General features: G+C 41.5%; 1 protein-coding gene across 8 annotated transcripts; it reads right to left on the bottom strand.

The window, feature by feature from the left end:
* Window positions 1–534: 534 nt before the first annotated feature.
* On the bottom strand, window positions 535–16,318 carry LOC143841773 (uncharacterized). Of its 8 annotated transcripts, none has more exons than XR_013232815.1 (5): window positions 16,240–16,302; window positions 13,038–13,117; window positions 5,577–5,630; window positions 1,643–1,781; window positions 535–730 (listed from the first exon to the last, which is right to left on the bottom strand). XR_013232815.1 is itself a non-coding variant. In XM_077346409.1 (4 exons), the coding sequence occupies exons 1-4, from the start codon at window positions 13,129–13,131 to the stop codon at window positions 672–674; spliced, it is 360 nt and encodes a 119-aa protein (XP_077202524.1). In that variant the 5' UTR covers window positions 13,132–13,192; the 3' UTR covers window positions 535–671. The 8 variants fall into 8 exon arrangements, 2 of the variants coding, with proteins under 2 accessions (XP_077202524.1, XP_077202525.1); XR_013232810.1 differs by having other exon boundaries at window positions 5,563–5,630; XR_013232816.1 differs by lacking the exon at window positions 13,038–13,117 and having other exon boundaries at window positions 16,240–16,318.
* Window positions 16,319–72,089: the final 55,771 nt, after the last annotated feature.

Raw genomic sequence — 72,089 nt, forward strand, 5'->3', positions numbered from 1 at the left:
ACTCATTCTTCACAATGTATAATGCAAAATTATTTAAATGCAAGACAAATAGCACCTGTTCTTGGAATATGCCAGAGCAGATAGACAATAGGGCTTTACAAGCTAATTTCTTTTCCATTCTTCCCTTTTAATTCAATCGTACTGCAAGCAGATAATGTATTTGAAGAAAATAGTAACCTATTAACCCAATACACCTGTAAGGCACACATTTATTTTTGATAAATCAAATTAAAAAAAAACACAATTGAATGGAAGCATACAGATATCTTAGGTGGTATTGTCCCAATGTGAATGTAATCCTTTCATCACTGTCTTCAATCTTACATAAGACTTTAGTGTTTCCAGCCATAGGCCATTACAATGCAATCAATATCATATCAGTTGATATAAAAACAGTAAAAGAATTAGAACAATACATTATTATTATTATTATTATTATTATTATTATTATTATTATTATTATTATTAATAATTCAATTTATTTCCCGCCACTCCCTGTAGGCTTGTGGTGGGTCACAACAGTCCTATCCCCATTAAAATACCCATTAAAAGACTTTAAAACAATCCCAACATGGCGGACGTTCTTATTATTCCCACCCCTGCTATCAGAGCAGCAGGGAGGGTGGGGAGGAGATCTAACTTACTAGGTCCGGGGGGGGGAATGTTGGCACTCATTCGCTGACCCCGGCCTCAACCAAAAACCTGGTGGAAGAGCTCCATCTTGCAGGCCCTGCGGTAGTCCATAGATAATAAAATAGATAATAAAAGACAATAAGAATTCAGGTTTCTAGCTCTCTGGTGGCATAGGTTTGGCTCGAATTTTCCTTGCGGCTAATGCAAATAGTGAAACATTATAACTAATTAGGGGGTTGGTATCTGATAATAAAAAGACTATTTTGTCCAAATTCATAGGGAAGTTCTGGCCACTCAAACATCTCTCAATATATTTGGTTCTTGGCTCCAAGTATAGTGGGCAATCCAAAACATAATGGTAAGTCTTCAATCTTAGCTAACAAGACTTAGTGTTACACTGATTTTTTACAGACGTTCAGAGGGGAACCAGGAATTACAGGTCAGTTAACCTAACATAAGGAACAAAGAACATAAGACAAGCTCTGCTGGATCAGACCAATAGTCCATCTAGTCCAGCATCCTGCCTCACAATGTGGTCAGCCAATTTCACTGGACAGCCAACAACGGGGCAAAGCGACCAAGGGCTTCTATATTTTAATCACTTTGTATAAAGTAGCATTTCCCTTTGTCTGTCGTGAACCTACTGCCTTTCCCTTCTCCTCACAGGAGACACCCTATGTGGTAGGTGGACTGAGAGAGCTCTAAGAAAACTGCTCTGCAAGAACAGTCCTCAGAGAACTGTGACTGGCCCAGGTCACCCAGCTGGAGGAGTGGGGAATCAAACCCATTTCTCCAGCTTAGTGGCCACTGCTCTTAACCCCTGCACCACACTGACCACAATTGTGCTTTTTACAGACATTTATGTTGTAAGCCACCTTGGGTTGAAAAGGGAGAAAAGTGGCTAATCAATGTTTTAAGTTACTAAAGCACTAAAATCTTCACTGGAGCTACGAATACCATTGTCTAAAATAAGCAGTTTGCTGCCTTGCAGTGACATCCATAACCTCACCAGCTGAAGTGGGCGATCTCATCATCACTCTTTCATAGTGGGTCCTGGCTGGGATTCCCAAACTTTCTGTGTCTTCATTGGCATCTCTCAAAAGAAACACAAGGCTGGAGAACAAGATCTCTGGATTGCATTCCTGGCACTAGGATAAAAGTGTTAATTTTTAATTAGATCACAGGACTGAGCCAAATGCACAGATTCAGCATCTTGATCTTGGCAGGAAAAGTCAATAACAGAGCAGAGGGTTTTTTCTCCCCTTTGCCAGAAGTGCAAGTAACTTGTAAAAAGGAAGATCTGATGCTTTCCCGTACCCCAAGATAAGAGTAATGAAGGAGGCTTACATTGATTGTGCTCAGTAATGAGACTTGTGAGGCTCACTGATAGGAATGAAAGAAGATAGTTTGAACTCTTTATCTTTAAGGGATATATCCTAGTGCAGCACCCTCTCTTGCTCTAAGTGACATTTGCTTGGGGGAGAGATCCTGCTCTGGCCAGGTTCGACTGAAGCACTGCACAGTATGCAGACAGCCGGTTGCACAGTTCTGTGCTACTGCAGATGTTGGGCTCTCCATCATGTCTTGAAACATCCCTTAGTTCCTGGCCAGGCCTGGCAAGATTCCGGCATATAGGTGCACGTATGCATACACACATTCACAGTAATGTTAATTTGGAAGGAAGGCTTCAAAAGTGGTGAAGGGGGTTGGGGGGCATTAGAGGGGTCTCTTTCTGCAGTTTGTAGCCTGTACTGTCACAACCTTGGGGTTTTTAGAGGGATTTTTTACATGTAACCCACCTTGAGTCCAAGAAGCAGGATGGGCTAGATATTTAATAAATAAATAAATTGTAGGAGCCCAGAGGCTGAGAGAGCGCTGATATCACTGCTCAGTAAGAACAGTTTTATCAGTGACGTGGCGAGCCCAAGGTCACCCAGCTGGCTGCATGTGGGGGAGTGCACAATCGAACCAGGCATGCCAGACTAGAAGTCCGCACTCCTAACCACTACACCGAACTGGCCTAGTAGTAATAATAAAAGGCTAGGGGGGAAGGATCTCTATCAGGTTTCTCTTTGACTTTCATCAGACTATTGTGTGGTGAGTAGAGTGCCAGGGGTAGTGGCAAAGGGAGAGACTCTCTGTGGTAAGCTGAACTACCTGAGCACTCTTCTAGTTCCCAAGCCTCTTCTGTTAGTGTTATCCCCTTTGTGGTTCATAGAATCATAGAGTTGGAAGGGGCCATACAGGCCATCTAGTCCAACCCCCTGCTCAACGCAGGATCAGCCCTAAGCATCCTAAAGCATCCAAGAAAAGTGTGTATCCAGCCTTTGCTTGAAGACTGCCAGTGATGGGGAGCTCACTACCTCCTTAGGCAGCCTATTCCACTGCTGAACTACTCTGAGTGTGAAATTTTTTTTCCTGATATCTAGCCTATATCATTGTACTTGAAGTTTAAACCCATTACTGCGTGTCCTCTTCTCTGCAGCCAACGGAAACAGCATCCTGCCCTCCTCCAAGTGACAACCTTTCAAATACTTAAAGAGGGCTATCATGTCCCCTCTCAACCTCCTTTTCTCCAGGCTGAACATTCCCTCTAAGTTCACTTAGAGAATGGGCTGTAGTTGTTAAACAATATGTGCACAGTCTCTGTAGGGAGAGGCAATGCAACTTTGCAGTTGTTTCTGCTTCTCCCTCAGACCAGGATATAATCCTGTACTGCAAAACAAGTAATGAGTAATATATTGTAGTAATAGTAATGGTGAGAGGAGAGTACTATTCACTAAAAGCAATGTGGTAAGAGATTCACAGGATGTGAGTTATATAGAGCTAGTCTAATGGAAGGCAGTACATTAGATTAGTATGGTAGCTGCGCTTTTTAAAATTTAAATTTAGATTTGCTAATGGCAGACTCAGTTTTCTTAGTATATTGGGTAAACCATTGTTTGGGTGGCTGATCTTTCTGCTTAGAAAGGGTTAATTTTTCATTGCAGCCATAAGATATTTAAGAACATGGGTTCTAATAAAAAGGTAAAATCATATTTTAAAAATAAATAAAACAAGAGCATTAACCTTGCTTTATTAGTCATCTGCTGGGTAATGCATATCTAAAGCTGGGTGAATGCCTGACCTCATGGTGGCTGCGGAGAGCTTTCCTCCCGACTTCATTAAGGGCAGGATATCACTTTCAGTGTGTGGATGTTCTCCTAATTAGTTGTCATCGGAAGAGGTTGATTGGTATAGCATTTTCAAGTGCTGTCTTTGTTTCTGTACTTTGCCTGATGAATGTGTGATCTGTGCGCAAGTGTTAATTGTTAATATTTCTGCTGACGTGTCAAGAGAATTCAGTTAGTATGTGGAATAATGACCTGGAGCACTCCAAATGCAGTTAAGTTGAATGATTTTTAATGATCTCACACCTCCACTGCAGTTTTGATGTAGTAGACTTTTATGGACTATAATGGGTCTGCATGATCAACCTCAAGGGTACTGATTGTACTCTTTCATGGGCATATACAGCTGTGTTGCACTGAGCCAAGACTCCACCTAACTCTGTCCAGCCTACTCTGTCTGGTACTGGCTCCTTGGAAGTGAAGACTCTGCCTCAGCGCCTGCTACATTAAATTCCTTGTGCCACTCTTTTTACAGGTTAAAAATCTACCCCATTTACAATTCCTGATACAGTCAATGCATGCAGTCAGAAACTGGGTAGAAATCAGCTATGGTGATACCATGCCTTTGTGCTTTTACTGCTACTTGTCACTGAACTGCAGTTAAGTCACCCCCCTCCCTTCCACAAACACACAGTTGCTTTTTGTATATATTTCATGATTTGTTAAATCCTTGGGTTGTTTCACTCTGCTGTTTCAGACCCACATTTTCTTTCTTCTCCATGTGAACAATGTAAGGGGTGAGATGGGAAGTCATGTCATTCAGTTGTAGCAACCTATTTGAAGAAGATGGCTTCAAGGAGCCCCTGTAGTGCAAGTTCTTCTACACCAGTTAGGGATCACTTTTATGGATCTGTAAACATTAGGAGGCTGGAATCAGGGGGGAAAGGTTGGAGTGAAGGCAAACAGTGTTAGCTCCAGTAGAGTGTGAGGAAAAGAACAAGAGCCAAAACCAGCCCTAACAACCTGCGTAACCCCACTGGTGTAAAAGGCTGTGCTCCTCAGACCAATTATATCAGTCCTAAAGACTCTTCACTGCCTTCCTGTTTGTTTCCATATCTAAAGTGTCAATTCTCACCTTAGAAGCCTTTCAGGACTAGGGTCGCACATTCTTGAAGGATTGCCTTTGGAGTCCTACAACCTGGTCACTTAACAGTCCCCTCACCCTTGTGTGGTTTGTGTGATGTCCTTTTCTCTTCCTTGCTGCCCCATAGCTATGGAATTGCTTTCTGGAAGGGGTGAGTCAGGGACAAAGAGTTTATGGAGAAGTTTGAATAGCCTCTGGCTTAATGGTTTTAATTATCTGTTTTTTATTATGTGTTTTAATCAACTGAATGGGCAATCATTTTTATATTCTGCTCAATTTTTGTCATCTGCCTTGGATCCTGACTGTGTCTGGAGAAAGGTAGGATAGAGAAGTGCCTTAACTAGCCTGTGTGCTGTTAGGCCAGCTTCCAAAGCTACCTGTTTAGGAGTACTGTTCCAGTTTATTTAGCTATGCCTGGCATGGATACTGTAGCTTTTTAAAAGTTTATTGTAGGCTCTAGCCAATGAAAGCTTATTTGACTGAAATTAATGCATCAGTTCTATCTGAAAATAAGTTCTATTTTATTCAGTGGGCTTTCTCACAAGCAAGCACCATAAAGTAACAGATAAAGCCTGCTATTCTTGATCTGTTAGTCTTTATGCTATTGTAGCAAATCATTGGAGGAGTAGTTGCTGAAGACTGAATATAAACACCTATAATCCGAAGCATACTTACTGAATGGGACTTACTTCTGAGAAAACATGCTGTGGATTGCACTGCAGGTGATTCAGATATTGCTTGTGCTGCAGGTATAAGAAGGAACCAAATTCATTGTAAATATAAGCAAAACCAGCATTGTGGATTTATCTGTGATAGACAGGTCCAGGGGGCAGGAATTCGGGAGGCTGAAGGGATATAAACAATGAAATAAGTGTAGTTGTAATTTTGGAAGCTGACATTTGGAAAGTTCTTTTTCATAGTGCGACAAATTCCTGGAAGAGGAGGAAAAAAAATATTGCCTCTGATATTTAAAAAAGGTCAACAGACAACCTGGAAAACTGTAAAAGAGCTAGATCAACATTACTTTGAAACTACACCATGAGTTAGAGAAAGTCAGTTTAGTTAAGATGAGCCAGCATAGGTTCTAGCAGGCTGGAGGTACTTAATTTACCTGCCGCTGTGGTTCTTTGAAGATAATGCAACACTGCGTTGGGAGAGTAGATAAGGAAAATGGTAGAAATAAGTGCTGAGTTTTTAAAAGCATTTAAAAGTTGCAGTTTCAGACCAGTGTAAACTGATATGGAGTTAGAGATAAGGTGGCCAAGTAAATTATGCAAGTCTTCTACTGTCAAATTAGTTGCAAGGTTAACCGATGACCTTCCCTGATCTTGTGCATTTAGCTTTTTTCTTGCCATTTTCATGTACTGAAGTAGCTTTGGAAATAATGACCAGATCTTGGTTCCATTCAATACATGAAGCCTTTCATGATGTGGAGAACTGCAATTGGGATGTCAGAACGTTCACTACACTTTCACTATAACACAACTGCAGGAAAGAAGAAACTCATGGGGCCCTTTTACGTTGCCATTTTAAACCTGACGCTATCCATTATTGCCTTAGTTCTGAAATAAAGCGATACAAGGACAGAGGCTTCATACAGTGAATTTCATCCCATTAATGAGGTATCTCTGAAGCAATCTGGCTATTTCAAACACTGTCATGTTTTTCCCCTACTCTTTTTCATGGCATGATCTTCCTCAAACTTTTTTCTTAACAGTCTAAGTTGGTGCTGTTGTTAGCAACTTCTGTAACACCATTCACTGATGCCCTGAGCATCTATTGCCCATAAAACTACTTCTCTCCACCTGCACCTATGTAACAACAGCTGCAATCCCAATGGTGCCAAGGCATATTAGTGGGGTCACTGTAACACTGAAGAGCTATACTGGTCTAGGCTTTAGTGCTTACCTTAAGACATTTTAAAAAATTGAGGAAGATCAAATGGCAAAAAAGGATGGGGGGAAAGTGTGGTGCCAAAGCACTGCAGATATTTTAAACATCATACTACAGCTGGCTGTGACATCTAAAATGAATATTTGAAAGTGTCTTCTTAACTCTGTAGACAGAAATTTAAGATATCAGACACAGGGTATATTTTAATCTGGTAACCCAATTTCAGTGTCATTTGTCAGTAGGTGAAGATATTTTCATTTCATCTGGCATGCTCCTGATAATGGTTGTTGGCCCTCTTTCAAGCATTGTTGCTTTATGTGTTTTATTGAATTTTATATTTTAAGGCTATTTCAGTCATGCAAATGTTTTTTAATGCCTTGTGCATCTTGACTGGGTGGAAAGATGGCATAAAAATGTTAAAAACAGATAATTTAAAGAAGAATATCTAGAAATATTAAGTTTATCTTCAACTAATTGTGGATTTTCTTAGTTGTGTGAAAGGCGTAGAGTGGAATGGAGGAAGGCATAACCTTTAAAGATGGTTGTTGCTTCTGCAGTTTATCCACTAAAATATTGGTCAGCCATTTTATATGAGCCTTCGGGGAGGGCGGTATATAAATCTAAATAAATAAAAATAAAATATAACCCAGATTCTCACATTCAATCACATCAAATCTACCCCACCAAATGTCTAGGCCCTTTTGATTTCTTCATTCAGGCAACTTAAGTGTTCTAGAATCTATTCAAAGTCAGTTCTGTGCAGCAACTACAAAGTGTCTACTGGGTGGCTTTCAAGGGCATTTCATTTCACGTCAACTGCCAAGTCATATCAGATTCAGCAACTGACGTATCATTTCATTATGTACCAAGAGGTCACAGCACAGCCATTTATTTTCATTCAGTGCTATGAGAAAAATGCACTCGTTCTTTAATAGACCATATTCTCTGCTGTTCCATTACTGACCCAAATGATAGACATAGGAAAAGAATGGCAACCTAGTGGGAACACCCCCCCCCCATCAACCAAATACAGTCTCTCCCTTCCTGTCAATAAACATATTTGAAATTTGAAAATATTAATTACCTCTTTATCACAGACCCATAAGTTCATCTTTATCTTTACAAAGAAAGACTGTGTATGTGTCCAAGTTCTGTCTGTGATCTTCTACATAGATGTCTTCCACACAGGGCCAAGATCTTGTGGTTTTACCCTTGCTGGTGCAGCTTCAGATAAAGCACGTCAACAGCAATGGGGCTTCTGTATGGCAGATTTCCTTGCAGTTTTGAAGTCCCAGTCCCCTAGAAGTGGCCACCTGCTTTCCTTGGGCAATCAGGGCTTGTTTTAATTAAATTAAATTAAATCAGCACAAGATTATCATATTGATATAGCATTGCAACAATAGGACCCATTATGCACGGGGGTTTTAGCGCACATTCGGGGTGGAATGGCGGCGACTAAAATCACGGATAACGCACGGAGCCAGCTGCAACCGGCTGCAGCTTCGGTGCATGCCGCCGAAAAAGCCGCGTCAGCGAAACGCGGAAGAAAGCGCAGCTTCCGGGTGAGCGGGGCGCAACCAGAAGCGGCGCCCGGATCGGCGCGTGCATAATCGGTTACTCTGGGTTTTGCCGCCGTCGCGCCCCGCCCCGTGTATAACCGGTATGTGTCGCGTCTTCCCCCTCCGCGTTTTCCATGTGACCCGAAATCGCCGTTTTGGCGGCCGTGCATAATGGGCCTAGGTGTGGCAGGTTCTCTGGATTCCCAGGTTTTATTTTTTAAAAGTAAGTCTCTGGCTTTTTCCCGTGCAAAGATATTCCTTTTCAGCTCTGTAAGATTACATGAAAAAGATGGAGACAGACAGGATTTTTTAAAAAGTGCTCATGGTAGTGACATTTCCCCTGGTAGGAAGTAGTTTGAAAGAAGGATTTCTGTGCTGAAAGCCACCTGCTTGGTGTGTGTGTGTGTGTGGGTGGGGGGGTATCCTATAAAATCAAACACCCTTTGTGTGTTCTACTTGAAATGTGGGAGGTATTTGGAGGAGAAGGAGGAGTGTGTTCTGTGTAGAATTAGTGCCATTACTTTTAAAAACAGCTGCCCCAGACCCTCAAATTTGTTCCGCATTGAAAATAAATAGCAGCCTCAGATCCTCCCATAGATTCCTCCCATTTGGAGTATTGTCTCTGAATAGAAGATGTGTAACTGTTTTAAATACATCCATGTTTGAAAGGGGGGCAGGAGTTTTAACCTCTTAAGTGAACAGCTTACTGATTATTACTGGTAGAAAATTCAGAAATTCCATGTCAAGAAGAAAAAATCCAGAGAGAATGTCGGACATTCAGTCTCTTAGCGACAAAATCGGCTAATCTAAACATATTGTTTAGCAAGCAATTGTATTACTAATACATGCCAACATAACTGGTGCTTAATATATTCGATGATTTCACTGCCCCAGAAAAAGCATTGTTCATACCAAAGATAATGGATTCTGAAGTTTATTATTTCCAAGAACACAAATAAAAATGTAGAATGAGATGTTTTTTTGGAAAACTGTATTCCCCGAAAGCAGAGTGGAGAATAACCAGCTGCAATGAGCACAGAAAGTTCAGTTCCGCTTCTGGTATTTCTTGGCTATGTTTACTATGACAGCTGAGCAGATACTGCTGTGCAGTCACTTAAGAGGAGGGGGCTTCACACTTTCAGTGGCAAAAAAAAAGAAATTGGGAACAAGGGAGAACACTCGACCTTTTTCTTTTGAAAGAATTTCTCCATTATTCTTTACCCCCACAGAATAAGGGTCAAAATATTTATACTTAACTATTGTTTAAGTCCATTGATTTCACTGATGTCTCTCTGCATAGAATTGCATTGTTAATATTTTACATCCTTGTGTTTTTGAATCTTCCTTTACCATGATATAAGTTCTTAATCATCATCAGTAAAACTTATACAATCCAAACTGACTGCTGACACACTATTTATTAGATTATATTAGACTACCTGATTGGCCCTCATCAAGGAATGGCTCATCTAGGTAGTTTAGACCCAATCAGGAGGCAGCATTCAGCCAGGGAGGGCTTAACAAGGGGTAAGCTATCTGCCTCCAATTTTCTGCAGGTTTCAGAAGTTTGCTGGGTGGAAGAGGAGCCAGCCTCAGAGCATGCCCTGGCCTTTTTCAACTGGGAGGACATGGAGGGGAGCTGGAGCAGCCTCTGCGTGCCTTCTGGAGGTGGGGGGCTATAGGAGGCCCAGAAGCAGCCCCATGCTGGACCTCTGGGACACAGGGTGCTCATGAAAATCCTCTGTCCTAGGAATGTTTACTCATGAGTAAGTCATGTGAGATTTGCTATCTGAGAAAGGAAGAATGCTTTGGAGGTAGCCATCACAGGTAATTGCAGCAGGGAAAATAATGCTGCTGTGGGTGGGACTGGGAAGATGTAGACTTTCCATATGGATACCACCTTGGACTTACTGCAATCTTTCCAAGACCATCAACAAATCAAATTTGAGACCAATGGCATTGAAGAGGGGGAAACTATAGAAGGGGCACAGAGGCAACATGAGGCCATGGGGACATTTGGAGAGGGGAGACACTGTTTCCCAGTTGCACCTTCCCAGTAGAAGTTTGGTTTTTATACCCTGTTTTTCACTGCTCAGAGGAATCTCAGAGTGACTTAGAATCGCCTTCCCTTCCTCTCCCCACAACAGACACCCTGTGAGGTGGGTGAGGCTGAGTGAGCTCTGAGAGAAACAGCTCTGTGAGAGTAGTTTCTAACAGAACTATAACAAGGTCACCCAGCATGTGGAGGAGCAGGGAATCAAATCCAGCTCACTGCATTAGAAGCCACTGCTCTTAACCACTACACCAAGCTGTACAAACTGTCATTACCTTAAAGAGATGTAGCTAGAGCACAGGGAGAAGAAGCTGTTGCAGGAGGATAGTGAAGTCTTTTTTGACTTGCTCATTGATTGGGATTCGTTTCCTTTAAATTATGACCTGGCTAATGGCTTCTCAGAGCAATCCAAGGATGGTGATTTCCTACATGGAGAGGTGATTGTATGGTTAATAAGGTTTGCAATTTCAGAAGAAAGGTATACTTTTTGCCTTCTGCGTTTTCTTTCTCTGTGTGTGTCCCCATCCCAAGCAGCCCTTTCCATCAGGGGAACTGATCTCTGCAGTCTGGAGAGGAGCTTTCATTCTGGGTTTTCCAGGTTCCACTGGAGGCTGGCATCCCTGTATCAGGGATGCCATCCTCCAGCTGGGACCTGGAGATCCCACTTCTTGGGTTTCTTGAAGCCTGAAGAATGTTTCAGGGGTTTCTCAATGGTAAAAAAAATGAGAAAAGCTGACATAGAGGCAGTAATTGAAAAACCCACTGTAAGTTCTTTGCCAACCAATGTTTTCATGTTTGTTTGATTTACTTTGATATTGAACTGAACTGAAGAATATACAGACTGAAAGTTTTTCAGTTCTTCAAACAAATGTTGTTATCAATTAAATATTTTAATTGGAGGAAGAATCTGTGACAGGTTTATGAATTAATTGGTGTTTATTACTGCCACACAGCATTTCTCTTTGTTTCTCACCTGGATCCTGGCATCCCTGTACCTCCATGGGATCCGAAGCCAGAGAGTCCCATCTTCCAAGTAGTCCTTTTCTCCAAAGAAACTTATCTCTGCAGCCTGGAAATTACCAGCAATTCCAGCAAGTCCCCAGGTCCCAACTGGAGATTTCCATCCCACAATCTCTCTGGGCCACAGTGCCACAGGGTTTCCCCCTTCCAAGCGGCTATTTCATCTCCAGGAGCCTCAGATCTCTTGGCTACATGACACATGCCATATGATATGTAAATCCCACCTTTCTTCCCAATGGGAGCCCAAAGCAGCTTTCAAAGTTCCCCTCTGTCATCACAACAGCTCTGTGAGGTAGGTTAGGCTGGGAATATGTGAATGGTGTGAGGACATCAAGCAAGCTTCCTTGTCAGAGTGGATATTTGAACTGAATCTCACAGATTCTAATTGGACCCTCCAACTTCAATTCCATTCTGGCTCTCAATGGAACAGAAAGACACAAGAAGGAGGTCTGCATAGACCAAAACAGCGCAGCTATCAGCTAAGGTTAAATGGGTTATCTGGCATATAGCTAGCTATGTAAACATTTTGATTTAGCAGAAGTCCCCTGAATGGAAAAAGCAAACATGCCATCACAATGTTGTTAACTTTATATATTCCCCACTTCTCCAAGCAGTGAAAAATGTAGACAAACTACTAATGGATTTAGAACCTTATTTTTTTTGGGGGGGGGGGGGAATAGCGGAGTATGGGAGCCTTCTGGCATCTTTGCAAAATTTGATTTATAGACGAACAAGCAGATCCCCCCCCCCAAAAAAAAGGAGCAACAAAACCACTTTCTGCATTAAACTCCTAACATTAGCGTTAAGTTGCTTTATATTTAGAGATACACTAAATTGTGGGGATTGGAATCGAACCTGGGGGAATCCTCATTCGGCCATGAACAGCACTGGGTATTCAGTCACTCTCTGGCCGATTCCGAATGGGCAAAAAGGCCAGAAGATGCTCATATGGAAGTGGGGTTAATCTCGGCTTTCACGTGACTTCACTGTCAGGCTGCCCCCTCCCAAGCCTGGCACATGTTAGACGCTGCTACCCCACTTTAAGGGGACATGAATATTTCCCATGTTCTCTTGTGCTCCAGGGCCCACCAGGGCGCAGCCTTCCAGGCCTGGCTCCTTCCCATCCTTTGGAGGCCCAGGAGGACAAATAATGCCCCACAGCGCTAAATAGCGCCGCAGGGCCGAATGGTGAATTTTGGGGGGGGGGCAGGAAGGTGGGATTGTATTCTCAGTGGTGCACTGGGTCTGCCTCCGAAATGTGTCCCTTGTGGGGATGCAGAAAGTGATGGTTTGCCACTCAAGTGTCTCCCGTGAGGACACAAGAAACAGTGGAGCACATAGCTCCACCTCAGCACACCAGCAGCACCCCAGACTGGCCCTGCTGGTGTTGAATCGCCCTTTGTCAGCCTAACCCACTTTAAAGGATTATTGTGGGGTTAAATTAGGCAGGGAAAGATGTATGCTTCCCCGAGGATGGATAGATGGATATTCAGCTCAAAGCTCATTCTTTAACACACACTTTGGATTCCAACTATTTCTAGCTTATTCTCCATTCCTTACTCTCCAAGTCTCTTTTGTATCTATTTTGCCCAGCAAAATCTTTTCTCAAAGGAAGAGCCACTTACTTTGAAGAAATGTTTCAAGCTTTAGTGTGTGGAATGGTAGGATCCCATTCATTAATGAGTTGTGATCAGATCTCTGATCCCTGTAAGACAACATGTCAGACAAACTGAGAACCCCAGAACCCCACGCCCATGCAGTAGTTGAGAAAATGCTAATTCCTAGCATTGTTTTCAGGTAGATTGTCAAAATTATCTATATCATCATCATCATCATCATCATCATATTTTGATTTATATCCCGCCTATTCCGGAAGGCTCGAGGCGGGTGACAATAATCTTAACCCCATTAAAACCCCCATTAGAATATTAATACCAACATGGCGGCAAGGAGAAAATGCACCATCCATCCCCATACTGATATCAGAGATAATGGAGGAGTGCAATGTAAATCCAATTTTGTTTTAATTTTTTTGCCATCAAGTCTCTGCTAAATAATGGTAACCCCATGGAGTTTTCAAGGCTGGAGAGATTCAGAGGTGGTTGCCATGCCTGCCTGTGCTTTATGACCCTGGACTTCCTTGGTGGTCTCCCATCCAAACACCAATCAGGGCCTACACTAATTAGCTTCCAAAATTGGGCTACCCTGGCCTATCAAAGTCAGGGAAAATCCAGTTTAGGTCATCACGAACCTACAATATACTGTGTACATATAAGGCAGACAAATCTGAAGACTCAAAGATCATGAGATTCCCTTTTGCAGCCAAAAGATGGAGTCAAGCTAGTTATGAGCACACATCTCAAGTAAACAACTAGATGTATACATAACATGACATTCTTGTAGAAAATGAACAGTTTCCCCCAAGAGCTTTGTTTTATTTTGCTCACTTGGGCATGATTCGGGGGAAGGGGGAATGGCTTGAAGTGAGGCAAGATTCATGGAATTCTTAAATCTTCCATTCCATTTCCTGTAAATAATTAACTAATATAGTACTAATATGGTACAATTCAAAGTATTGTTTTCAAATGTACTTGACCCAGATGACAGTAAGGGCTACTTCCTTCTGCATTAACAGCTTTCCATAGAAAATCCTGAATAGAAGTCGTTCTGTGCTGATTTTAGTAGTGCCACCAGTCTAAGACCCTGCAGGACCACCTCTACCAATACTACCAATAGCTACAGTCATCTGAACAAAGCCTCCAAAGGATTCCTCCCTGCAAATTGGTAAGATTGGCACTTACCTGCTCATTCTCTATGGTGGAAGGCCCCCACAGCAATATCATTCAGGAAAGCATGCAAAACAGAAATGTTTAAGAGGGAGTTCTCATAATAGAACTATAGCAGAATAGAATGGTCCATGCAGAGGGTCTCAGCTTCCACCCTGGCATCTCCAGTCCCAAAGTTTTGCTAGACTTCCTAGTCTTGTGACCCATCTTTATGACACTCCAGCCCCACATTGTCTCACAGGGCAACAGATTAGACTTCTGTAAATCACTCTATGCATGCCTACCCTTAGCTTTGACCTGGAACTGAATGCGGCTGCAAGGGTCCTCACTCAAACACCTTGGAGGGTCCATATTCAGCAGGTGTTGTGTCATCTCCACTAATTACCAGTCTGTTTCTGGATCAAGTTTAAGGTATTGGTTTTTAACCTTTAAGGCTATATGCGGCTTGGGCCCTACGTATTTGTGGGACCGCTTGTCTGCTTATGACCCTGCAGGACACTTCGCTCTGTGGGTATGAATTTGCTGGTTGTTCCAGGCCCCCCAGGACATTCGCCTGTCCTCGACCAGGGCATTTTCGGCCCTGGCCCCAACCTGGTGGAATGAGCTTCTGGTAGAGCTGAGGGCCCTGCCAGAGTTGTCAACTTTCTGCAGGTCCTGCAAGACTGAGCAATTCTGCCAGGCATATGGTTGAGGCCGGATTGAGGTCCTGGTGTTACCATCTGAGGATCCCTTAGTGTCAGTGAGATCAGGTCCCTTGCTCCTAATGAAAGAGCTCCTTGACTGTAAGATGGATGGGGGTGGAGGGGTGGGGGTGGAACTCTAATGTACTGCCATCTTTTAATGTTTTAATGTATTAAGGGAATTTTAGGTGTTCCATTGTTTTATTTGTATATATGCTTCTTACCATCTCCCAGAGTTTTGCTAGATGTCCTAATCCTGTGACCCATCTCTATGACACCCCAGCCCCATGTTATCTCACAAGGCAACAAAATCTTGCAGTCTGGTCATGATTCTGCTGCCTTCTATGCATCCGTTGCCATTCTGGCAACCTAGTCCTCTACACTCTACTGCTGGAAGAGTTTAAATTTGCAAAGTGAATCAAAACAAGCTACTTAAGAGAATAAAATTGTTTTCTTAAAGAGGAACAATTTTGGAAAGAGAGATTCCTAACTGTCTAATGATCTGTCTGTTCTGTTGATTCTGCAGGCAAACAGAGAGGAAGTGTGTTTGAAGGAGCAGGAAGTCTCCAGAGAGTCAATCAGGACACTAAATGATATTTCAAAAATAGCTGGAAGTTCCTGACCTAAATATGCTTACACACCTCCTCTGCCACCTCCTATAGGATATTCTTTTATGCTGATGAATCATGCACAATACAAGTCTTGCACATTCCATTGCTGTTCACATAGCATGAGAGCCTGCCAACTATGTGTATCAGGAGAAGGGTTGCCAGCCTCCAGGTTAAACCTGGAGATCTCCAGAATAATAAGCTGCTTGAACAGAGCAGTGCAATATGAGGTGAGCTGCTTCTCTAAGTCATTACTATTGGAAACCAGAGTAAAACTGGATTTGGGTTTCTTGATACTGTTGCCTCCCCCCATCCTCCCTAAGCCAGTTTGTTATGCAGCATACTCTTAAACAGCCCAGAATGCCGTTAATTGCATTAAGATCTTCATTGTTTCCAAAAGATAGGCTACAAAGAAAATGAGGTATTCTGAACAATGCCTTTTATGTTGGAAATCACTGGCATTAAATGTTTCCTGCAGGCCAATCAGTGGCATTATTCCATCCAGAAAATACAGCTTTCCATCCTATTCAGCTATGTGAGATATTACTTGTTCATGAACTGATGTGATCTTCTCGGATTTAGATAGAGGGGAAAAAATCTTCGCTCCCAGTTGGGGATATAAATGGAGTACTTTATGAAACAGCAATAATAACTGAAAGGCTAAAGCAATTTCTACTCAAGGGTGGTAAATCGTTCAGATCTCCCCGGTCACCAAGAAACCCCTCAAAAGAAAAAAAATCAGTGGAATCCTACCCATTAAAGTGTAATTTTATCTTGTTTCGTGTCTGTATTTATTGCTTTGGTGGTCCCAGGCTGTTTTCTTCATCCTAGGGAAAGAGAAGGTTTTGTTCAAGATGTGCGAAACAGCTGCTGAGGCCGAGGCAGGTATTTGTAATTATGTTGGCTGAGACAAAGCATGGGGCAAATGGACTTTGAAAGCCAACCCTGGTATTTCAAAACAGCCCAGCATGAACAAGATAATCGCCCACTCATGTGACTTATACTTCCCACCTATGTATTAAAATGTGAGATTGCTGAATGCTGGAACTGCCAGATTTTTCCAGGTAGTCTGGCTAAACATTCTGGTGCCATTCTGTGTTTTTTTAAAAACAAAAACAAATGCAAAACTGAATGGTAAGGTACCCAGACGTTCTCACCTTACTCCTGTGAAAACTTTAATTGCCACCATAAAGAATCTCCAGTTGGAAGAACTGAGCAAGATGTAGCCTGTGCGATATGAGAGAGAGCCCAGCTGTTTTTATTTCTAGTATCAACATGGCTTCTAATGTGGCATGCCTTGAGGTTCGCTACTATTTGACAAGCATTAAATTAGAGTTTGGGAAAGCCCAGTTGTTTCAGCTTTCTGCATTATCTTTTTCCCCAGGAGGACCTGCACTTGGGTTTTGATTCCTGGGAATTGGAGCCTTCTAAGCTTCATGTTTGTATTTCAGAAACCAAGAAATTTAAACCTGAATTAAAGATTGGCATGAGTCCCCAAGATTAGTTCCAAGATCTAAAAATCCCCAAATCTCATAAATTTTGGATTTAAGATGATACAGGATAAAGAATGAATGTGAAAGACACATCTAGGAATAATATTTCATAGCTCTTTTTAATTCAAAGACTAATGAAGCCTTCCTTGGGAAACAACAGTGATGAAATCACATAATTATTTACTATAAACTCATTGGAATGTTGATTTGTGCCAAAGATCCTGGGCTACAGGATGGCTTGGCCTGTCCTTGATGGCTACAGCAACAGGTTAGCTGGAACTTTTGTGGGCTGGAACAGTTGCTTTGCTCTTCTTTGAGGATTATGTCAGTTATGATTGGCCTCTGCTGAAGGGTTACTGGAGGAGAATCTTATTAGTAGCCTTTCAGTACTCTATGTATGAGTAGGGCTCACCCAGTCAGAAGACCAGCATGACAAAGAAATAGTGTTGTTTTATGTACCCCATGTTTTACTACCTGAAGGAGTCTCAAAGCAGCTTACAACTGGCTACCCTTCCTCTCTCCAAAACACTTACCCTGTGAAATAAGTGAGGCTGAGAGAGCTCTAAGAGAACTGTGACCATCCCAAGGTCATCCAACTGGCTGCATGTGAAGGAGTGGGGAATCTAACCCAGTTCTCCAGATTACAGGCCAACATTCTTAATCACTATACCAAGCTGGCTCTCATGAGCCTTAGACGGTCTGGCTTAATCCTACACCATCCCCTCCCCACTCACTGTTTCCAAGCATTTCCAAGCCTTCCTGCAAATACAATAGTCAGAATTTTCTTTTAAATAGACCTTTTTAAAAAGTTGCAGAATTTTTTTTTTAAATCTAGGTCTTGCCTTACATTTTTTTAAAAAATCGTGCTTGCATAGTGCAGTCATAGATGCTCAGCCTACATATAACTGTCTATCCTGAAGAGAACGGGAATGAGTTGAAGGTTGTCATGTCAGATATATTTTTGCCTGTGAACTCCTCATATGGTGTTACACTTCTGCAATGCACACTGACTCAGCTACACATCCGATTAGCCTCCACAGTAGGATGGCGTGTGAATTATATTTACATGTGCTGCATGGAGAAACAAATTAATGCATCTTGATATTTAGGATTTGAAAAGGAAATAGATGGGATTTAGTGTCTGGAAATAATGCAGATAAAGTGGTCAGCCTTCAATATTTTCCCACAAAAGGCCATCGGAAACTATGAAATTTCTGACACTTCTTGGGCTATCGCATAGTCATTGTGCCTTTTAAGTGGTTGAGTTAATTCATCATCTCAGTGTCACATGAGCTCACTCCTGGCACAGTTTCAAGAGATCTCATTATTTTTTGATGCCTGTGATGGATTAGAGATGAGAATATTGCTGGCCTAAGGGTTCACTAGCCCTGCCTGTCATATTTGTCAGCTACAAACCAGCTCCACTGAAGGGTTAGAAGGGCATATGGGATAGTGGGCTATTAAAAAGCTGTTCCATTACTTACACTCAGCCAGACCGAGGAAATGTAGGGTAACAAGTGTAAGAGTTACCCCATGGGAGGCATTTTCCCTGTTATGCACCCAAGAAGGAAAAATCAAGATGACAGCAGACGCAGCCAGGAAGCTTTTCTAGCACTTGATAGCCTCACCTTCTCACTCCGTGGCCCTTAGGGGAGGTGATTGGCAGACTGCAAGCAATTCTGGAGCTTTGAGGTGAAGAAGACAAACTGCTGTCAGTTCTAACCTGAAGTAGGAGAATTCAGTAGAAAAGCAAAGGAACGGGGGCAATTAAAACGATACTGTTGTACAGCCCACCCGGCACTCTTGTCAGGAAGAGGCCATTGAAACTGAGTTGTGTTCTTCCTATTCCCCCTCCTCTCCCCTCAGCATGGTGAACCGTTAGATATTTTCCACGTGTTATAATAATGTTACTTTTGTTGCCCCTGCCAATGTCAGTCAATGATCAGGGGTGGACATGGGGAAACTCAGGGCGTGTTATAAATACAAATATACAGAAATGTGGGCCTGCAGGTGTCATCTCTATGATGGGTATAATGCCTGCTCCTGCTATAATAGCTTCCCTTTAAGGCAGTGTCCCCAACCCCTGGTCTGGAGACCGGTCCCGGTCCGGGGATCAGTCGGTACCAGGCGGCGGCTCCTCCTCACCCTCCTCCCTGGCTGCTTCCTCAGGGGCTGCCCTGCCAATCTGCCACTGGTTCACCTTTGGTGCTTTCCAGTGGCTGCCATGGCTGGGGCTCTCCCTTGGCATGGAACTGCACAGCTGCTGCTGGCAGTGCCCCCCAATGGGCGGCGGGAAGTCAGGGACACCGGCAGGAAAGCAAGTGGAGCAGGGGCTCAGCTGGTGGTGTTGACGTCCATTGGCAAAAGACTACCTCCCCACCCCCCCCCCCGGGCCTCAGTAAAATTGTCAACCATTGACCAGTCCCCGGTGATAAAAAGGTTGGGGATCACTGCTTTAAGGCACATTTTTCATTCAGGTTTTAATATGCAAGTAAAAAATGCATGCTAATAACATCACTTATGTAGGCAGCGGGCATATAATTGTGTTTTAGCTTTCAAAATCAGGTATGAAGGAGCAGTCCTGTCTTCCCTGTTTGTGTATGAGCAAGAAGCCATTATACAGGAAGGTTACACCAATGTTATATGTGCATTTTGTACTGAGATATTAGTTCTGAGATATAGTCTCCTTTTTGGTACTAAATGCAGCTCTTGTTTTGAAATGTCTTCCTCTGTGTGTCCTATGTGGATGCATGCAACTGAACATGTAATTGCAAAGTCATATACCAAAAGATTCCCACCAACTTGTACGCCACTTATTTCGGAAGCGCCTGTGCTCTCCCTTAAATCAGGCATTGTCATTGCCTCTGTATAATTTTTATACACTTGCTAAGGGAAAAAAATGCTACAACATAACAAAGAGGTCCAAAGATGGTTTGATTCCTCACTACCCTGCAGCCTGGTACCCTTTCCATTTTTCTGAAACTCCCACTGCTGCCGATACACCACAGATCCCCTGTGCCTGAGACTCATGTGTGTGTGTAGGTGGGTGGATGGGTGGGGGAGAACAATAATCTCTAGAGCAGTGGGAAGCCCCTGACCTCCCTACAGCTGATTCCCCATGCTGCCCAAAACTATGGCAGTGAATGGGGAGAGTAGGATGATGGGTGTTACCTCAACTGTCCTGCAGCTGATCACCTCCCCTCCCCCCAGTGTTTGATTGATTTTGGGCCACCATCCTTCAACATTGCACAAGGCCCAGAATCATTAAGACCTTCTTCAGGTACAGAAGAGTCTCTTTTTGTAATAGCTTCTTGGTGCTGACAAGCATTTGATCCAACTTATACACTGCTGCAATTGAGCAAGGGGGAAACAGCAGGATGGAGTATTTTGAAACTACATGTCCTTATGTTGTTCAGCCAGTACACAATCATGACAACCAAGAAATAGTTGGAAGCTGAAGAAACTAAAGTGACAATTACAGCAGCAAGCACTGGGTCATGTCTGACCCTTGGGGTGATACCCTCTAGCGTTTTCTTGCCAGACTCAATACAGGGTGGTTTGCTATTCCCTCCCCCAGTCATTACCATTTTACCCCCCAGCAGGCTCTGTACTCATTTTACCGACCTTGGAAGGATGGAAGGCTGAGTCAACCTTGAGCCGGCTGCTGGGATCGAACTCCTAGCCTCATGGGCAGACAGCTTCAGACAGCATTCCAGCTGTCTTACCACCCTGCGCCATAAGAGGCTCATGTTCATTATATATATTTAAAATGCAGATAGATGGATGCAAGACCTTCCCCCAGGATCATGTGGTCAAATTCCTTTTAATTTCTTTCATAGCAGTTTTAAAAGATCTTCCAAAGTTGCTGAATTAACTGCATATCGCAAATGCATTTCCCCCCACGTATTCATTGCTATGTGGTACTGAAGAGTCCATTTATGATTTAAGTACTACTTGTGTGGTTCCCAGATAATTATATAATATTAATACATTTATATTTGTCTTAACCGCCACCAGTAGTGTTAATCTCTTTAATAACCTAATTATTTTTAAATATACTTTTTCAGTAGATCTTCAATTATGAAAGAAAAGTGAAGCAATATTTAAACTTCTGGCCAACAGTAAGGGGCTTTCCGCACCGGGATCCTTATAGCAAATTGTTTGCTGAACGAAAAATCGCCATTTAAAATAGTGGAATTCGTCATTATGCATACCTGACTGTGTAGTGGAATCCAGTTGCGTTTCCATCGTTTCCCACAAGCTTCCGGTCTCAGCAAAAATCGCTAGAAAGGAAGCGCTATTGCCAAGCTCGTCCCGCCCCTGGCCGTCAAGCAGCCAATGGGCAGCCGTTAGCATGCTCCCAAACAGCCCCTTTCCCTTTAAGAAAGGTTTAAAAAAACCCAACACACACCCATTGCAACGAATCTGTGTTGATTCGTTGCAACGGAGAGACCCATCCAGCTGGCAGGTGTGTTTGTGCTGTCGTTTCATTGTTGCCACGCTCCCTCCGAGTGAAAAAAAAAAATCCCCCCCCCTCACGGGCCCGATTTTCGGCCAAAAACAGTGTAAAAAATAAAGGGAAAATACATCAGCAAATGGGCTTCTCTGTTGTTTGTGCTTAGTGACTCTGGGGAGGGACTGAAGCCGGGGAAGCCTCTAAACAGAGGCTCGCTCGGAGAAAAAAAAATGGCGATCGCTTCGCCGGAAGATCAGAGGAGAGAGCCAGGGGGAGGGACTTTGTAGAAACCACAACAATGGTAACGCACAGAACTTTCCCGCTAGTGTTGCAGATTGGTTGCAGGAGTGTAGCGCTTTCCGGAGGGTGAATCCACTTTTGGGGATTTCCCTGAAAGCGCTACAAGGAAGCGCTTTTTGCGGATCGGTTTCAGGTGTGTGGCAGATTGTCAACGACGTTGTGCATAATGGCAAATCAGTAGCGTTTTCAATTGGCAACCATTGTGCGATTTTGAAGGCGTGCAAAAAGCCCCTAAGCATTTCCACCCAACAATTCACAGCTGACATGGCAACCCCCCGTTTTTTCAAGTCAAGTGAGACATTCAGAGGTAGATTGCCATTTTCTGCCTCTGCATAGTAACCCTGGCCACTTCCTTGGTGCTCACCCATCCAAATATTAACCAGTACTGACCCTACTTAGCTTGACAAGTTTTGATGAGATCAGGCTGGCCTGGGTTATGACACACATGGAAAGATCATACAATCTACAGGAAAACCCCCCAAAATGCCATCTAGGAAAGAACTGAAATGGGCTGCTAAACACCTGGCACACTTTTGAAATACCAGCAAAAGGCAGAAGACGATGCCATTTGGGTTTTGTGTTTGTATCACCAACATTTCTGGGACTATTTCTACTCATTTGGTTCTGTATTTTACATTTGTTTTTCTCTCTGTGAATCGCTCATTTCCAATGGAGGTCCAATGGAAGACTTTTTTTGTTTCTGAAGGAGTTACAGGAATGTTATTGATGACTCAGACTAACCTTCCTGATGAGTCATTACTCCCCACTTCCCTGTGGGCTTTGCATGTGAGTCCAATGCAATAACAGAGAGCCAGCAACTCCCAGAATAAAAATATTAGTGCTTTTGAAAAAAATTCCATTTCTCTTAAGTGCCCTTGGCAACATAGCTTCCATGTTCTTTTAGTCTCAGAATCCTGTTTGAAACTTCTTTATGAAAGTTAAATTAAATGAGTTTACTGTAACTTTCTTTCAAAAGCAGACTTTGAAGGAATACATTCGTGTCCTCTGCCACCCTCACTGGTGTCCCAAGAATGAATCAAGCTATCTGATTATGGTAAAAGATAAAGTGTAAGCCGAAATAACACAAAATAAACCTCAAGGGAAGTATTTTGCCTTTGATCTGTTTTCTTAATGAGCTAATTTTAGAGGTAGGTGAACTACTTTGCTTTTTTCTTTAAAAAATAACCAAAGCACTAAGAAAATTACTTCATAGATTAATTTTGAAAAAAAAGGTTGTTTCCTATGGGATTTTTGCCTTCATACATTAACTCAGCAACAACTCCATTACTGGTTGTTGAAAGGATTTCACAGTTGTGCATTAGTGAATACTACGGTCATCTTTTCATGTAAATTCTGCCTGAAATGCTGCTTCTTCTAGGGCAGGAGCTCTCAAAATGGGGTCATGTTAAATGTTTATGAAAGCCATTATCTATATGACCCTTGTCTCATGAGGTTGCTCTTGTAAAGCACATATGACAATAGTTGCGACATGGGAAAATGTATATCCTTTTTGAGCCACTGATCAGGTTCTTTTTACTAGTCTCATCTTTAAGATTTGGTACTCAGAATACAGTGCCAAAAATTTGACTAAGAGCAGTTCAGTATATCCTGGCTTGAACAACAATGTGCAGGTATAAATCATTCCCACAGCACTGTTTTCATCAAGGATGTGACTTTCCAAAGTTCTGCTGTGAATAGAAATTTCAACAGTTTTAGTAGTCTCTTCTTACATTTAATTAAGAGAAATACAGATGGACCTCTCAGGATATGACAGTCATTTCCATACTATGGCCAACCTCTCACCTAATTCATCTCTTGTACTCTTGCATGTAGCACAGCTATTAGAAGAACGCTGTATGCTCAGCATAAGTAGCAGCAGTTCCAGAAATAATACAGAGATACACTTATAACTTGGTCAAAACCTGATTAGCGCGCGCATGCACACACACACTGAAATTCTGAATGCTGAGTGTCTGTTTCCTTGAGTGTCACATTTATGTCTTCTATTGCACTCGATCAAAATGACAATTCCAGACTTGCAAATCTGATGAGAAAAATTAGCATGGAAATCCAAAGTAGAGGAGGCTTTTTACATCTGCTCTTGTAGTTTTGAAGTCTTAAAAGCCACCTGTCCTTTGGGGAGGAAATGAGTTTTTCACAGGAATGGAATCCAGTAGAAATCCTGCTGTAGGGCAGGAAACGGGCAGGAAATCATCTGCTGGGCAGATGGAGCTTGAAAGCTGGCTTGTTGAACTTTGGATGGAAAAACTATCTGATGGAGGCTGGGCATGATGAAGAGCAATTTGCAGCAGCGAAACATTGCATACTAAAATGTAGATAATATTTGTCTGAATGTTTATAGAAGCTCCCCCCCCCCAAAAAAAAAATAAAGCACTACCAAGGGAAGGGGAGAGAGAGGTGGAGAAATTAAAAACAAAAAGTAAAACATTTTGGAAAGACATAGAGTTGGAGACAACCAATTTTTCTGCTGGTAAAAACAAAAAAGGAAATGGGATCCTATTTGACATTCTCCCCCCCTACCCCCCCCCCCCCCAAAAAAAAGCTATGTTAGGTATTAGGGACCTGCAGGTACAAAATTGAAGCAGCTTCAGGTCTGGAGAGAACAGGATGAGAAAGAATTTAAAAGCTGGTTGGATCCAGCCCATAACTGCCCTCTCTTGTTGACTAATTCGGCGTATAAACATTTCAATTTATATTATATCTTCTTTTACCTCTTCCCCCCTCCTGCTAAGAAATTTTGCAATGCCTTCTTTGAATCAACTCCTGAAATCCTGATGCTGCCTGTGTTCAACAAATTCAGCGCTCCAGCATGCATTTAACTAAACAGGGAAAGAACATGTTCTCAGCCTAACCTACCCCACTAGGTTGCTGTGGGGATCAAATGGAGAAGAGGGGAATGTTGTGCATCACTTGGAGTCCCCACTAGAGTGAAGAGTAGGGTATCAATTAAGAAAAGGGAATGACGTAAAGGTGCTTTACAATTTACAAACTGCTTTACAATTTCAAATGATGCCAGGTACCTTTTTTCTTCAAATCCCTCCAAACACAAATCTTTTTTCCTTTGCCAAATCAGTGTTAGCCAAACAAAATCTTTTACCCAGCTTGATGTAGTGATTAAGACTTGTGGCTTCTAATCTGGCAAACTGGGTTTGATTCCCCACTCCTCCACAGCTGGATGACCTTGGACTAGTCACAGTCCTGATAGTACAGTTCTCATAGGGCAGTCCTGTGAGTCTCAGACCCACCTACCTCACAGAGTGTCTGTTGTGGGGAGAGGAAATGAAAGCAATTATAAGCTGCTTTGAGACTACTTTGCGTAGTGAAAATTAGGATATAAAATCCAACTCTTCTTTTTCTTAGACAAATAAGTTAGCTATGCCCTCCAAGGATGGATAAAGCTAAAGGTATCCCCTGTACAAACACCGGGTCATGTCTGACCCTTGGGGTGACGCCCTCTAGTGTTTTCTTGTAACAGAAAACAGAACCTATCCCGGGCTATATTAATCAATTCCACAATAAATACAAATAAACGTTTCTTATCTCTTCTTGTATATTTATGTGTATAAGCACAACCAGAACGGCCTCTAGATTAAACCGTTTTCAATTTTGTTTTCCTCAGTGGTTGTCCTTCTTTAAATTATATTATATATATGTGGCCTTTGGCTCTCAGGTTTGGGGAGGTCTGTTCAAAAGACTCATCAGGGGATCATGTCTGCTGCTTTACCACTCATCATGTCTGCTGCTTTACCACCCTGCGCCACAAGAGGATCTCAAGGATGGATAGGTGAGGTATTTTTTTGATTTTCTACCACAGTTGCTGTGCACCCCCTGGGGGGATCTGTAGTTGTGGATGTCAGCAACCAGACTCCCTTCACATTGAGGGGTAGTTTATAGACAGATACACAGAAACACTCTTTCATATCTCACCAAATATTAATGTACAGCACATGGCCTGCCTGAAATGGCCATAGAGAGAGATGTCAGTTTCATTTCAGATTGCCAAAAGCAGGTATAGAAAAAATGGATGCCAGCTAGATGACAAAGCTCCAGCACAGACCTGGTTGCTTAGAATAGATTTGGTGAGATTGTAGGAGTTGTCTCACTAATGGCTTTCTTTCCCAATTCAAAAGAGATACCTACCTTTGGGACAATAGGCTCTCATAGGAACTGGTACTAATCTCATCAGATTTCCAAATGCTACCTTCCTTTCTCACCTTGGCAGTTTCCTCTCCAACAATCAAGGGTGTATCACCATTATTTTACATCTCCGTTATTTCCATCTCTGGAGAAATAATTGAGGTTTCATCCAGAGTACTGTCCTCACTTTGGACAAATGTATCCCAGATCCTTTGTCAAGCATACATAATATCAACATTGTTTTAGGGGCTAACAGATCAGCATAGCCCAAGGTTATAATTTCCCTGTGAAACTAGAGCACCCAGCACCAATTTGGTGTGTATGTGTGTTCTAGGACTCTCCATACACCTCAATTTGTATGTGGGCCTTCCTTCCTCTTCTCTGTGTGTGACTCCTCTGGGTACCTTGCATATATTACCTACTCTCATATAGAATTTCTTCCTTCACAAACTTATATCACAAACAGGAATGAATCTGGCTTCCCATTCCCCCCCTCAAAGCACCAGTGTTGAATGGAGGTAAGCCTTGGGAGGTCTGCTATAGAAAGGAACCTGCCTTCCCTAACTGTGCCCCTCCAGCACTGATCTTGTTAGTCCATCAACGTAAGGCTTGGCACAGTCCCTGTGGGGATTCCAGCATGGAGTAGCACCTTTTCAGCACATCTAATGCTCATGAAAATTGTTTCAACAGAATGAAAAATAGTAGGACCATTTTCACAGTACTGCTTATCTGCATGTTCATACCTTCAAATAACTGAAGAAACCTAAGATTTTCACACTGAAATCTCCTTCAACAGGTGTAAACAAATTGTGTTCTCCCTTATTTCATGGTTTCCAAATCCCCTGATGCCTTGATTTTATTTATTCAATTCATTTTTATACTGCCCTTCCCAGGGGCACAGGGCAGTGTACAATATAGAATGTAATGAGTAACAAAACAGATAAAACATAATCAGACTCAGCATAAACAATTTAACTTATTATTTTTTTAAACAAAATTATTAAATCAAATTAAAATCCTTTCCTATAACATTATTCCTCAAGGATAGGAGCCATTACCTATCTTGGCAGTGGTAGGGGGGATAAAGTGCTGGAGTGGAGTGAATGACAGTTAATTGACTGTATTGGCTGTTTGTTTTATATGAATGAATTCAATATGAATGCATAGGGAGGATAGGTTCACTGGTGGATTTATAGGCCTCAAATAGCCTGATGGAACAAGTCTGTCTTGCAGGCCATGTGGAGCTGTTTTAGGTCTATAGTTGTGGATGTCAGGCCTGCAGGGTCCTGATCTCACCTGGAAGAGTGTTCTACCAGGCCGGAGCCAGGACCAATATTTAAATTTGCTGTGCATCTTGATGCTAAGTTTTTCATTGAGGAATTAAAGCATTAGCAGCTTTTGATGCCACCATGTTGTCTTTTAGTCGCATGTCCCTATAGTTGTTATTTTATCATGCCTACAGCCCTCTCCTTCTCTCCACTGTGATCATTACAATTTAATTTAAAAATATTGGATATTGCATTACAAAGCAATTAAGATGAAACATGATTAGGTGCTCAGTGCTTTCACTGTATATGAAACTTTGTCCAGGTTGTTTTAATCACAAGATTGATATTTAGTTATTTGTATGAACATTGTAGTTGTACATTGGTTGCCATGACATTTCATCCCCTCCCCCCCAAATCTGTGTGTGGTTGTTTAGAGACTGTTTAAAAAATCATAATTTCTGTGCTGAAAGTGCATAGGAATAATGCTGCTGGCAAGCCTTGAAATAGCCAACAATATGTTCCAAGGAGAGGGGTAAGATGGCAACAACTACGCTTCCCTGTCCTATGTTCTTGGTACTGAGCATGCCTGTGAATTGCAACATCAGACTAGAGAATCACTACATCCTGGATCCTTTTGCACTCACCACGCAAGAATCAGTCCTTTGCCAATCACAGACACTGGACTGTGGCCAGGGAGATTTGAACAAAGAATCCTCAACATTGCTGTACAAGCGCCCTAATTGTGCCAGGATTCTATGCAGTTTACCAAAGCAGCAGGGAAATGCTGGAATAATAAAAATCTCTCCCCTCCTTTTCATTTTTTTGAGCACAGTCCCAAGTGCCAGGCAGAAACTATGTTCTGGGTAGCAATTGGAAGGATGGAGGGAAGCAAGGTGGAGAGTCTAGAAGGCAGCCCAGGCATCTTTATTGGGAACATGCCCTCTCCAATGTCCTTGGAAGATGCTGTGGCAGAGGGATCACTAGACAGACTTCTCTCTCTCTCTTTTTGTTTTTTTGATGTAAGGAGGGAAATGGGGGGCAGCCTAGACTTTTTGAAATTTTAACATTGGAATAACATATTAATGTTAACATGCATGGACAAATAAAAAAATTAATGGTAAAGAGCATGGTGGGAGGTTGTTTCCATTTCAAAACAACTATGGAAAGTATGCTGCAGGTTACAGCCTTAGGAAAAAAGTCCTACTGCAGAACAACTTGCACAGATTTGAAGATTCCTGTGGGGAAATCAACAAACATTTAAAAAGAAGTATGTACTGAAGAAATGGCTTAGGAAAATCATTTACATTGGTCATATCATATCAAACATAGATAAGATCCAGTCATATATCAAACATTAAAGGTAAAGGTATCCCCTGTGCAAGCACCAGGTCAAGTCTGACCCTTGGGGTGATGCCCTCTAGGGTTTCATGGCAAACTCAATACGGGGTGGTTTGCCAGGGCCTTCCCCAGTCATTACCATTTACCCCCCAGCAAGCTGGGTACTCATTTTACCGACCTTGGAAGGATGGAAGGCTGAGTCAACCTTGAGCCGGCTGCTGGGATTGAACTCTCAGCCTCATGGGTAGACCTTCAGATTGCATGTCTGCTGCCTTACCACTCTGTGCCACAAGAGGCTCTTCATATCAAACATTAAGGGATGGGAAAGTCTGAAGAGGTATTTCTGGCATCAATGAGAAGGATGGGTAGATACGTAGGTAGACTAGATAGACAGACAGCGAGAGAGACAAGTGTTCAGACAGGAAAGCATATATTTCCACTTGTTAATGGCTGATGATGAAAATGACAATGACAATTATTTTGTATGATTTATCAGAATGGCCAATAAAAGGGAGCACCCTTTTATTCAGTGATGTTCACTTTGAATGTATAATATTGAAGCAGTGACACTAAATTGTTAATGGAAACCATGGAACTGTGTTAGTCACCTAGTACAAAGGAGGCTCATAACAGTCTTTTTTCTAGTACTCATAACAGTCTTTTTTCAGTTTGAAACTATGAATAAATATTTTCCCAATTATAGATTCAATGGGGTCTATAAATCTGTCCAGCTGAGTACATATGCTGAGTAAATTTCCCTTGAGAAATAAACTTCTATTATTTCACTGTCATCATGAAAAGTGTATTCAGAATGGCACACATTTCAAGATATGGCTCTTGTTTTTAATTTTATTTACACAATGTTAGTTTCACCAAAATTTTGGCCATGGAAATCTTAGCTGCTGCTTTTCAAAGAAATGATACTCTATGTAGTATCAAAAAGAGCGTTATCAGTTCTTTGATTTACAATGGAATCCCAGTCAGATTAACTCTTTTTGAAAGCCATTGTTCTTAGAAGGGCATAACTCTGTTGAGGATTGCATTGCTAGATACTCATGGCGGGTTTTCATCCACTGACCAATGACTTTAATTATCTATTTACATAAAACCGTGACTGCACACCCTGACAAAAATGCTGAAGGTTCCAAAGACTCCTATTGGTGGAATCTCCTCCCTATATATAGTCATATAGGGACAATTGCTGCTCTTGCTCAGGATTCTGCACCCCCCCCCCCCCCTTCCCTTCAGGCCTGCTGTGAAGGAGCCACTAACAGCCCCTGACTGAGGGAAGGGACACGTTTCCAAGAGCAATGCAGGGGAGTCTATGGGCATGGGCATGCCTTCCTTTTGAGGGGGGAAAGCTTTCTCTTTCTGCCTAACCACTGGCTGACAGGGAGGCCACAGAAAAGCCCCTTCTCACTTACTATACTGTTGTGGTTGGCCTTGTCAATCCTGTGCAGTAGGCCTCAAGTGTTTCGTCTCCACAACAACCTGTGTGGGAAGTTCAAATGTTTCTTTTGCATAACAACCCTGTCCACCCTCCAAAGTAGCTACTTCTGCCTGGAGGGCTGATCTTTATAATCTGGAGATAATCTGTAATTCCAGGAGAACTCCAGGACCCATTTGGAGGTTGGCTACCCCTGGGTTTTAAATATTCTTTGAGGTTTGGAGGTGGGGCCTCAAAATGGTACAATGCCTCAGAGTCCAGTCTCGAATGCAGCAAATTTAGCCTGCAGAGTGATCTTTATAGTCTTGAGAAGGACAGCAATAGTAGAGACAATGGTAGAGGCATCACCATGTTGAACCTCCTCTTAGGGCTGCAAGCTTCCAAGTGAGGCACAAAACCTACACCAAACCATGAGCTAGCACCCATTGCATTACAGAACACAATGGGCTTTACTACTAGTTGTTAATAAACTCTAGCTGAATTCCATGTATTTGGTCTGATGTTTTCAATTCATAGTATAGAGGCAAATCACAGTACAATATCTTATTGGCAGATGCTGGTATTTTTGCTGTCATTCCATCAATATGATGGGTTTTTTTTTTTAGCTGAGGAAGCTAAAGAACTATAGATATTTTTAAAATTACATTAATTAAACTAGGTTTTAATATCATACAGGGTTAGGAGTTGATACAAAGGTTATGATGGCTGAAAATTTAGGATACTGTAGATCATGAATTTCAATGAGAAGGACAAGCACAAGTTTAAATCTCTTCCAGTGTAATTATTGGTTTATGTAGCATGATAGTGTTCAGTTGGTGAAACTCTGTAGTAAGTATCTATTATGCTTTTTAAATTCTTGGATTAAGTACAATGCAAGTTTAAATTAATTTAAAAGCTTATTTTTAAAAAGCAGAAAATTGAAAGTGGATATGTGTTTTCACTTAGACCATTTCTTCCTAAGGAGACATAACTTTAGTCTCTCTTTGGATTTCCTTTTGATGCTGTGAGTTGACTCTAGGCTTTCCACATTTAGCCCTTCCTCCCTTCATTTCCCTATTGAGCCTCTTGTGGCGCAGAGTGGTAAGGCAGCCGTCTGACAGCTTTGCCCATAAGGCTGGGAGTTCAATCCCAGCAGCCGGCTCAAGGTGGACTCAGCCTTCCATCCTTCCGAGGTCGGTAAAATGAGTACCCAGCTTGCTGGGGGGTAAACGGTAATGACTGGGGAAGGCACTGGCAAACCACCCCGTATTGAGTCTGCCAAGAAAACGCTAGAGGGCGTCACCCCAAGGGTCAGACATGACTCGGTGCTTGCACAGGGGATACCTTTACCTTTACCTTTTACCCTTCATTTCCCAGGCTGAAATTCATCACATGCTTTCTGCATCTGAGTTGGAATGAGGCAGCATCCCATCATGCTTTTCTCCCTTCCCCTTTTCACTTTTTTTCAGAGTGGTACCTGTTTGCATCCTTCTTTTCATTGTAACCACTTAATTCCACCATTCCGTGCCCTTAATAGCCTCCTCCTCTTTCTCCCAAAGTATACTGAATGTAATTTTTTAAAACTAGGTTATCATGTTACAATGCTGCTGTACAAGACTGCATATATATGCAAACACACACCCTTAGAAACACTGTTATAACATAATCACACCTTTTTGTATGTTTTTCAAATGTGAGTTAAGAATATTTTTTGTTGAACCAAATATTCATTCTGCAGTAGCAAACTGTCTGATTTTTTTCCCTTTCATAGATGAGGACCCCCCTCCTCTTGGGATGCTAATAAAACCTTCAGGTGATGAAAATAATACACTCTCAATGTCTGTATAGACAAAACTCTGTTGGGGCATAACTTCCATTGAATACTTTTATGTCATATATGAATAGTTTTTTAGAGGTTCCAGACAGAGATGAATGTTTCTTTCCTAGCAGATGTGCAATTACAAAGATGATTCACTGGTTTGAGGAATGTTTCTCTATTTAATTTCAACAGAAAAACAAAGACTCCCCAGAGTGTTTTACACGTCTTGATAGAACCTGAGACATAAAAGTTGATTATACAAATAATGGGATTTGTAGCATACTCATAAGTTCTTTACTTCAACTTTCTTTGACCAGAACAATAAGATATTAATATATCAGGCCAGTTCCATGTATGAATAGAAATAGTCATATAGGGACATAATATGCACATTTTGATTCATAAGATGCATCTTTCTTGAGCAATCCTCTCTCCAACCCTATTTAACATCTTTATGTGCCCTCTTGCCCAGCTGGTGCGGAAGTTTTAGCTGGGTTGTCACCAATATGCCAATGACACCCAGCTCTTCCTCCTGATGGATGGTCGCACTGACTCTCCCCCAGAAACATTAGCCAGCTGCCTGGAAGCGGTGATGGGATGACTCAAGCAGAGTCACCTGAAGCTCAACCCTTCAAAGACAGAGGTTCTGTGGCTGGGCAGGAAAGGTCCAAGTGAGGAAGCGTGCCTACCCAATCTGGATGGAGTACAGCTAAAAGTGGCCCACTCTGCCAGGAATTTGGGAGTGATACTTGATGCTTCCCTCTCAATGGAGGCTCAGATCACGATGGTAGCTCGGCTGGCATTTTACCACCTTCTCCAAACCAAGCTACTAGCGCACTACTTGGCCCTGGAACACCTGGCCACAGTGATCCACACGACGATCATCGCTAGGCTGGACTTCTGTAATTCACTCTACGCTGGCCTACCCTTATACTTGATCCAGAAACTGCAACTAGTCCAGAACGCGGCTGCCAAGGTCCTCGCAGCAACACCTTGGAGGTCCCACATCCAGCCCATCCTCCAGCAGCTGCACTGGCTCCCGGTTGAATTCCGGATCAGGCTTAAGGTGTTGGTTATCACCTTTAAGGCCATGCGCTGTCTGGGCCCAGTATACCTGAGGGACCGCCTCTCCACCTACACTCCACAGAGAGCCCTGCGCTCTACTACATCCAACCTCCTGGTGGTCCTTGGCCCCAAGGAAGCCCGCTTGACCTCAACCAGGGCCAGAGCTGTCTCCATTCTGGCCCCCACCTGGTGGAATGAGCTCCCAGAGGAGATCAGGACCCTGACAGAACCTAAACAGTTCACCAGGGCCTGCAAAAGGGAGCTCCTCTGCCAGGCATTTGGTTGAGGTTGACCAAACCACCGCTTCCAATTGGCCCAAGCTCCCCCCCTCTACGACCAACATTAATCGGTTGCCCATAGGGTCCAGTAAGAGTCGAGCTGAGGCTCTTACAATTTCTATTTTATGTATCATTGTTATTATCATGTTAAATTATTATTGTTATAATATTACTGCTGTTACTGTTACCTGTTACCATGTGTTAATTGTATCCTCCCTGTTTTCTGCAAACCGCCCTGAGCCCTGGGGGAGGGCGGTATATAAATATAATAAATAAATAAATAAATAAAATGTAGGTTTGGTGGCCAAATGTATATGCTGTTTGGGAAGTATGTATTAGACATTTGAGAATTGCAAACCCTTTCAAGGATTTAATAACACTAATCTGAGGTATTTTCGGAACAACAAAATCCCCCCTTCCTGAGAATCTGAAAACTGCCATGTTTGGCATCTCTGTTGTTAAACATATGGAGGTGAATCAGGTTTCATCAGCCAAGGTTAACTTGTACAACAGTTTTATAAGTACTGGGAGTCATAATTAATAGTTCATCTAATATATTGTAGGACAATGGCCAAATTTCTTTCTTTTTAAAGAAAAAATATTTCTCCCAGAAATGGACAAGGTGGATGAGATTGCATCGTCCTTGAAGCATGAGGTGTCAGTGATGTTTTTCTAGTGTCCACCATGCTTGCCTATAGGAAAAAGATTTTCTTTTTAATTACTTTAATTAGGGAGAAAATGTGCCTTCCTTCTCTCTAATCAATGCATCTGGATTAGCTGTGGAAACTATCGCCCTTTTGCAGTGTGTTCCTCCAGGCGGTGCTGAATTGCATTAAAAGACATAATGGGGATCCCTTTCAGTGCACCATCAACAGAAAGTGTACATATGACTTTCATTCTCACAGCCCTGATAATGCTTTGTAATATTGAAATGGAAGCACCTGTGAAAAACTGACATTCATTTTCTTCCCTACTTTCCTGTGTTTTGTCCAGCAGTTCAAAACACAAGACAAGATGGGCTTTGAAAATGTTTGCATCTCATCTGAGATCCTTAAACCAAGAAAGCAATACGCAATTACTGTAAGAAGAAAAAGTAGATAGGTTCTGCCATTAGTCTTAAGAAAAGTATTTGAAGATAATTATGGAAAATGAAAGCCTATCCTCATCACATAAGGTCCGCATTCGGGGTGGAATGGCGGCGGCTAAAATCACCAATTATGCACACTGCAGCCGGCTACCGGGTGCAGAGTCAATGTATGCCGCCGAAAAAGCCGCGTTAGCAAGATGCAGAGAAAGTGGAGCTTCCCAGGACCAGGGTGCAACCACAAGTAGCTCCGGAGTATCCGCGTGCATAATTGGATACTCTGGGTTTTGCCGCCGTTGTGTCCTGTCCCATGTGTAAGCGGTTTGCTTCGCTTCTTCCTCCTCCGCGTTCTCCATGCCGCCATTTCATGCATAATAGGCCTAACAAGCCTTTGATGTGAAACATCTTTCCCTCTAAAACTACTGCCTATCAAAAGCTTCCATGGCTGCAATCCATATGCCATTGATGGGAACTGCATCCTTTTCAACCATATATTGGGATAGAGCAATTGGGAAAAGTTAATTGATTAACTGGAATGCAAAGACATTCAGGGTGAACTTAATATAATTGCAAAAAGCTTAGAAAAATCATCCTGGGTTTAACCATATTTAAATTGTCATCGTTTTCCCTGCCTTTTTGGTAATATCTTTGTTTTAGTCTATTCATTACCTCTTTCCAGCCATTGCTGCCTAAAAACTTCAGTGGCAATATTTTTGTCATCCTTTAGCCACAAACCTTGGGAATAAGGCACGGTACCATTTGGTTAGAAAGTAGGGAGAAGGAGGGAGGTTAAATTAAATCACTTTCTGTATTGGTTTTTTTTTCAAAATTACTAAAAAGCAAACATACAATACCCAGGACGAAAACAGAAATAAGACATGTAGTTTTAGAGATTAAGTGACTGCTATGGTCAAAGGGTTAAAAGTAAACGAAGTGAAAATGAGATCTGTCTAGATGATGGCAAAGCTGGTTGGGGAGCCTGAGGTCTTAAATGACATTGTGCTTCCCATTTTTCTTACCTTGGCTGATTTGGGATTACACTGGACCCAGAACAAATATAGCTAAAATTAGAATAACCTCCAACACCTGGTATCATTTCCTCTTTTGTTTCCCTTCATCCTGCCATCCCACCCCATGGATTGCTAGCTTTGTTGCTGTTCTTCAAGGAAACAGCAAGGGGTATACTGCTATAGCATGCTCAATGAAACAGCATGGGTTATACTGCTATAGCATGTTGTTCAAGGAAACAGCAGGGGTATACTGCTATAGCATGTTCTTCAGGGAAACAGCAGGGGTTTACTGCTATAGCATGTTCTTTAAGGAAACAGCAGAGGATTTACTGCTATAGCATGTTCTTCAAGGAAACAGCAAGGGGTATACTGCTATAGCATGCTCAATGAAACAGCATGGGTTATACTGCTATAGCATGTTGTTCAAGGAAACAGCAGGGGTATACTGCTATAGCATGTTCTTCAGGGAAACAGCAGGGGTTTACTGCTATAGCATGTTCTTTAAGGAAACAGCAGAGGATTTACTGCTATAGCATGTTCTTCAAGGAAACAGCAGGGGATTTACTGCTATAGCATATAGCTATATACTTGACTGAAATAAACCTACTCATTTGATTTTAAGACAGCAAAAAAAAAAACTGGCTATGGGAGAGGAGAAATGATGCTTATGAGGAGAAATAGAGGAAAAAACAGATAATGTGAAGTCCAAATGTGAAGGCTCCGTTGATGTTGTGAATGCCTTGAGAGTGAGAGAACAATCAGGGACTATTCCAATGTGGAAGCAACCTAGAACTATGTCTTTCTTAACATTATATCATACACAGTTGCGAGTGGCCCTCCGCTGCCATACCTTATGCTCCTGCCTCTCTCTCCAAGCCTTTCGCAAAAATACTTTCCTGTCTATAAAAGGACTGAACAACTAGGCCCCAGAACAAAACTTCCTTGCCTTAAAATGTAAAATATAAACTGAAATGTCAATCTGTGGTATTAGTTTAACGTCTCCCTTGCAGTTGTGTTTTCAATGTTACTTTTAGACAAAATGTACTCCTTCCTGGAATATGCCACTTTCTTAATTCCAGAAATCGAGGTATGACTTTGCAAAAACAGTCTGCTGGATCTTCAAGAAACTGCAGCAGATAAACGTTTGGCAGCCTAGATCTGGAAAAGTATAACATGCCCCAAGAAGGTTTGTTTCTTGAACATTACTGTAGGGAATCTCTTGTGTATACTTGTGTACTCTAGCTAGAAACACATGATGTCATTTTGCTGGCAAACCCCAGCTGCTAGCTGTGATTGGCCTTTCTTTCAGCAAAGTCCCCTGTGTAAAATCAATCACATCTTAGAGATCTGAACACATGCATATCTCATTAAAAGAAAATCCATGTGTAGTTTACAGCTGTACACATCAGTAATCTCTCATGTGGCTTTAGATTAGCAATCTGCATATGGTTGTATATTCTCTATTCATGAGAAGAAAATACTTTTTCATATGTGTAATAGTCCCCGTATCTATCCAAGGCACTGTTTCTCTGAGAGCTGGAAGAATGTATGTTCCATGTGACTTACTGGCTATCTTTCTACAGGGGGCTCTCCTATAATGAAATAGTTCAGTTTCTAATTTTGTTCATTAGTGAAAGAAAGATAGGAGAAAAGAATCCTGGGATACAAATTAATTACATGTTGTAGAGTTCTACTCTATAAAACATTGTGCACACACACACACACACATATGGTTCACATGAATGGGTACCAGACTTGGTTACTATATACTTGATGACCGACAGGTGAAAATGTGGACTGAAAAATCAAGGGATTGCATCCCATAAATCGTGAATGGAACATGTTCACAAAATTGATCTTTCTCCTGTCTCCCTGACGACACCCTCAGAACCCAGCCAGAGCAGAATGGGAAGCAGCATTGGAAGGCAGGTTCCTGCAGCTTGAGAGAAATTGAATCACTCTACCATGAACAGGGCAAGAGGTTGTGCAAGAAGATATCCATAGACGGACATAAGCTATCTGACCAACTAAAGTTCATCACAAATTTGGACCAGTTCATGGTTTGTGAAGCAGTGTTCACAAACTGAAGAACCTCCATGAACGTCCATGATTCAACCTTCCAGCTCATATCTGTTTGTGGTTCAGCGCATGGTTCTATCGTGAACCATGAACCAGACTGCAAAAATGTGATTTGTGGCCATGCCTAGGTATGCATGCATATTTCCATTGATTCCTCTTGCTTATGACATACTGTACCCTATTCTGTTCTGCAGAGCCTCTAAATCTCAGGAAAACTTTCCAGGAGTATAGCAGACTGCCCAGGAGATGGGGGGAAGGAGATGAACTACTCCATGGACTCATTTATTTTGTGTGGTTTATTTGGTCTCACCCATTTTGTATGGGTATGGTGATGTGAAAGAGCTATGTTGAATGATGACTAGTCATTCACACAGTCAAATCACTATGGATTCTGCCAGCATTAAGGGATAAATGTCTGAATGAGGCTTAGAAATATTTGTTCGTAGACACTTGTTACTTTAACATGGCAATGGAGCAGTCAAAAGAACAACCATATCATTCAAGAATACCACTTCTCCCACTCTATATACCGACAAAGAGAGACCATACCATGGCTATGTCTATATAGCCCAAGTTGTTCTCTACATGTAAGAAAAAATGGGAAGGGGAGGCAATAGTTCAACCATGTCCTAAAACAAAGACATTTGTAATGATATTTTGGTGCTACCAATTAACTTTTATTATCTTTGAGAGATATGAATTTCATATTGTAGCTATAATGCTTGGTTTTTAATATACCACTAAATCATATTCAAGCTATTATGTATGGAAGGCAGCATAGCAATCACTGAATCTTGGGAGATGGAACCGATTAATGTAAAGCCCTGGTTTGACATTGTCTTCCTCACCTGTTGAGAATGTTTCCCACAGGGTCTCTCTAACTGAAAAAAAAATCCCAATATTATTTCACACTGGCTCATAAAAATGTTATCTTTCATATGTTCATGGGGGAAAAAATCTTCCCCTTGGGAGATTGTTTTTATACAGCACCCCACAGAGGAAGATAATCTGTCTATTACTTCTGATAGAGGGAAAGATTGTTTGCCACGTCTTGATAGCTGAGATGCAACAATTTTGCTTGGAAATCCAGAGATGGACGTGAAGAAAATAAGCAGTTGGATAATGTAACTTTCCTAAAATAGCCCCATCAGTTTGTATTCTGCTCCTCATGCCCGAAGAAGGAAATGTATAATATTTAACTGGAGTAAACACAATATTAACTTCTTAATGTTTCCCAGAATTATTGGTAGTAGATCAAAATGTTTACAAGAAGGACCCAGTTCCACAGGGTCTGCAAAATGAATGAAAGATGAGCAGAAAGTGGTGAGGAAGGTGATTGGCAATGAAACTGAACTTCTGTTTTCTTTTGCTTTCAGTTGCCTGGAGTTGTGAGGCATCAGTTGGGCCTTGTATTCTCATCTTTGAAAGGTCTGTGGAATGGAGATGTATATTCAGAAGTCTTTCTGTTTAGTCCTCTTCTAGAATCCCCCACCCTATGCATTATTTTACCCTTTTACACCTAGCCTCAGCATTCTTATTTTATTTACTTATAGTTCCTCACTACTATTATCTTCTCTTTCTTTCATTTTTTTAAAAATGATCTTCAACTGATATCCACTCTTTAATCTATCTTGAGCCTCAGTGAGAAAAATGGACTATTAAAAATAATAATTCTTGATCTTCAGGATGCTCCATGCAATGTTTTATGCATACAGAAAAACACACAATATTTCAAAAATTCCTGGTCCACGAGAAGTATATCTGACCTCAACCAGGGCCTTTTCAATCCTGGGCTCTACCTGGTGCAATGAGTTGACCCAGTTCCACAGGGTCTGCAAAATAGAAATCTTCTGACAGGCATTTGTTTGGGGCCAATGAACTCCAGTCAATAGTATTGCCTGGGTCTCACCTCTGTTACTCAAAATACTCTTAATTTGGGGGAATGAGCAGAGTGAAGGGGGGGGGTGTAACTGAGATTTTTCCTGTGTGTATACAGTATCCAATTTACCCTAAGTCTGCTAGAGTAGCCAAAAGGAAATGGAGAAAGGAATTTGTCTATTTGGTTCTAGCAACTCCAGACAAGATGAAGATGTGGCCTGGATTCCTAGTTCAAGAAATAAATCCAATGACTGTCCATATCAAGCAACTGACAGTCTGATCTAACACCTCTGTGCGAATGCTCCTTGAAATATGGAAACCTTGAAATTCCGAATTTCTGAAATTCAGAAGCAAAAACCTAGAACTATACTGACAGCACTGAAGAGCTACACTAGGTAACAGCTGCACTGATTATTTTAATAGTTTTAATTAGTATGCTTCTAAGGAAGCTGTTTGTAATGCACTGTATAGAGGAGGAGGCCACTGCCTATGTTCCCTGGTCTTAAGTGTACTTCCCAACTCATTTTGATTGTTCAAGCATCAAAGTTTGCAATTTAAAAAGAAAGGAATATTTTTGCCTTCTGTATTCCTTTCTTTTTAAATTGCAAACTTTGTATTCTGTATGTGCGTGTGTTCATGCGCGTGTGTTTCACAGAAAGTACTGAAGTCTGGGTACATATGCTGTGCAAGTAATAAAAGGTTACCAGCTCTGGGTTGGAAAATACCTGGAAACTTTAGGGGAGCCCTCAGACAGGAATAGCTTAATAAGGAATCAGCTCTCCACCTCAAACTTCCTGTTGGTTTCAGAAGCTTGCTGGGTGGAAGAGGAGCGAGCCTCTGAGCATGCCCTACTGCAAATGTCTTGCCCTGGCCTCCTGGAATCTTTTAACTCAGAGGACATGGGGGGAGTTGGGGGAGCCTCTGTGTACCTTCTGGAGTTGGGGGGCTGCAGAAAGCCCGTAAAGGGCCCACTGCCAGCCCTCTGGGATCCAGGGTGCCAAGGAAATGCCCCTGCCCTGGGAATGTTTACTGATGAGTAAGTGATGGCCCTCATCCAGGAATGGCCCACCCTGGTAGCTTAGCCCCAATCAGGAGGCAGCCTTCAGCCAGGATGAGTTTAACAAGGGAAAAGCTCTCCACCGCCAATATCCTGCCAGTTTTATGTTTGCTGGGTGGAAGAGGAGCCAGCCTCAGAACATGCCTTACTGCCAGTAAGTTGCCCTGGCCTTCTGGCGTCTTTCAATTCAGAGCATAGAGGGAGCTGGGGCAGCCCCTGCCTGCCTTCTGGAGGTGGGGGGGGGGCTGAAGGAGGCCCAGAAATGATGCCATGCTGGCCCTCTAGAACCAAGGGTGCTCTGGAAAAGCCTCTGCCCTGAAAATATTCACTCATGAGTAGTCATGTGAGGTTTTTAATTTGCAATCTGAAAAGGGAGTAGTGCTTTGGGGATAGACATCACAGGCAATTGCAGCAGGGAAAATAATGCTGATGTGAGTGGGACTGGGAAGATGTAAACTTTCCCTTTCCATATGGATACCACCTTGGACTTACTGCAATCTTTCCAAGAGCATCAGAAAAAATCAAACTTGAGAGCAATGGCATGGAAGATGGGGAAACTAGAGGGGGCACAGATGCACCATGAGACCATAGGGGCATGTGAAGAGAGGAGACACTGTTCTCCATTAGAAGCTTCCCAGTAGCATCTTCCCAGTAGAAGAAGAGTTGGTTTTTATACCCTGCTTTTCACTGCTCAAAAGAGTCTCAGAGTAACTTAGAATCACCTTCCCTTTCTCTCCCTACAACAGATACACTGTGAGATAGGTGAGGCTGAAAGAGCTCTGAGAAATTGCGCTGTGAGAACAGTTTATAACAGGACTGTGACTATCCCAACATCACCCAGCATGTGGAGGAGTAGGGAATCAAATCCAGCTCACTGCATTAGAAGCTGCTGCTCTTAACCACTACACCAAGCTGTACAAATTGCCATTGCCTTAAAGAGATGTAGGTAGAGCACAGGGAGAAGAAGCTTTTAAAATTAATACCTTCTGGCCAATGGCTTATCAGAGCAATCCAAAGATGGCGACACTCAGGTATTTCCTACATGGAGAGGTGATTGTGTGGTTAATAAGGTTTGCAATTTAAGAAGAAAAGAATACTTCTGCCTTCTGTGTGTGCGTGTGCGCAGGCATGTGTGTAGTACTACAAAGCCCTGTCCTCATCCCAAGCTTCCCTTTCCTTCAGGGGAACTGATCTCTTAAATCTGGAGAAGAGTTTTCATTCTGGGGGTTCTCCAGGTTCCACCGGAGGCTGGCATCCCTGAACAGTGTCAGGGATACCAGTCTCCAGCTGGGACCTGAACATCCCACTTCTGGGGGTTCTTGAAGCCTGAAGAATGTTTCAGGGGTTTCTCAATAATAAAAATGTTGAGAAAAGTTGGCATAGAGGCAATAATTGAGAAACGCACTGTAAGTTGTTTGCCAACCAATGTTTTTTGAAACATACAAAAGTTTTTATTTACTTTGATATTGAACTGAACAATGTATAAACTGAAAGGTTTTCAGTTCTTCAAGCAAATTTTGCTATCAATTAATTGTTTTAATTAAAGGAAACTGTGACAAGTTTATGAATTATTTGATGTTTATTGCTTTTAGCAATTACTGTCACACAGCATTTCTTTCGGTTTCCCACCTGGAGCCTGGCATTGCAGAGTTTCCCCCTCCAAAACAGCTATATTTCATTTGGGAGCTGATATCGATAGTCTGCAGATGCCTTACAATTCCAGGAGATTTCTAGACTACATCCTGAGGTTGGTAACTCCTGGATTAGGAATGTTCCTTGCAGTTTGGAGGCGGGACCTGAAGGGCTGCCCACCAGCCCCATGGGACTCAGCTTGGCCTCTGAATTCTGCTTGCCTGCCTGACTTCCTGCTTTCTCTCTCCCTTGATTTACACTTTTGCCAAGTTTCCAGGAAGGCCACAGTGCAGGTGGGGATCCTAGCACCTGTGTGAAAAGGGCTGATGGCAAAAGAGTTAAGTATCCAGTAGCACCTGAAAGACTAACAACATTTGTGGTAAGGAATGAGCTTTTGTGAATCACTGCTCACTTTTTCAGATACATTCTTCAGATGGGGCCAGTCCTTCTGTGGCTGTGCATCATGAAATTGACTTTTGTAGCTATTACATTCAGCCTCCTTCTTTCTCTCTTTCTCAAAACAATGGACCCCAGAGTTAGCCAATACATTTCTGATAGTGGATTTAAGAAACAAACTAAAGTGGCATTTCTTCATGGGACATTTAATTAACTCATGGAATCCATTGTGAGGGTGTCTAGTTTCCTTTTCAAAATATAAGACGTGATCTTGCCAATGAGGTATTTGTGTTGTTAAAAACAGAATTCAGTATTCACAGGTGAACCTTTGATTATCTGATGCCATGGAGAACAAGCAAGCACACAAGGAAAGCATGCCTTAGTCAGAGAAGCATTTATTTATTTAAACCTTTTTGTTTCGCTTTACTACATACCCAGAGCAGTTTAGTACAAATTAGAATATGTAGAAAACCATTTAAACCAAGTTAACCACTAATCAAAACAGGACATAACAAACATGCTGTTACTCTTCAGTTCTATTTGGCATTGGCATGGATGTATGTTGACTGACAGGGGAAGCCTTCACTAGCTGAAGGGCTGATAGAGTGAGGGTTCCTTAGTCAGTCCTATCAAGGTCCTTCCCAAAGGTTCACTGACAACTCTCAATTGAGAGTCTGAACCAGACAGGTACCAGCTCTCAGACACAGTACCTAGAGATACTTCCAGACCAATGACAGCTATTTCAAGAAGCTTTGGCCTCTCTGGCAAGACCAACAGATGTTCACTTGTGTGGTGGAATATTCTGAAACCAGATATGTGAGCTTGCTGAAACTTCAGGAAATTGAAATATTCTTAAACACTTGTTTAAACAAAGTTTACAGCAGCTGCCGCACAAGTGGTTGCTGTAACAGATTCCCATGCCAAGCTCCATCTTTAGTGTAGAGCCACCCAGGACTCCAGCAAGACAGTAGAGTCCATTATGAAAGTGGAGAATGGTGAAAAGAGATCAAATGAACAGAGTAGAAGATTCTGCCAGACAAGCAAACTGTCATATAGTAAGACAATTTCCATCTAACATTTAATATTGCCAGAAAATAAAAATAGACTATTTAGAATGGCAGAGAATGTGCTGTGAGAACTAGAAAAGGACCACAGCATAAACACAGTAGAATCTGTTCCTCAAAGTTTGACTCTATGGAAAGTAGGGAAAACTGAGTTTTCAAAGAAAGAGGAGGCAAAGATTGTGCCCTGTCCTGGTTAGCCCAGGCTAGCCCAATCTTGTAATATCTTGGAAGCTAAGCAGGCTCAGCCCTCGATAGTATTTGGATGCAAGGAATACCAGGGTCCTTATGCAGAGCATCTTAGCCCTTCCTGGTAATTAACCCTCCACCCACCTTCTCTCTACCTGTATGATGAAGCTTCTGTGTGTGTCAGTGTATTTGAATACGTATATATGCACATGAAAGCTTATACCCAGAATTAAACTATGTTGCTCTGAAAGGGGCCTTTATTCTGTTGCTTCAGACCAACAGAGATACCCACCTGAAGCTCAGAAAAGAAATATTTCTACAAGGTAATTTGAGTATTCTATGAATTTCAATATTCAGTGAAATCTCAAAGCACTAAACTCCTCAGCAGGAAAAACTCTACAGGGAATAGGCCCCCTTTGATAGCTGCTTTAAATAAACATTTGCAGAATCAAGCTGTGCAAAAATAATGTAAGTCACAATTAACAATATTTTCTTTATATATTTAAGGAAGAGGGTAAAAGCCAGAATGGCTCGGAATGGCCCAGAACAGGCATTAAACAAACAAGACTACCACAAAAAGAGATGGGGGCTCAAGTTTGACCTGGCTAGCCTCTTTTTGAGACCTTAATCACAACCTGGTAATCCATGCATTGGGCCCAGACCCTGCCCATCCTGATTTTCTTTCTACTTTTCTTCTCTATATCTTGATTTTATTGTGATGATGGCTCTCTCCCTCCATTCCCCCCCTACTCTTTGACTTAAGCATTTTTGGATATTGGCTGAGTGCTTCTCTCAGGCCCATTATGCACGGCCGCCGAAAGGGCGATTTCGGGTCACATGGAAAACGTGGAGGGGGAAGATGCGAAGCACACCAGTTATGCACGGGACGGGGCGCGACGGCGGCAAAACCCAGAGTAACAGATTATGCACGTGGCGATCCCGGCACCGCTTCTGGTTGCGCCCCGGTCACCTGGAAGCTGTGCTTTCTTCCGTGTTTCGCTAACGCAGCTTTTTCGGCGGCATGCACCGAAGCTGCGGCCGGTTGCAGCCGGTACCGTGCATTATCCGTGATTTTAGTCGCCGCCATTCCACCCCGAATGTGCGTTATTCCCCCCATGCATAATGGGTCTCAGGAAAGACAAGCATGGACTGGATCTTGCAATGTACTGCTTCAGCGTGTTTTGTCAGCTGGACTGGCCAATTCAAGAAGGGAGTGGATTGCTGATTCCTCTGTTATCAAGTGCCTGTGCTTTGTTTGTTTTGCCAGAGATCTCCAGTTCAGATTAATTGTTCTCATGATACTTCTATGTGATGTTTTGAATGTCATAAAGTCCAACAAGATAGTAACTCTACCATAGGCCTAGCTTTTAGAGGAGAGAGGGAGGGAGGAAGTCATTTGTTTTTGTTTTTTTTCACTGCAAATCTAGACTTGGGACTAGAATTTTTCAGTGAACACCAAGTTTAAAGTTTCTCCAGTTTTTTTCCTTTTCTTTTTTCTTATTTGGCTAGTCCAGGTGGATTTTGGGATCTGATTGACTTTAGCACCAGAGTAGAATATTGGGTGGGTCTTGAAGATATGAGAAGACAGGGATAATAATTGTGGATTACTTGGAGAGCTGCCGAAGAAGCTGAAGAATCAAAGAGGACCAGTGAAATTGATTATCCATCATACAGAATTTTACTAACTAGAAGAAGATGATTTAAAGAAATGACAACCCTTACACAGGAACTGGCTAATATTTATAGGGATAAGTTTCATGAATTTATCCCCCCCCTCCCACATTCTTAGAACTCTGATTAATCCTAATAAGCTATATGCTTTTAGTTTGTGGGTTATTGATTGTCAGAAATCATAAGTTGCTTTCCTTTATTCCTTGGGCTTTGTTTTAATTAAGTGTGCTTATAATGAAAATTAATTTGGATGTTATTATATGCCCACAATTAATTTTTAACTGATGGTTTAAATGAATTTGTCAAGTTGATTAATTATATTTTAAACTGTGACTTAGCAATATTTTAAAACAGAGCTTAAATAAATCAATTAATTCTGGACTGATCTAATATTTTAAATTTATATATGAATTTTATAAGCTTATGTCTGTCAAGTGAAAGCATTTAAAAAAATCTCCCAAACAAAAAAGCTTGGCAGACATAAGAGCTTACTGGAGAAGAAAGAAGGATATGTCCCATAAAACAAGACTAAAGGAAACAGGAGGATGAGAAGAACAAATAGACATGTCACAGATTATGTGATGCATGGGTAAACATACTAAGGAACTTAAAGGCAAAATTGAAGGCATGAGAAAAGAAATAGTTGATGTAAAGAAAGAAGTGGTAGACACTAAGGAACAGCTATCAACCAGAATTGATTATCTTAAGAAACCTATGGAAGTAAATACAAGACAAATAGATGCTCGGGCCAAGATACAACAATCACAGCATGATGTTAAAAAGCTAAAGGAGTGATGAGACTTAGCTGAATACAGACTGGAATTCTTAGAAAGTCAGGGCAGAATACAGAATTTGAGGGTGAAAGAATTCAGTAAAGATAATTTGACCCAAAAGGTTAAAGATTTAGTTCAATTATTTGTCAGATAAGGAAGTCCGAATTGAAAATAGCTACAGGTTCTACTCCAGGGCATCAATATATAAGAAACAACCAAGAGATCTGCTTACAAGTTTTGATACCAAATTGGTAAGAGATCTAGTACTTAAGAAGAATTGTTCAGAACCAAGTCCAATGTCAAGAGATAAGAGTGCTTCAGGATCTCAAAGGAGATACCCTTCACAAAAGAGCCAAATTTCATTTTTTACAACAGAAGTTATACAAAAAGATATTAGATACTACTGGAAGATTCTTTTTGCTTTGGAAATTCTGCTTCCTGAAAGGGAATGAGTCATCAAGACAGTTCAACAAGCTCAAGAACTAGCAGATCAGCAAAAGCACCCTCAAGATCAGCCTCAGCTTCCTGATCAACCTTTGGACCAAAAAACACCAGGTATATTAAAATCAGGATAAAGATGGAAGGTGAGAAGATAAAAATATGGAGAGACTGAAAATCTTTTCAATAAATGTGAATGGTATAAACACACCAACAAACAAATACAAAGATTTTTAACCAACTAAAAAAGGCCGGAGTAGATAGTTGGTTTACCAGAAACATATATCAAACAAAAGCATGACAATTTTTTGAATGTAAAGGAATTTGGAAGAGTTTGTACAACTTTTGCAAAGGTTAAACAACAAGGGGTCACAGTCCATATTTCAAACCCAAATCTTAACGCAGAAGTTTGGGCCCAAGCTGTGCTGGGTCGCTTTATTATTATCATCAAATTATCCTTACCAAGTGGAACAAGCTGGACTCTAGTCAACATATACACATTAAATATTGGAAGAGAATTTTTGTTACAGAACTGTCCCAGTTATATGCTGAATTAACAAATACTGACATGATTGTGATTGATGATTTTAATGCAGTCCCAGATCCACTGATGAACAAATTGAAGAAGATAAATGGTGCCAAGATACCAAAGATGGCACTGTCAAATTTTAAGCAATCAGCCTTTGTAGATATCTGGAGAGATTTGAATCCTAATAAACATAAATATACCTTCTTTTCAGAGCAACATAATCCATACTCAAGAATTGATCAGTGCTGACTTTCCAAAAGCCTCCTATCTTTGGTGGCTAGTTCAGAAATACTATCTACCACATATACAGAGCATCTACCACATATACAGGCCTATGAAGGTGGCAAATTAATGATTTCATTTTGGATGATAAACATAGGTTGGAAAACATCAGGTAAAGCTTCAAGAATTGTTTCAAATAAATGGCACAACAGATATGAAGAGTTCAATGATCTGAGAAACAAGTAACACATTTATAAGAGGAAAATGAATTGGCTATGACCCTTGAAGAAAAAAAGAGGGAAAAATTAAAGCTATTAGGCCGATTATGCATGGGATGGGTGCACCAGGCCAGCACTCACATGTCAGTGAGGCAAATCTCTGCAGATGCATGACATTGCTGTCAGCCCAGCCCGCTCCCAGCCCTTGCCCACATTAGAGTCTCCGATGCCTCACATGAAGGGAATGCTGATTTTTCAGCATTTCCTTAATGCAGGTGCCACGGGCTGGGCCCGTATGTACAGGGAAGAGCCAAGCCAGTTAGGTCCAGCTCCTCCCCCACCTATGGTGTCCTTGAATTAACATGAAACACCCTGTTCGGCTTTGTGGCATCATAGAGCCAAACAGGGCATTTGTCAATCCCCACAATGGTGGGATACCATCGCCACACTACCCCATCCTCATGCAGAGACACTCCCCATAGAACCTTCCACGAATGTTGCTGCGCAGTGTGGAGGAACCTGTTTGCCCCAGAGTTGTGTGTGTGTATGCACAACTTCGGGGTAGACCATGTACATCAGAGAATTTTGTCCCCCATGTGTACATGAGCAGTGGCGGGGGCATGCTGCCCCACTGCATGGAACCAGCGGCAGCCGGGTGTGGCTTTCACCATGCATAATAGGCCTTAGTGAAGCATTTACAAAATCTAGAAGAACAACACCAAAAGAACCAGACGAAGCACATTTAGAGACCATTTAGAGATAGAGTAAAAAAGGAACCTTTTGGAGACTAAAGAGATGAAAAATAAATGGATTTTTTGAAGCAAAAAAATGTTGAGACTGCCAATAAGCCAGGAAAATGGCTGGCTTATAGATCTGGGGCATTCCAGGGCATTTGGGCCTGGAAAACGTTAATAAAGGGGTGAGAGTTCTACTTTTTCATTTCTAAAGTATCGTTCCCAAGTGTCTGTAAGGCATCCCACTGTTTTTTTGAGGTACTCTTCTTTGTTTAATGCCTGCTCCAGCCTGCTCCAGGCCATTCTGGCTTTTGCCCTGTCCCAATATTAAGCTATAGCTTGCATCATACCAATAGGTAATATATTCTTGAAGGTACTAGCAAACCTCATATTTATTTCCCTAGTCAGAAGCAGTGTTTAGGGGCCTAGTATTTAACAATAGTATCTACATGGGAAATCCATGATTAGATCTCAAGTCTTAAAAAAATTAAACAGTTGTTACGGGGATTCTGAGTTTGATTGGAGCTGCATCTCATTCTCCAGTGTTATTTTCCAGGTCTAAATCACCACTGCTCCAAAATTGCCTCTTGTGGCGCAGAGTGGTAAGGCAGCCGTCTGAAAGCTTTGCCCATAAGGCTGGGAGTTCAATCCCAGCAGCCGGCTCAAGGTTGACTCAGCCTTCCATCCTTCCGAGGTCGGTAAAATGAGTACCCAGCTTGCTGGGGGGTAAACGGTCATGACTGGGGAAGGCACTGGCAAACCACCCCGTATTGAGTCTGCCATGAAAACGCTAGAGGGCGTCACCCCAAGGGTCAGACATGACTCGGTGCTTGCACAGGGGATACCTTTACCTTTACCTTTAAGCAGCAGCAGATAGTAATAATGCTGTTATTATAAAAAATGCTACCTTTGATTCTTGAATCTAAAGGACACACAACAGGATGAATTTAGTGTAACAATATTATTTTCAGCCCCTTGTTAAAAATCCACTGCACATCAAAATTAGCAAATTGGGAAACAATCCTGCCCCCTGCTGAACTGGACTTTATTCTTTTTGGGAGGTTTTTATATAAGAACCATCTAAAAATGATCCCCCTCCTTGCAGCCTGAAGTGATACAGTCCGTTCTATACTCCAGGAGTCTCACTATCTTATCCCCACCTCATTTTTTGGCATGTATAGACTTGGCCTCATTGCAGCAGCTTAAGAGAGATTCCTTACCAACATTACCTCCCCTACAGTAATCAGAAATCTCCAGGGCAGCAAAAACAAGCCAGCAAACAAAAATCGTGGCCGCAAAACCAATATGTTGTTTGCCTCCTTGGAAAAGAACTACACACCTCAGGAAACACTGCTGCCTTTTTTCCCTTCTTCAAACAAAAAAAGTGTACTGTCAACAACAGGTACCTTGGCCTAAAGGCATTTATGAGTCAGAAGAGAAGGTTGGCTCGGAAACAGAATATGAAGACAGAACACAAACATTCATCAAGCTACTCTTTTGCAGTTAGGGCAGTTGTTTTCCAGAACCCACAGAAATAATCAGTTATATGGAAGATAAGAAAGACCCACACTTCATTGCAAGAAAGAACAAAAGGGAAAATAGTTGCCTTGTACCATGAAAGACATGGCCCTGCTGCTCTTAAAAACTGTCTACTATCTTCTCACACCTGTAGATTGGCTATTTTTGAAGATACTTTACAGTCTTACTAATAGAGTTTAACATGAACTGAAGTCTAGAAGTTGTGTTCAGTGCCACGCTTAACCTGAAGGCTCTAATAAATAAAGAGTTTCTCTAGGCATATGCCTATTCTTACCATAAACAACTTTTCAGGCATCAGAAGCAAGATTTTCAATTCTGTATAATTAAAGTACCCTGTTGGTAACATATGCATGTAGGTACATGCATCCAAGTGCCTTACTTCAGTCTGTGTCAATGGCATTATCATGATAAGTAAACACTTAATACAAGTAATACAAGTAACTCCTATATTGCTGTTCCTCACCTCTTAGATATAGGAGATGTCTTAAGCTTATTATGCACATGTTGGATAATGCACTTTAGAAGTAGATTATTCTGTTCCAAATAAGAAAATCCAGCTACAAAAGCACATTGAGAATGCATTATCCAATGTGTGCATAATGGACCCGGTATATAACAGGCACCACTTATTTTAAATGAATGTAACTGGAATATTACTTTTATTATTATTGATGTAGAACACATCTACTGGTAATGGAAATGATAACACACGTGACATCCCTTGACCTGCCCCAGAGAGCACACCAGTAGACGGCAGCTGGGGAAGCCTGGCGTCAAGCCACGCTCATTGTGCTGCCACCACTGCCCATCTCAGCTGTCAGGAGTGTGGGAACGGCCTCAGAATATGGGTGTGTGAGGTGGCACAGCTGGTGAGGCCTGGCACTGAGCCTGACTCATTGCACCGCTGCTGCCCATCTTCTGAGGCTGTTCCTGCCCTCAGGAGAGCAGAAACAGCCTTGGAAGATGGGTGGCTGGAGATGCCTGGTGCTGAGCCCAGCTTGTTGCACCACCCCCGCCCCCCACTGCTGCCTGTCTTCCATGGCCAGTCCCACCCTCAGGAGAGTGGGGATGACCTCAGAAGACACAGTGACGCAGCCAGTGGGGCTTGGCACCAGTCCTCACCAGCCACCACCTCGGCTATTATGTGGAATGTGTTCCACATAATGGCTGAAAAGAGTTGGAAGGGGCCATACAGGCCATTAGTATAAATAACGTTATACTTCAGGGTTTAGTATCTCACTCTGGATAGGATGCTGAATCCTGAGGAATAATTTATTCTAACAACCACTACTAAAAAGAACACATCATCTGTGGTGTTAGCATATATTCATAAAAATAGGGCACTAGGTACTGCTCATTCTGCAGTTTCACAGAAATGTATTGTGACTAGGGTTGCCAGATGGCTGCAGAAAGCCTGGTCCCTGAAATTAAAGTACCCTATTGGTAACATGGCCTCGCATGGCCTGGTAACTGGTAGGAGACGGGTGGGAGACAGTTACATACATGAGGGGGCAGTGATCTTTGTTGTCTCATGATGATGTTACTTGTGGCTTATCCCAGAAGCAACAACATTGCACCAGTGTGATGTTCTAGTATTTGTTTCCAAAATCTCTGGATTTTCTGGCCAAGTACCGGAGAATCTCCCTGGTGAGATGCCAGTGCTTCTGATTTCTATCCCCCTTTTGCTGTCCTGCTTCTACTCATTGACAAAATGAACATCTGGGAGCATCAGCAACAATGACCAGGAATTTACTCACCTTTAGTTGACACCTGGTAAGCCTAGCTTTAACCTATTATAAGAAATTGTGTTTTACATATCTTTAACAAAAGTAACAATAAAGTTGTTCCAAGCATGTCCTTATTTTCATTTGTAAAATATCAGATAGAAATTAGGCATTCCTTGGTGTTTGGGACTGCAACATGTGAAATTAGGTCCAATATCCTAGGCTGTTCCATGTACCCTGTTTGTATGTCCATATTATTGAAGTGGTGAAGAGCTCCATTATGGGGAAGCATTCATTGGCTGTTGTACCCCACTGGCAACAAAGACCTAGAAGATAAGATTTTCTGATTAGAGCAAATATTAATGATTCAGTTCTGAATCCTTAAGACTCGCTATAGAGATATACTGAAGAAATACAGTGAAGCAATTTTATTCCTCTCCTGTTTCGACATACAACTAATATAACAATAACAAAAAGATTACCATCACTTATATGTTGCCGTCCTCTCCAAATCCCTTCTTCTGTTGCCTGTGCAGCAATGTTCCATGTGGTTTTCAATTCGTAATTATTCTTGTTAATTTTTGTTTATGAATCTCTTGCCAGGCCTCCCTCAGTCATGTTTGTCTCAGTTTAACTTGGCAAGGTCCAGATTCACCACAAATATTAAAGTGCATTTATACATGCCCATCACAAATCACAATTGCTGCTGGCTTCAATATGCTGCAAGAGACAGAAATTAAGATGAAATGAAGTCAGACAGACAGAATGGACTGTTAGGAAACCACAGCTTCGGTTCACTGATCTTTTACAGCACAAGTTGCCATAACCTCCCAAGAAGTTATGATTAGAACACTTGTTCATGATTCACATTTTCATACTTATTTTGCCGTTTCCAAATCAGTTTTGCTAGGAAAGTTTTCTTGTTTACATGGTGGCACACCCAGAAAGAGGCTTTTATGAGCCACATTAGATTAGAGGGGTGAAGCTCATTTACTCTGTTAACTATTTAGCATCCAGTAAAATTTAACATTTATGTTGGGATGGGTGGGACCAAAAGTCTCTAGAGCATAATTGTACTTTATTTGCCCTGATAAAATAAAATATCATTATGTTCAATGTATTCTACGGATAGCTATGACCTATAAAGTCCAGGCTAGCCCAATCTCCTCAGATCTCAGAAGCGAAGCAGGGTCAGACCTGGCTAGTATTTGGATGAGAAGCTTCCAAGAAATATCAGGGTCATGACACTAAGGCAAGCAAAACCATTTCTGAATGTCTCTTGGCCTGAAAACCATAAAGGGTTGCATAAGTCAGCAGTGACTTGATGGCACTTTCCACCACCACCACATTCCACTGATGATGTGCATTTTTATTTTCAAGTGCCAGTGATTCAATGCATAAGATCATTCGATCAAAGCTTTGGGGAGTCAAATGATGATTAAATGAAATATCTGCTAGATACACTGATTCTTAGAATGCAAACACAATACTGTTTTTTGCAGTGTAGCTAAGGTCAACTGTTGATATGCCCCTGTGACTGACAGGCAGGGTTCTCCCTTCCTTTCTAAGCAACCAATGAATACTGAAAAGAGACTTGAAAACAGGAGTTTAAAAAAATGACAGAATAGGTTAGCAGCAGAGAGGGAAGCTAACAGATTAAGGCAGGCTTTCTCAAAATGGGTTTCATGAAACTCTGGGGTTTCTCGATGACCCCAGAAGGCTTTCTCTGATTGGGTGGGAGTTAATTAATTTTAATTATATTTTTGATTTAAAAATTATTGGATGATATGACCATTTAAGACTGTGTCCACCCACCTCCAAAACGGCCAATGATGTAACTGGAGGGCGTTTAAAAGGGTAGGGCTAGCCAAGGCTTATTGCACGTTGTAACAACTGGAGACCAGAGAGGTAAGTACTGTTATTCTAACATAAGTGCATTGAGCCGGTGACAGGGGGCAACAGAGTGGCAGATGCCTGCCCCAGCCCTGTTCCCAGCCCAGCAGGATAGGCCACTGAGCCATTTCTGGTGTTGGAGGGGGACAGAGGGGTGATGAAACATGATGTCATATCTGTTAGAAGTGTCTGGGCGATGCCACTTTTGGTGACATGTGATTTCCAGGAGTGTGGTAGGTCAGTCTACTGACATCAACTCTGGAGTTTCTCAAAGCCAGAAAAATGTTTCAGGAGTTTCTGAATGGTAAAAAGTTTAAGAAAGGTGGGTTAAGGACTGAGATGTAAAGGGTTTTTCGGGAAACTATATAGAAGAGCTGCTTGGAACAATCCGAAAATAGTAAATTTATAACTAAAGGATCCCAGTTGTAGGTTTAGGACCTCAGTGCAAAAATTCAATGGAAATGAAACATTGTTCCTTACTTTACTTTCCTCAGTGTTTTGTTCTTATAAAAAAATGTTCTTGATTACCTCTGTAGGCTGCATGTCTAAGGTGAATAAGTATACAGAGAGAGAGAGAGAGAGAGATGAGTTAATATCTCCGTTTACATACAGACATTCTAGGATATGAATGAATGGTGATGGTGAGTAATTGGAACAGTGTTTGAGCCCCAACCCTAATAGCTCTGTGTGAATGAGGGCTGATTATAAAGGGGACTGGGCTGCCCTGTCTGTGGATGTTTCTGGGAGTTTGAGAGAGGACTTGAGGTGTGAGATCATAGAATCATAGAATCATAGAGGGACCATACAGGCCATCTAGTCCAACCCCCTGCTCAACGCAGGATCAGCCCAAAGCATGCTAAAGCATCCAAGAAAAGTGTGTATCCAACCTTTGCTTGAAGAGTCCCAGTGAGGGGGAGCTCACCACCTCCTTAGGCAGCCTATTCCACTGCTGAACTACTCTGACTGTGAAATTTTTTCCCCTGATATCTAGCCTATATCATTGTACTTGTCGTTTAAACCCATTACTGTGTGTCCTTTCCTCTGCAGCCAATGGGAACAACATCCTGCCCTCCTCCAAATGACAACCTTTCAAATACTTAAAGAGGGCTATCATGACCCCTCTCAATCTCTTTTTCTCCAGGCTGAACATTCCCAAGTACCTCAACTTATCTTCATAGGGCTTGATCCCTTGGCCCCAGATCATCCTCGTTGCTCTCCTCTGTATCCTTTCAATTTTATCTACGTCCTTCTTGAAGTGAGACCTCCAGAACTGCCTACAGTACTCCAGGTGTGATCTGACCAGTGCCGTATACAATGGGATTATGACATCTTGTGATTTTGATGTGATGCCCCTGTTGATACAGCCCAAAATGGCATTCGCCTTTTTTACCGCTGCATCAGACTGCCTGCTCATATTTAGTTTATAATCCACAAGTACCCCAAGGTCTCGTTCACACACAGTGTTACCTAGAAGCGTATCCCCCATCCAGTAGGCACGCTTTTCATTTTCCCCTCAAGAATGTCAAATTTAAATAAAATAAATATATATTAGCTATTGAGCATTTACAAAGAAGCTCGGATTGACCATGCCTCCCCCATTAATGTGCACAGGGGCATATTTCCATTTGCCAGCATGTACAGAGTGAAATGGCTTTCCTTTTTCTGGCATCAAACAATTTGTTATCTCTCAGCTGCCCACTTCTAAAACTGAGGAAATCTGCACAATGTTGTTATGAGAGTGAGCCAATAAACCACTTCCTAAATTATAATATTGTAAATTATTTTTAAAAGGCCATGCAATGCCAACCAAAATAACAGAAAAGTGCTTGAAAGCTCTCGTGTTCTCCTGAAATCTCTGTCAGGCCAGCTGGGGAAAGAGGAGAGGAAGACTTTGCAAGCACTGGCCTTAAGGCTTTCTCTCTTTATCCTCTGTAGTTGTCAAGTAGATTTGAATAAAATACTGCTGGGTAAAGCTGGAATCAGGTTGTAACTTACAATAATAGAACACTTGATGAAATTTAGCAATTATCAGTAACATATTACTCCTGAAGATATATTATCTTTGTGCTATTGAAAAGGATAACTACAGAAAAGACTTTGATGTCCCTTGACATTAAAAAAGCTCCATAAAAAACTATGAAATAAATTGTGAGGTGAGTAATACAGAAGTTCCATGAGAAGGTGTATTAAACTGGACAAGCAAGAAGAAAAAGTGCTCATTTTCTGCAAGGGCTACCTTTAAACTGAACAACAAACACAGTTGCCCCAACAAGCTGAATTTGAGGCTTTATCAGCCATTGATCACAGTACCATCATGACATCGTTAGGATTCTTTTAGTGCCACCCACCTTCTAATATGACATTTGGCATGCCTTACTGTTTCCGCATGTGCAGTGGTGCCAGGAGTTTAAAATTTGGTATCAAATTTGTACATAACCACTGAGCAATCCAATGAATATTTGCAATCACTATGTTGCCAAAGGAAAGTTCTTGGTTAAATGGCCCTGCCTGCAGACAGATGAAAAGTTAGCTGGGAGGGCATTAAAAAAAACCCAAAAAACAAAACACAGAATTAACATGTAGTATTAACTGTACATTCCTCTTTTTTAAAAGATGAATGTACTTATTCACATATATGCACTTATTCAGTATTCTGGAAAAATAAACATGCATGGAAGAGATAGTCAAACTCCTTTCTGAATCTCCCTTTTCCCTCTATGCAGATTTGGACAGGACTATTAGCCAAAATCTTTTAAATTAGTTATTTAGTTAGTTGACAAGATTTCTAGAAAGACTTTCCACTTCTTTTACCAAAACAATGTAAAGAACAATTTCATAAACCATCTTAAATATTACATGGGATAGTAAAGGGGCTGGCCTCTCTGCCAGTGATGAGATGGGTAACAAGTAAGGGCCCTGCTTATTTGAAGGACTGCTAAGATTGCAGGAAAAAAAGTAACTTTATAAATAAAAAGAGTTCCCCACTGAGAAAACCTGGTCTGATGGAGATGGAATATGCTCCAAGAGTGCAGATTTTCATCAGTTAAAGAGGATGAAGCAGCCTGCTCAAGTCCCCTGAAACATATTGAACCCTGAAAAGGCATATTTTGACCTGGGGAAGATTCTGAAGCTGTTCTCTCCAGCAGTTTTTCAGAGATACCTAATGTGTTCTATTTTGTTTTTAAACATACATTTCTTTTAACAATTCAGCGATTTTTTGTGACATGCCACAATGTATGTTCAATGTATCACAAAAAAAAAACAAAAAAAACAAATGCAGTTTTAAAAATACAACTAGGAATATAAGCATACTAATGGAGTTGTAAAACTAAGCAAGGCCCTTTACAGGCCTGTTGGGGCCACCTGCAACTTGCTGCAACCACCTGCAACTTGCTGCTGCACAAGCTGGATGACACACCCAGACCTGGCAGCTTCTTGCTCAACATTGCATGACAGTCAATGTGGTGCAGTGAGACAAAATTTGAACCCAGGGACATCTTTAAGACCAATAATGTTTAATTCTGGGTATAAGCTTTTGTGTGCAAACACACCTCTTCAAATACGTTGGAAGAGACTTTCTCAAACATTATATATAGGTGGAAGGGTTAGTTGTCATGAAGAGCTAATTAGAGTCCAGATGCTTAATTAACTTAATAATTGGACTGTGCAATTATTTTTTAAGTAATATTTTTGGATTCCGGTCTATTGGTCCTGAGAAAAATTCTGGATTCGGATAGTCCTACTTAAAAATGCTTGTATTCTAGGTCTGGCTTGGCTTCTCCTGCATCCTGGGTGTAAACTGCACGGAGCTTTTATTCCAATCCCAGGCCAATTCAGTCCCTGTCGTCTACACAGAATGCGATTTCCGTTTGGATTTTGGGCGATTTAAATTTTACTTCTGCAGCAAGAAGGATTGATCCGGAGTGACCCTACCTTTATTGTGCGATATCTTAGAGTGCTTTTAATGCTCAATATTTTTCAAATCTGGATTGGGAAAGAAAGCTCCGTGGTAGAGAACCTCTGATAGGCCACACCTGGTCATATGACAAACTTGCCTTAAAGGAGAAGCCCCTAATTTCTCTCAACTTCTGTCGGTCCTGGATTTTTTCTTCCTTCTCTGCCTTCTTCGATCCTCTCCTCCCCCCCCCCCAAGAAAAGAAAGAGGCTCCCTGCTTGGCTCCTCTCCCCCTTCAAGAAAAGAAAGAAAGAGGCTTGGCTCCCCCCCCTTCTGAACTACCCTAACCACGTGCAGAACACTTTCCTGTTTCAATGGGGGGGGGGAGAGGAAGATCCAAGTTCAAAGCGATCTGAATTCAACAGGATTGACAATGGAATAAACAAAGTAAGTGCAGACTCTGTCCTGGTTTAAACTGAGCTGGAGGAGAAGGCAATGCAGAGCTGCACTAGCAGGGAGTGATCAGCTCCTGTGAGCACAGCAATTCTACCTGGGCTGGCCTCTCCTGCCACCCAGTTTAAATCCCAGTTGAGCTGCCCTCTCCTGCATGCTCTATGTTGTTGCGGGACAATTAGATGGTAAAAGTATGCAGATAGGGAATGACAACTTGGTGTGCTCCCCAAGTTCATTGGGAAGCAGCTATTTCTGGCTTTACTTAGCTATACCTATTGTTCTGTCACTTATGTATCTTGACTATAATTAGCCCTTCCTGGCAATCCCCATTAAAACCCCATTAAAACCCTTTACAAGTGGACATCACAGTCCAGTGATCGGCAACAATTAACTCTCCCAATCCTCCATCTTAGACAAATGAATATAGTACCTCCCGGGGGGGGGGGGTTAAAGGAGCTACATCAGTCTATTCACTCAAGAGTGGGGGAGCCCAGATCTTAATAACCATGGTCTCAACCAAAGATCTGGTAGAAGAGCTCCATCTTGCAGGCCCTGTGGAACTTTGAGAGCTCTGTCAGGGCCCTCAGCTCCTCCGGGAACTCATTTCATCAAGTTCGTTTTATATATTGTTGGTTTTATAGCTTTTATTGCAAATGCATATTGTACAGTTTTTATAACCAATTTATTTATGCATACAGTATGCATCATTGAAATACATAATGCATGAGAAACGTATGCTGCAGATTTATTGTCCATTGTAAATGAGTATGTTTCACACACACCCTTCAAATCATGGAGAAAAAGCCGTATGAAAAAATTGCCAGTTCAGTTCACACAAAGGAGAAATCAAATCAAAATGAGAATATGGGAGGAGGGACGTGGACTTAAACGGTAGAGAAACAGAATTCAAAACTATCCTTGTTACATCATGAAGAAATCTGCTTCCCTACTAGTTACATTTTGTCTATGTGTCCTTACAACACAACAAGTACTAGTTCTTTTAAATATTATGCTTTGGCTGCCATTTCTTTCATGTAAAGCAACTGTACCTAAAACATTACCTAATATCATAATTACCAGGAAGACCCCTGCAGGACCGAGAACAGAAATCCACCTAGTCCTTCAGAATTTTATTGATTTATTTAATTTGTGTACCATTCTCCCAGCAAGCTTGCTTAGACCAGTGTACAGTATAGGATATATAACTACAGTGATTAGAGCAAATAAAATTTAGATTTAAAATTAGTTTAAAATGGTTAGCACAGACTGGTTAAAATTATTAGCAGTAACAGTTCATTTTCAAATTACCTACTGATATTGTCCCAGAAGCCAGACTATGGTCTGGGGCTTCTTCCAAGAACAATAAGTAGATAGAAGTAGATGGATAGGTGGGACCATAAAAATAAGTACCGTATTTGCCGGCGTATAAGACGACTGGACATATAAGACGACCCCCCAATATTTCCACTCAAAATATAGAGTTTGTTACATTACATTACAGTACAATGGGCAGCTATGTCTATCCCAACTGAAGTGCACCCAGCGTATAGGACAACCCCCCCCCCCACTTGGAGGCATGTTATTCAGGGGGGAAAAGTAGTCTTATACACCAGCAAATACTGTAGATGTTAACTTTGGTCCCAATCAAAGGCCTGGTGGAAGACCTCCGACTTACAGGTCCTGTGGAAGTGTGCCAGCTCTGGCAGGGCCCAGATGTGTTCCAGGAGCTCAATCTACCAAGTAGGGGCCAGGATGGAAAATGTTCTGGCCATGGTTGAGGCCAGACAAACCTCTTTGCAGCCATGGACCACCAGCTAGTTGGTATTAGTAGAACAGAGCTTTCTGTGGGGGGTTTAGATAGACAGTCTCTCAGATACACAGGGCCCGGACCATGGATGGCCTTATGGGTAAGCACCCAAACTTTAAACTTGACCCAGAATTTAACTGGGAACCAGTGCAGCTGTTGAAGCACAGGTTGAATGTGTGCTCTCCAGGTGTACCATGAGGACACCGTGTTCTGGAGTTTTGTGTGGGAAGGAATTAATATCTTTTCAGCTTCGCTACCTTAGCAATTTCTCCCAAAAAGTTTAATCAAAGTGAATAGGCTTGTCTCAGTGGAGAACTGTCAAGGGTTGTGGTTAGAGTGTAAAATGTAGTGTTTGTATTAACAATGATTAAGATGGGGGCAGAAGAGGCAGCCAGGGTCATTCTGGGTAAACCCATAGGCTTTCCTGGATGTGTGCAAAAACATTAAAGTGCCACATTATTTAGAAGATGTAATGGCAAGTGTTTTTCCCCAGTCAGTTACAATTACACTAATAAGATAATAATGTGTGCAGATGCTTTTGTTTGTACATTAAACACCTGCCCTGTCTTTATATGTAGAATATGCATGTGGGCTTTTGAAGCAGGAATATGAACCAGAACTTTTGATATTTCTTTTCCCAACCTTTGCAACTGTTAATTGATGTTTCCAACCTTTGCAACTGGTCAATTGAAATCATTCTTGTTATTAACTATCCATCCATCCATCCATCTATGCTTCCTTGGATGGCCAAGTTGGCTAAATCTTTTGAAAAGTTAAAGCTGGCAACTGGAGGAATGGGCAAGACAAATCTTTCTACAAACTTGAAAAGGACCCTGAGTTTGCAGAAAAATATGAAATTTGAGGAGAATACACTTGGGAGTTTTAAAAAACCTGGAAATGATAAAAAGAGCTCCTGTAACTTTCAATAAGAATTCTGATAGTGGCTGTTGCTAGGCAATCACAGCATTCCAAGCTTCAATTTCTTCAAGAAAGGGGAGGGGAGGGTGCCGAACCCATTCCAGACCTATTTTGGCCTTTGAGGGATACCTTATTGGAGCCAGGCTGGGATGGACATTGGATTTCAATGCATCCATCAGGTTTAAATTTTAAAACAACATTTGAAAATATTTAAAATTTCAAAGCTGAATGAGAGTATGAGGCTTAGTGGTAGAACATGTATTTTGCATGCAAAAGGATCCAGGTTCAGTCCCCGGCATCTCCAGCTGATGGATATCAAGTATTTGGAGGAACTTTCTTTGTCCAAGACTCTGGAGAGATTGTTCTGGACAAAGTGCATCTACTGAGTTATGAGCTATATGAATCAATAGCAGCCATATATGTTTAAAGTTTTACTTTGTAGTGAATTTTAAATCTGTGCTAAATTTCACCAGGTTTAGTAAATCAGTATTCAGGCATCATGATCACATTCCCTTGTAAGAGTTCTAGAAGCTCTGAAATCAGTTTAAGTGAAGATATTGGGTTGATAGACCAACTGCTTCTGCAGGACAAATACACAGAATCTGTATTCCCAACTAGGCTCCTGGTTCACCTCTTAGATCCAGTAGCGTATAGTGTACATAGTAACCTGACTTCTCAGGAAGAAGAGTTGGATTCAGCACCTGCTTTTCCAGTAAGCTTCAGTAAGTCTGTAGCTTTTTAAAAGCACACCACATAAGTGGGTCCAGCCATTCCATGCAATCTGTTGAATCACTGAAAATATTTCATAATTATCACTAGGAAGTAACCTCAATTTTAGCAGCAGAATCAGAATACCTTTATTGGCATAAAATTTAGCAGCAGTTAGCTATGGTATTTCTTTCATCATTACAAATCTGGAACCATGAACAGTAAATTGATCTGTATTATGTTTTATTCCTTGAGAAGTATTGTCTGATATGTTGGTAAAGATTCTTTAATCAAAACAATTTGAATGCAATAGTCAATATTTAGTGCTTTCAAGATCTAAAACATCTTGAGATTTCACTAACTGGTTTTCATAGATGCATCCTACAATATATAGGAAGACATTCCTGCTTAGCTTTGGGAAAATTTAGATCATATATTCAAATATAAAGTTATTGACTTCATTATTCCCAAAAAACTCTGTTCTGAAGAAATAGCTCCACTGACTCAAAGCCACAATGACTGTATTCATTAAACTAATTTACATTACTTATTAACAGCCAGCATATTTTTACAAACCTCTTTGCATTTTATCTGTGGCACAATGTAACCGGAAACTGTAAAGAGCACTATTCGGTCTCAGATTAAAAATCATCTAAATCATTGACACAAGATATTCCTGCAAACCTTTATGAAATAAAACGGCTAATAAATTACTTTCTACTCCAGATTAGAGAAAACAAGTGGGAATCTGCATACATTCAGGGGGGCATTCCCTTCCTCCACCAACCTTTTCTATATTCCTTCCATGAAAACATGTCTTTACAAACCTGTTAAGTACACATTTTGAGTCCTTTAGTGTTGATCAGACTGGGTGATAGGCTCACATCTGATCATCACACTTGAACATAATGAGTTCAACATGTTTGATGTGAAATTCATGCCACCCCTAATTTAAATGCTCTCTGACAAGGAATGCTACATGAAAATGTAACCTCCTGGCCATTGTGTCTCCTTGCTCAATCAGGTCTTGTTCTAGCTATAAATAAATATAAGCAATGTTGTAAATTAATTCCAAATTGGCTTCATGGCAGTGGTTAGCAATGATCATGGCTGTAGGGAAAGGTTATTGTATTTTATATACATTTGTTACCCTCTATCAACACATCTATGATGCTTTTTCTACTCAGTAGAGTATTTGAACTGACTGTAATTATTGCACTGACTGATAATTTTTCAACTTTATTAGAGAAAGAATTCATTATGCATCATAACTGTTTAATAATGCAAATATGCCAAAAGGATAAATAAATGTGGCTTTATTACCTGGCAAAATGCATATAATGAAGAGTACTCAAATACTCCTGATAGATAACTTATATCATCCTGTTTAATGACATATAAAATGCAATAAAGCTGTCAAGGAACCCCAAACCCCAAAGCAAAGTATAACTTGGCCAAAATATATATGTTTGGCATTTGGCTATTCTAATCATGTAAACTACAACTGAAATACCACCTGACATTGTCCTCCTTAAAGGTAAAGGTATCTCCTGTGCAAGCATTGAGTCATGCTTAGGGCAGGATCAGCCCTAAGCATCCTGCTTTAGGATGCTTAGGGCTGATCCTGCGTAGAGCAGGGGGTTGGAATAGATGGCCTGTATGGCCCCTTCCAACTCTATGATTCTATGAGTCTATGATTCTATGTCTGACCCTTGGGGTGACGCCCTCTAGTGTTTTCTTGACAGACTCAATACAGGGTAGTTTGCCATTCCCTTCCCCAGTCATTACCGTTTTATCCCACAGCAAGCAATTGTTCTCCATAGTAAGGTATATAATACTGGTGTGTAATGAAATGTACAATGTATTCAAAATTATCTTATATACACAAATCTGTGTCAAAATTAGAGGATCATATGTACACAAATGCACAATGTCTTTTTTATGGATCTTCTTAATTACCAACTGATGCATAGTCTGATTCTGAAGTTACATATTCTCTGTAGTGAATATTTATATAGCGCAATGTGTCAGGATCAGTGCCTGTTCTCTGCCATTATCCTCTAACAGACAAGGGTGACTCCATCTTGCCTGTGTCTTATTGTACCTTCCATTTGCATATTGTGTTTTATCCTTGTAACCCATGTCTATTCACTGTTCCCATGTACTCATGCTTTGTAGTCGCTTGCTTTGATTTGTTTACTTTGATCTCTGCCTGCTCGCTCTGCATATTGTCTCCCTTTTGAGAAACATTGTAACAGGGACCCTGTGAAAGGCTTTATCTTTCCGCTGGCGCCGGCTGGCTCAAGGACGTGCGAATTTCAACACCTCTGGCAGGAAGCTTGGGATGGCACCTGGGAGAGGGGGCACCCCACCCCTGAGAACACTCAAGTATTGGGCGGGAGAATTGTATTGATAAGTGCTTGTAGTTCTGTTGTTTGGCAGATTTGACTTCCTGAGTTATAGTGACTAGAGCTAACTTCCATTAAAGCTTTCTTTTCATAGAAGTTTTATTGTGAGTTTTGTCAGCACTTGACACAATGTTTGTGCAAATAACTGCCTAAGAAATCAACACTTTACCAAATTGCCAGCATTATTGTCATCTATGGGATATGATTACCAGCTTTCATACAGGCTTTTAAAGCAAATGGTACCTATATATAAAACTGTACACTAGATCAGGAGACAAAACACATATGTCATCTCACAATAATGGGAAGGAGACAATTTACATAGAGGCTTGGTCCTTGAATTATCATTTGATTTTGAGGAGCCTAAAGCCTAAAAACAACTTTTTTTTTAATCCAAAGAAGGTCAGGGTAGGATAAGGTTACCAATCCTGGGTTGGGAAAATTGATGAAGGAAAAGTCAGGTGAGGAGGGGGTTGGGGGAAGGGACCTCAGTAGAGTATAATGCCATAGAGACCACCTTCCAAAGCAACCATTTTTCTCCAGATAAACCAGTCTCTGTAATCTGGAGATAAGTTGTATTTGAGGGAGTTCTCCAGTCCCCACCTGAAGGTTGGCAACTCTAGGGGATGAAGAACAAGCACTTCAGGAAGGTAAGAAAATTGCAGTGATATTAAATAAGTCCTTTGCATGAGCTTTTCATTGTGGAACATGTTGGAGAGATACCCAGATATGAACTATGTCCAATAGATGAAAAGTGGGGCAGGAGAAAAGAAGAGATCTGATGTTGATTGGATTTGCAATACTCTATACGATTTTTCAAATATAAATAAGGAGTATTCAGCTATATGGTGAGAAATAGACATATAGATAACAGGTAAAAAATCAACCTGTGCAGTCTCTTCCTATCATGAGAGATACTGTTAGAAAAACTGCTGGTCTTTAATTTTTGGCAGACAGACAATATTTCCAATTATTGTTCCCATTTCAGAATGCTCAGTATGATTTCATTTGATATTGCATTCATGTCTCAATATGTCATAGTTTCCTAAAAAGACCTCCTCGTTGTATGAGGAAATAAATGGTTGAAATAATCAATGGAATGCAAATTTTTGTTTTGCACAAAGCAAATATTTTTAAAGCTTCATTGGTATGCATTTGGCACAGCCTTGTTGGCTTGCATTCCAGCAATCAATCATCTAAAGAGGTTGTGATTGTTGGTACCAATCAGAATGCGGAGAACTCATAATGATGACGCATTTCATAAGATAGCATCACACTGAAGACAAAGTGGGAGAAGCCATGGAGTGATCTCTAATGTAAATTGTATTTAGACCCTTGATCTTAAAAAAAAAAAAATCTGTCGTACATCTCATCAAGCAGGGCCATGCTTATGCCTGGCTTTTGCTTATGTTGGATTTGACACTTAATATTGCAAGTTCACCTGAATGTAGTTTGCTCCTGTAGTTCTACAGGATGGGAATGTTAATTATGATTAAATAGGAATTGGGAAGAACAATGGACAGTTCAATAGTGATTATTATGTTATGTAACTCAAGTCTCAGTGAGAAAGGCAGACTATAAATGACATCATCATCTTCTTCCTAATAAAACTCAGTTTGTGGGCGGGACACAAACAAGAAGCTATTGGCTCAAGGGGGAGGGAGAGGTCGGCTGGTGTTCCACCAACAGGAAAAAGGCAGTCGCTGACCAACCTGTACTGCCTTTTACCCATTGGTAAGAAATCCTTAAAGCGAAGAGAGGTATATGTAGATGTGCCACTCTCCCTGTGTGACCTGCCTTGGCAAGGTTGCTCATGTCGTCCTGCTCCCCAGCCCCCAAGGTCAGTTTCCCAGGTAGCCCCTTCAATAGAGGGAGCCCTAAGGGAGGCTGGCTGTGGCAGTGGTGATTTCCCAGCTGGGCCAAGGGCAGCCACTCTGGAGACAGGCCATGGCAACTTGGCCCCTTGGCAGAACTGTATTGTAACCTGGCATGAGCCAGTTTGCTGGGAGTGGCAGGCAATAAGTTCAAGAAAGAAAGAAAGAAAGAAAGAAAGAAAGAAAGAAAGAAAGAAAGAAAGAAAGAAAGAAAGAAAGAAAGAAAGAAAGAAAGAAAGACTCCTACCATGCCACGGCCACAACTGCTCCATCACTACCAACAGCACCGGACTCCACTGTGTGTTTCACCACTATTCGACAGTTGTCTCACATGTTTTCTGGCTTTTTTTGCCATCTGTTGGTCTCTGTGTACATGTTTGTATGTGCAAGGGTCAGTGCATTCCCCCTTTGCTTAACTCCCTTGTGACAAGGCACTGCTGTCAGGGAAAGGGGTCTTACCTTCCCCGTCCCATTGTCAGCTTCCTAGATTCCCCAAGAAGGAGCGCAGAGGTCATCCACAGAGAGTGAGTATGGGTGACTCCTCAAAAGGGTGCAATGCCCTAGAGTCCCCCCCCCCCCCAATTTAGCCATTTTCTCTAGTGGAACTGGTCTTTGGACAGGCCTCGGACCAGGGCAGCATGTCTGTATCATGGAGCTTATCCAGGTCTTTGAAGGCCCAGAAGTGCGGACTCTCCCCCCCCCCCCAAAGTCAGTAGGCACAGGGGCATTCCTAGGGCTGGGTGCCTTGGCATGTGCACCTGCTGAATTCCCTTCTGCCTGCCGGCCGCCCCAAGAGACACATTGCCCAGTTTCTTAGAGCCTGTTATTACAACAGGTCTTGTTACTAGTAATAATAACAAGAATAACTATAATAATAATAAGTGTGATACAGACTATGTATATGAATCATTTTTAACATTTTAATTGAAGAAGAACCAGAGCTGACTAACAATTTTGACATGTATTTTCCAGTTATTTTATTAGTTCAGATGTCAAGGTGTCTTCCTTATAGATGTCCAAAGCAAGAGGAGGAATAGTTGGGTTTTATACCCCACTTTTCACTGCCCCTTCCCTTCTTCTCCCCACAACACCCTTTGAGATAGATTAGCCTGAGAGAGCTTTGACAGGACTTGTGGTGAGCCCAAGGCCACCCAGCTGGCTGCATGTTGAGGAGTGGGAAATCAAATCAGGCTCACCAGCTAAGAAGCCACCACTCTTAACTACTACTCTGCTCTGGCAATCTAACTAACTAACAAACAATTTTACACAATATGAATAACTGATGAATAATGACTTTACTTTCAAAGTGATATTTCTAAAAAAAAAAAAAATCAAAGGAACCCTGGACTGAACAAGTAATATATTTTTTTATCAACTTGGAGGGGCCATGTGTCAGGGGAGAGCATTTGCTTGGCATGCTGAAAGTCGCAGGTTCAATTTCTAGCATTTCCAGTTAAAAGAATCAGGTAGGAGGTAGGATGAAAGATTCCTAACAGACCCTAGGGACTTGCTACTAGTCAGAATAGATAGTACCAAATTCGATGGACCAATGTTCTAATTCAATTTATGGGAGAGTCATGTGTGCTCAACTCCACAGCAAATTCCAACTGTTCCAAAATGTAGCAGTCAAGTTATTATTGAGGTTTATATTCCATCTCTGGAGAACCAACATACATTTTAAAAATAAATGATAGCAACACTGTTACAAAACAATATCCATAAAAATAAAATAGAACTGAGCAGTGAATCTATATAACTACAAGATGTATAAATGTCTTTAACACCTCCCTTCGCGCCCAACAGATAATTTTAATTGATTCATAACATGCTGCCTGCCAGAGAATATAAGTAATTAATTAAACTGGTAGCAGAGAAAAATGGAAAGAGATGGTAGATATAACAAACTTCTGTAATGTTTTGACTCACTATGCAGGACAGCCTGGAACTGTAACAGGGTTGTTGTTGTTGTTGTTGTTGTTGTTTTTTGGGGGGGGGTTGAATTTAAAAAGGAATGCTTCAAAAGTTTGTTTAAAATGACAGGAGAAACACCATTGAATGCAACATATTAACAATAACCTCATATATTTTCATAAAAATTGTGTGAGTCAATGATGACTAGCAACAGTGTGGTATAGTGGTTAAGAGTAGCAGACTATAATCTGGAGAACCAGCACTGATTCCCCATTCATCCACAGGAAGCCTCCTGGGTGACCTTGGCCCAGTCACAGTTCTCTCGGAACTTGATATGAGCCCACATGAGTCCTTCACTGTGTTGCACACCTCCATCTTATATCTTTTGTACTATAAGCGAAGTATGGCCAAGGCATGATTGTCTGTTCAGAATGCCTGGTGGCTAAGAAATAAGTCAAAACCTAGGCTCTATGTATGGAGACACGTTTCCAGCAAAAGAATTCTTGGCGGTCATCAGAGTTGTGCAACTAATTTGCACAACAAGAGGCAAAGGCCTCCTCCCTCCCTCGCAAAGGACAAAGGACTATAATGACAGTGGGTCAGTGGCTCATTTCTTAAGTGACCCTGTATTGAACACCTTTGTGTTCTTTCCTTCTGGAAACCTTTCCTGTCTCACAATTGCTGGTACATTTTATACCAATAAAGGTACTCTGACTCTGAGGGCAATTCTGCACCCGATAAATATAGTGTAATTTTTACCTTAGGTAGTTGTTATATTCTGGATGCTCCGCATGACATCGCCAACATCCAGCATCCAATCAGCAAACTGCTCGCTACATCCGCCATTTTCAAGTGGTAGTTGGGGAATTGCATAAAGTGGATTCCCCAACCTATGTAGCTTGAGCTACAGGAGAGCAACCAGCAGGCCACGAGACAAAGAAATGTATGGAGGCAAAGAAGCACTATCTCTACCTTCAATTTCTTGCCCTTGCACGTGCCTCCCTCTTCCTTCTCCTGGGCACAGGTTTCTTCATTTTGTTTTAAAGTGAACTGCCTGGAGCAACAAATGGGCATATAAGTGTGCAGGCAAAGCCAAAATTAAATTTTTCCCAAAGTTGTCACACAAAGCAAGCCTCTCTAAAGTCCCTCCCCACCAAAAAAATCAGCAACGAGATTAGTTTTCTTAAGTTTCAAACTCATGATTCCATAATGGATGGCATTCAACAAGCAATAGTGCATCTATGATTAGATGCATAGGTGTTTCAACAGAGAAGGTTTGAATTTTAAAAAAAAATTAGTCATCGCGGGCTCTTTAAAATGTTGAGAAAGCGGATTGGTTGCCTGGCTTGATTGACAGGTAGAAGAGAGTCACATGTAAAGCACGTTGCTCTCTTCTGCCATTTCAAGCAGGCATGTGGAGGGGCAGAAGCATGAAAAGCTGGCAGATGAAAGCAAGACAGGAAGAAGGCGAGGAATGGCTGGAGGTGCAATTATTTTTAGTGCTACACCATTCTGCTGGTGTAATACTATTTTTTTTTTGATGTGCAGAAATGCCCTGACTTGCTGGTACATCAAGGTTCTCTTGACACAACCTCTGGAAGTTTCTCCTGACCAGTATGCAGTTCTGGCTAATACGTTAAGAAAATCTGAAACATTCCAGTTCAGGAAGTATACCCAATACACCCATATTTCATTGTCACAGCCTGGGTTGCCCATTAATGTGCAATAGGCTCTTTTGATGGTTTTCCTCTTAATTCTGTCACCCATTGTATCAGGCCTTCTTGCCTTGTTCCATGCCCTTCACATACAAAATTTACTATAAAATTAGACCAGGAACACACCATTTTACTTCTCATGTTCTACAGGATGCTGCTCTCCGCCCCTGTGTCCAAGTGCTCTTCTGGATCCAATAAATATTAATATTACCCAATATTCCTCCATTGTTCTCCTTTCATAAGAACCTGTATGTTTTTCCCGTGTGTGAGTTGTGAATGCACCCTGATATTTTTCCCAAATAAATCTCCTAAGCATGGAGTTTAGCCCAAGGACCAAATGTGAACCTGTGGCTATCAAAGGGAGGAAGGGGAAAATAGCAGGGAGTGTTTAGAGAGGAAGAAGGAGGAAAGGTGCAGTTTTGTAGCTCTTCTCCTGTGTAAGTCAGCAGAACCTTGAGGTGGGTGAATAAAGTAGCCTGTGTAAGAAAATAGCGATCTCATGGGCCAAGGTATGACATTACCCTGCCCCCAGAGAGCACTACAGTCTGCAAATGGGCCAACAGGAATGACTGGATCTGCCCTAATCCCATCACAGTAGTTTCATTAAAATGACATTTGTGATCCTAGTGAATTGTGCATTAAGATCTATGAAAGCCAGATTCCTAATAATCTCAAACTTGTAGTCTTTGCAGCAATCTATGCTATCCAGTGATGATTCTGTTATTTTATTTCTTTTATTTGCTGGCTTTATATTTTCAAGTAAACTCCTTTTTATCTCTTCCTACAATAGTGTGCACAGAAGCTTTATCAAACCATGTCATCATGTTAAAGAAACAGATGGGTTGCTGAGAAATGGTCATGGGAACTGAGTGGGGTGCTGAAAGTCTTTGGCTTCACTTATCAGTAATATCAGCTGCCAAATCTTTCACAACATATAATGAATGCCATGGCTGCCAAAGTTAATGAATGTAGCATATATCTGCAGCTGGGCTGTAATAGGCATTGCATTGATCATGGATGTATTCATTAATATGGTGTGATTTGTAAAGTACCATGGACATAAAAAGGCATTTTATAATTCAGAACACAGATTTCCTAGATATAATACAATGGACGCATCCTAATATTTATTGCTTTTGACTTAGGGTAACCCATGATGCAAGCCCTGTTTGTTTTAATGCAGCATGTACAACTAGATATTCTAATCTATCTGATTAATCTAACCTAGCAACATGTACAGGTAGATACTCTAATCTATACATATTTAGAACCCTTTTGATTTCTTTTTGATTTGATTTGCTCAATTATTACCAGGCTCAGTTTAGGTGCTTGCTATGGCATACAAAGCCCTTCATAGCTTTGTCCTCTTCATGGCCTTGGGACCCCCTCTCTTTATGCTCTGCCATGACAACTGCCCTGAAGTGCCAACCTGCAAACAGGCAACATCAACAACTGCCCATATATTTGTTTCCTCCATTGTGGATCCCACTTGAGGAAGTCAGGAAAACTTGGCAGGCCTTTCTGCACCCGTTAAATGCAGTGAAATCCTTACCTTAGGTTTTCATGATATTCCTAATCATCCATCCTGGTCCGGGCTGTGTCCCTTGCCATTGCCTGTCTCCATGTCACAGTCCTGGTATTCCCTGGAGGTCTCCCATCCAACTACTAGCCAGAACCAATCCAGATTAGTTTTCAAGATCTGACAAGATCAGGCTAGCCCAGGGGTAGTCAAACTGCGGCCTTCTAGATGTCCATGGACTACGCTGGCAGTAGCTCATAGGAATTGTAGTCCATGGATATCTGGAGGGCTGCAGTTTGACTACCCCTGGGCTAGCCTGTTCAAAATGGTCTTAGGTGGTTTTAATGTGATTTCTGTAGTGCTTAATGTATCTTTTTGTGCATATATATATAGTCATGTATGTATGCTTACTTCTGAGATTCTGTTTGTTTTTGATTTCACAAGCCACTGCTGTAGCCCTTCTGCGAGCTAAACATTGTGGAACAGAAATTCTGCATCTCATTGTGCTAACAGAGTGCAATAATGTTCTTTGCAACAACATGTTCTAAATCATTTTACGTAACCTCCTGTGTCCCAGCTTATTTATTCATTGAGATTTCTCTTGATCATTCCAGAAGACACAGGATAGATTTCATTGTTAACATTACCTGGGGAAAACAAGAACTTCTGACTTTCTCAATCCAGAATATGCACATTGATAGGATGGCTTAGTTAAATATCACTGAAGTATTAAGCAGTGGATAGACTGGCCAATCCAGTATATCTGTCAAAACAATTGTTCCTCCCTACTTTCAGAACAGGGTGTGATAATGATTTCAGGGAAGTATGGGTGGGACGCTGGGACCCGCCTAGGCAAGAGTCTGTTGTGCAACCAAAACTGTTCTTAACAAGAACTGCCACTAATTTATCAGTGTCAGGAGAGAAAGTGTGAACTGTAAACATATAGCTGTGTTGTTGTTTTTAGTATCACTGTTTGTTTTTTTACTTATTTTGCACGGAGCCAGACTAACAATTGTTACTAAACACTGAATTCCTGTGTGTGGGACCATCTTTTAAAAGACATTGCAGCATATTTAACCCAAACTCTTTAGAATCAGGCATTTAGCACCAAGGGGTACACACCTAATTTTATTCACCTTTGTTGTTGTTCTTAGGTGCGAAGTTGTGCCCAACCCATCGCGACCCCATGGACAATGATCCTCCAGGCCTTCCTGTCCTCTACCATTCCCCGGAGTCCATTTAAGTTTGCACCTAATGCTTCAGTGACTCCATCCAGCCACCTCATTCTCTGTCATTCACCTTTATTTGGATATAAATCTCACTGTGCTCACTGGGACTTACTTTCAAGTAAATGAACTTAGTAACTTTAAACTCTTTGCTTATTTTCATATTTGGCATATTACAGTTGAGAATAAAACATTTATTTGGGGAAAGTCTGGAAAATTGTGATTTACCAAAGGCCACTCAGCAATTCCATCAATAGGTGGGATATGGACTTTCTAGAATTACTCATTCCATCCAAGGATTTAAAGAATATTCCTTAGTTTGTTTCTTTTTATACACATTTATGTTTCATTAATGTTTTGGAGTCTCTGATTTTTGCTGTTTGCTTTGCAGATTTGCATGTATTATATACTCAGTGGAGTGGTTTTTGTATACAATTTGTG

Source organism: Paroedura picta, chromosome 7 (assembly GCF_049243985.1).
Source record: "Paroedura picta isolate Pp20150507F chromosome 7, Ppicta_v3.0, whole genome shotgun sequence".
Taxonomy (NCBI): Eukaryota; Metazoa; Chordata; class Lepidosauria; order Squamata; family Gekkonidae; genus Paroedura; species Paroedura picta.

What these genes read in the sequence shown, in the direction of transcription:
- LOC143841773 (XM_077346409.1), bottom strand. Translation starts at nt 13,131, where the DNA reads ATGTTGTCTTACAGGGATCAGAGATCTGATCACAACTCATTAATGAAT. An exon ending in GCTTGAAACATTTCTTCAAA is followed by an intron (nt 5,631 to 13,037) that starts GTAAGTGGCTCT and finishes TTATACCTGCAG; the next exon opens with CACAAGCAATATCTGAATCA. An exon ending in GAGATCGCCCACTTCAGCTG is followed by an intron (nt 731 to 1,642) that starts GTGAGGTTATGG and finishes GGACTACCGCAG; the next exon opens with GGCCTGCAAGATGGAGCTCT.